Raw genomic sequence first — 72089 nt, forward strand, 5'->3', positions numbered from 1 at the left:
CATCCCTGGGGTTGCTGCTGTCTGCAAAATGGCCAATTGCTGCCTTTTTTTGCACTTTGCACACTGCATGGTGCATTGCGAATGAGCCTTAAATTATGTTCAGCACAAGCCCTATTTATTGCACTCATGCTAAACAAGGGGGCTAATGGCACTGCCAATACAGGCTAAATGTGTCCCGTATGTAGCATTTGCTTGTAGGATGGGTTGAGAAAGTGTTTAAGTGTGGTCTCATGTAAGAACAGTTACCCTTTAAAAAATACCCAGTATAGGGAGAATGGGGCCCTGGAAGTGCTTTTTTTTGCCTAATGTCAGTGTAATTTGATTTGTTCTTATTATTCCCTTTATCCATGATATAGTAACAGCAATAGCGCCTGATACTCACAGACACACATACACACGTGCACAAACACATACATATAATGACATGATTGTATTATATTTCAGCTGGCAGGTTTGGGAGCCAGTTATCCCTACATAACCCAGTGCCTTTGGATTTCTCACACACATCATTTCCTCTTTCCTGTACTTCCATTTAAGGCTTAAATCTTGCTCTGCTCTCCGTGTTTTGTAGCTTTTACAATTTCATAAAACATTATATACAGTGGCTTCCTTTACTTTACAGTTTTGTTCGGCCTTCTTAGTTTCACCTTCCTTTTAAAAACCCTCCCCATGCTGCGCTGCTGCTGTAGACATCACAGTCCCTATATGTGTAACTAATGGCAATAGATTAATATTCATTTTTTCCTCCCAGACTGTTACAAACTTCCCCCTTCTAAAAAAAGACACAAACTGAATCCACATCCTGCCAGGCTAATAAGCCATTCAATTAAATACTGCAGGACTGTGCAAAATATATTGCAGTCTGCAGCATGCTCCTGAATGTACCCTTTATTAGACAAGCTGGATATAAATTTAATATGTTCATTTTTAGGGAAAGTATAAACCTTACAGTAATATTCCTAAAGCCCTTACATACTCATGCATTTCCATCCAGGGCTTTTTTATGGTTTTACCACATGAAAACACGGGTTAACAAAGCCCATTCTTTCGGGCCTGTACATTTATGATGAGGCCACAAAGGCCTGTGCTTAGGGCGGGAAAAATTTAGGGGTGGCATGTTACTCCAATTTGCAGCTAAATTTGCTCGCATACGGAGCACTGGGAACAGGACGCTCAAAAAACTTCGGATCCCGAGGGGGGGGGGGTGAGGAATGAGGCAGCCTTTGGGCACCCTCTAGAGAAATCTGGCGCTGTTCTTCAAGCACATATAAACATTCGCAATGTTTAATTAAAATTCACAATGCAATAAAAGTCTAATTAAAAAATTACATTCAGAAATTTGATTTTTTGTTATTTAATCAGATTTTTTTCTACAAATTTTATTACATTCAACCAATTAGTCTTTTAGCCGGCACTCTTCCCTTTTAAAATTCCTATATACTAACTTCTCTGATATATAATGTATAATCTAATGTTATTGCACGGCCTTCGTTTAAACATGGGCATGTCAGCTGACTGTGTTTGCATGCTGTAGGCCACTCCATTTATCCACTCACCTGGAACCCCCGCATGTTTTGGTTCCAAGGTAAGGTCATATTCCGGTCCCACTATGCCTGTCTAACTGAAATGGATGAGGGAAGTGGGGCTGTGTTTAGGAAGTCCCACTTGAAGCAAAGTTTTGTTGTTCTGTGTATCCCCCCTGCAGCAGTGGAATACTTAGAGCCCAGACGGCTCACCTTGTTTTCACTCGGCTGTTAGCTGAAAGGGACAGCAGACAGACACCTGTCAGCACTCTGCCTATAATGACCAGGGCCGGCTGCTTGTTGAAGTGTGAGGAAGTGCAGGCAGGAAGTCATGACATAACTTTGTTTTTATTTCAGAGTCAACTTCTCTGACATCTTCCCTGTGTGCAAGGCATTTAGCAACTGCTGCGCCTCAAGCATTATTTCCAAGTGGGCCCTCACTATGTTCCGTCCTATCTCATTGGAGCATAGCAATCCAGTCCTGGCATCAGAACCTTATTCCGCTTCATACTAAAAGTGTAACAAGGAACAGGACAGGGCCACATGATGCATTTTTTTCACTGCATACTATGGTGTTTCTGCGCTAAAGGCAGCAGATTGCAGCACAGAAAACACACCATGTGCAAAATAGGAAAAGTTGTGCTCACCACTAAGGGTGAAGACACACAGAGCTACTAGTAGTAGCTACTTGCAATGGCTATGTGTGCAATAGCAGAGGCAATTCTCAGTATTGTATTTTCTGGCATTTAGTAGCTGTGACAAGTAGCTGCTACTAAGTAGCTTTGCATTTCTTTACCCTAAATTTTAAACACTTAGGCTAATGTCCCACAAGGAGATTTAGTTGCTGCGATTTTTAAAAAGCAAGTTCCAACAACAAGCCGCTCGTCTTTTCCTAACAAGCAATTACTAGAGATTTCAACAACGGAGCGATTCTATTTCCCACAAATCCAGGTGTCATATGCACCACCCGCAATTAGGAATTAAATTCAGTGCAATGGGGAAATCGCAGCGACTTCCCACTCAGTGGGTTCTACTTTCAGCGCTTCCAATAGTTTTGAATGACAATGCTTTCTTTGTAAAATCGCTCAAAAAAGGGTCTCATGGCGATTCGGAGCAATAAGTGATTTGAAGTAGTATCGTCGGTTAAAGTACTGCCGATTTATATTCTTCTCTATGTAGAGACAAGACGAGCAACTTGTCACTGGAACTCGCTTTTTAAAAATCGCAGCGACTAAATCTCCCTGTGGGACATTAGCCTGAGGTGGGAGTGCAATGAGGCTGTGACCATAAAATTCATACAGACAAACAAGAGGTCCTCTGCACTAATATATACAGGACATTCTGTGTCCATATATTGCAATATACTAAAACTGGCCAACTATGTCAGTCATCCCCAGTCTGGCCAATCCTACTCTAGTTCATCTGATTCATGAAGAATTCTACTGCTTCATTATACATTTTTCACAGGAACTGAGCTTTACCTGCAACTTACTTACTTAATTAGCCCTACTGGGATCACCTGACTATAGCTGGGAATGGTGGGAGCTACCACATGGAGCTTGTCACTGCTCCTGTATAAAAAAGGAGAGATTGTGCTCACCCCACTATGTCCTAATAAATTGCAAATGTATTTAATTCCCCAAATCTTCTCCATTTATGGAAAGAAATGTGAGGTTCATATAAGACTAACACCCAACTTCCGTTATTACCTCCGTTGCTTTAAGGAGCAGGGTGACAGATAAAAGGGAAAATGTATCCAATGCAATGGTAGGATTTGCATTCATTTTCATACAATTGTTGTGTTATATTTCCATTTCTGTTTCATAATATGTGTGTGAGTTGCCATACAGTTTCATTACTCTATTGTGGTAAAATAACAATTCTTCAGTAGACCCCAGTGAAACAGTGCCCCCCAGTGAGAACAGTAGAATGTTGGCTTAGCTTGCCCATGATTATGTGGCAGTGCCCTTAACAACCCTACACAACTTCTAAATTCCTGAGTGCTTGGAGCCCAGTTGTGCAGCTGCCCGGAGATGCAGGCTGTCGATGGGTTAAAACACAGATTCTCTTTATAAGAGCAGCTTTCCTCATGGGCTTTTATATATGATCCCTTTGGTGGAACCTCATTGTTACAGATTCTACATAGGATTCTTAAGTGTTATCCATATAATAAAAAAAGACATCAGACACTCAAGTATTTTAGTGTAACTAGAATTTATTAGCGCCTTGTGCTGAGGTCTCGGTCGCCACAGACCTTCATCTGGCTTCAAATCAAGTGCGAAGTATCATGTGAGACATATTTATATCTCTGCTACCAACTCAGCTATCAACAGGGACAAACATCCCCATTTATTATCATGCACTATGCAAAGAGATCAGTAACTTACACAATATGTGCATGTCTGTGAGACAGATTTACATAGGCTGCATGGCCATGAGCAATAAACACTAGGGGATTATAGAGATTTCCAGGGATGGCAATAGAACACATTAAAGCAGTGCAGACTTTTTTCTAGCTTCAGTCAACCATTTTGTAGTTCAACAGTTGGTCAGAGGCCCCATCACCAATCATCATCATTTATTTGTAAAGGGCCACGTATTTAGCAAGGTTACAGATATATAGAAACATTGCTGAATAAGACATGCCTCTATAGTTCATGTAAGGCAGCAAGAGTGTGTTTGTCACCCGATTTGTCGCCCCAGTTGTGCTTCAGGGCCTCAAGGAGTATCTAGGACAACCAAACTGCATTTTCTCCAAATGTAGTTGGCTTTTGGGCTGGGCTCTCCTAGTGAGGTAATCCCAGTAATTTGGAAGCATGTGTATTAAAGGATACTAAGGGGCTATCTAAAGATGCTGTGAACTGTAATTCTACAACAGCTGAAATGCTATACAGACCCTAAGGCTAATGATATGATGGCCTTTTGATCATTACATTTCTCTCAGGAATAATCATGGTGATCAAAATGGCCTTCCTTGCAAGCAGCTTCCTCCAATTTACTTGGTGGGCAACTCAGTGTCTATGATGAATATTAGTGCTGCTATGCAGGGGCTACCTGGGAACATGTTACCATACATACCAAATACATACCAAAACATACCAATTAAAGGACAAATAAATAGTCAGTGGCCAGTTCACCTGCAGTGCAGCACACATCCTGATCTGGTTAATTTGTTGTCAACAAGATAATGACAATATATATTAACTATCACTTGTCTTCTATACACAATATGATTTCCTTAAAATAAGATGAAAACACCTGTCATAACAGACTGGATCAGTGTGCACTTGCTAACTTAGCAATAAATTGGTTTGTCTATACCTTCTGTAGGATTAAGGGTACACACTCTTAGCATTTCCATACAAAGGGCATAATAAAATAAAACATGCAGTGTTTTCTACTGGTGTAGTCACCCCATAGCAACCAATAAACAGGTATAATTTACTGATCAGCTGTTTAAAAACAAAAATCTTTTTGGTTGCTATTGGTAACTAGACCTAGGCAAACATAGCAGGGCTCTTTTACCAAATATCCTGCCACAAGTGCTAGAGCACCAAATCCAGCACAAGGTACAAGATGCAGTGCTGAAGGAACAATACAGCCTATATCCAGTAGCTATATATAAATTAAGGGGCAGATAGAGGGTGAATGGAGGGTTCTTGTCCCCAGGAAAAAAATTATTCCTGGCACTACGTCATCCAAGCATGGGACTGGTGATAGCCCCTTACCTGTACATATGGTATAGGTAAAGCCCAGGGGTCTACTTACCCTTTTTCCCTCTGATTTTGGGGCCAATTCCATGTACTATGGGCATAATTACAGAAGAAACAGACCCCACAGTTGCAGGTAGGCCCAGGAGTGTAGGCGACAGAACGCCCCTGCCGCTGGCCTGAGGCGGCCTAGGGAAATCTTTCCTCCACACTTATGTTTTTTGTATTGGAAGGGGCCAATAGAGCAATAGCTCTCTGCACTAGAAGAGCTGAAATTATGATTTAAAAAGCAGAATTTTCGCTCTTGAAACCTGGGGCACTAGTTGTGCCACTGCCACGTATAATACCCCTAAAGAAAATCACACAAAAGAATAAATGCAGTGGCAATTTCATGTATAATACCCCAAAATATATGAAAAGATAGATACAGTACATCTCTCATTTAGAACACATGGCCCTAGAAAGACAGGATAAATGCAGTGCCCATTTAACGCATAATAGCCCCAGAACACATTATAGGAAACATGCATTGTATAACAGATAATAATACCTTCTAGCATGAAACAGGATAAAACAGTGCAAATTATTAAGAAATAACTCCAGGATACATTGTAAGGTACATGCATTGCAAGTTCTATATATAATGAAAGATATATGGTTGAAGAGCCACTTACATGCCCTGGGCCTTTAGTTGCCAAGCCCCGCTCTAATGCAATTTTTACGGTATTATCATTGCAGCTAAATGTGTCACCATGAGTCGCCACAGGACATGATAGTTAGTACCATTCCACACCAAACAATACCTTAAAACATCTCAGTATGAATCTTCATTAAGCCTATTTCAGGGTTTATTTTGAGACACTTTGGGGAAATGTGGGCTGCAAAAGTGTGAAGACTACATTTTGAAAAGATAGCACTTTAATGGAACTTCTTTATTCCTGCTTTCTGTCACAGAAATGTCATGGTTTCCCCCCCAGTATTTTGTTTGTTGGTTTTCCTATGGGACCCATAAACTTTCTTGTAATTTTCTCACTCATTTTACTTTGGATTCTTCATTTTTTCCACTCTAGTACAGACCCCATTAAACAGATCTTGTATCTCCCTCTCCCTGAGTCCTCGCAGCTTTCTCTTGGAGCTCTGCATTCTGTCTGTTCACCACACTAATAAATCAGTTTTGTAGACCGATTAGGGATATGCTAACATTTTTGTACGATCCAAAGGAACATGTGTTAATACTTTTCATTCTGAAACTTGCACGCTTAGCTCAGCGCAGACACACTCCGATTATGCAAAACCTTTCATTTCATGGAGAAAACCACATCCACTCAGGAAAAGGATAATTGATGTACATTGACAGAGAAAAAGAAGATTTCCACCATAAAGAAAGATTTATGCTAAAATACAACTCGCATGCACGCCAGTGTTGTCCTATTCATGGATATAGATGATATGAACAAGCTTTTATTTCATGGTGAAGACGGAGATCTATATGCATTGTATTCATTCAAAGGCCTGTTTCACTGAAAGGAAATGTAATAGCTACCATATCAGAAGGCTCTCTTATGTCTCGTCAGACATGGAGGTGGTACCACAATGTCAAAACCTCCAGCTATTTTTAAGCTACAACTCACACCATCAGCATGCCTTGGTGGCCAAAGGCTATGCATGCTGGGAATTATAACTCAGAAAGTACCTGGAGCACAGAATGTATTTTTGATACAATATACTGTATTTATTTATTATTTATTAACATTTATTTATAAAGCACCAACTTATTCTGCACAATAAGTGGGTTTCATACATTGGACATACAGATTAACATATAAAGCAATCAATAACCGATTCAAGAAGTAAAGAGAGCCCTGCCCAAAAGAGCTTACAACCTGTATACTTGCAGGTGTAACCGATAGGCACAGTGTCCTTTTGTTCACATCAGTTCCTGCTCAAGAGCATGTAGTCTTAATAGTGGTGTCTAACTGTTTCCATCTAGTGGGGCCAATAGTTACCTATACTAAATATTTAAGGGCCATATTATAATAAAATGTGACATCTAAAGAGATCACTGCAGATCTTGTGTAGTCTTGGGGCCGTAAATCTCTCTTGGAGGGCTACATGCAACCTATAGCCTACAATCCTCATGTAAAAGTCTTTGATACTCAAGCTGTTGCTTTTGGTTAAAGGAGAAGGAAAGGCTAATAAAGAGTTAATCTCAAGCTGAGGGCATAACTTCAGTTGTCTCAATAGTGACCTTAAGTCTCCCCATATTCAATCGTTCAGATGATCAGAAGCCAAACAGGAAGAAAAACTGCTGAGCTGTGTAAAGAAGACTCCCAGAATGCCTCACTCCTGCACAGACAGTACGACCAGCTACCGAGTAAGCGCATGCGCATTGAACATACCCTGTGAGTGCGCTTTCCATCTCACAAGCAGGAGCGGCTCAGGCAGAGTAGGTCGCACTCGCATCTAGGGGGAAGAAGAAGGTTCACGCATCCACGTTTCCTGGCGCGGCGCCATGTGGGATATCCAACATGGCGGCCGCAATAGAACAACTAGAGCGATATTGAAAATCAAGAAGTGCAGGCAATATACTGGCTTTCCAGGTAAAAAAATGTAGTGATCAGCTACAGGGACATGAGGCCTTTCCTGTTATGGGGTCGCTTTATTAACCCTTTCCTTCTCCTTTAATGCCACCTCCTATGCTAACCTGCTTAGTGATAGAGGGCATGAATATGACATAAATATGATAATTTATGATTCATTTATGATTATCAATTTGTCTTTTAGATTGTAAGCTCAGTTGAGCAGGGCCTTCTTTACCTCCTGTATCAGTCAGTATTTGCATGCAATTTGTAAGTTTGATATATACACCCATCTATTATACAGTGCTGCGGAATATGTTTGCACATTATAAATACTAACAAATGTGGACAGGATTTTCTCCCTTACCTTCTGCAGACACTATGGGGCACATTTACTTACTCACGAACCGGCCGAATGCGTCCGATTGAGTTTTTTTCGTAATGATCGGTATTTGGCGATTTTTTCGGAAAATTATCGCGACTTTTTCGTTGCCATCCGAATGTTGCGCAAAATCTGGCGATTTTTTCGTAGCGTTAAAACTTGCGCGAAAAGTCGCGCCTTTTTCGTAGCCATTCTGAAAGTTGCGCAAAATGTTGCGATTTTTTCGTAGCGTTCGGATTCATTCAAGCTTCAGTATGGTGACTTTCCTTGGGCCAGGTTGGAGCTGCAGGGTGCCATTGAGTCCTATGGGAGGCTTCCAAAATCATGCAAAGTCTGAAAGTTTCGGCCACCACTTACGAGCGCTCAATACGAAAAAGTCGCGACAAGATACGAGCGAATTGTAATGGCTATGAAAAACTCGTATTGGTAACGAAAAAGTCGCGACAATTTCCGAAAAGTTGTAAAGGTGCCGAAAAAATCGCAAAAAATACGAAAAAGTCGCAAAATGTTCGTTTTCCGATCGGAATTTTTCCAATTAGTAAAGTAAGTCTTAGTCTTAGTAAATCAGCCCCTATGTCTTGCTAAGGGTCAGGGCAAGACCCAATAGGCTGGAGGAAGTGGGGCTAGTATACTAACAGGTGCTAAATTGTAAAGCAACCAATCAGCAATATTTTTTTTTTCTGTTATAACATAGAAAAATGAAAAAATGACAAAGGCCTTAGTGCAATTTAACACTCCAGCCTATACTATTTTGTCTTGCCTGGCATCACTCGTGCAGCAGCCAATGGAGAAGAGACGTTACTGAAACTGATGGAAAGGGGTTGTGGACCTGAAACATACCAGCATTGCTTGAATTGCCAATTGCTCAATGAGTAATGAGTAACTATCTATTTAGAACCACTGCTACAAAATATTGTGTGTAAAGATTAATTGCACCATAATTGTTATGGATGTGCTTGGGTTGTGCTAAACTAAAGGGGTGTTTGTGAGTAATCGTGTTTCATGATGTTATGCAACAATCCAGTGGGCGACCATATTTTCTAGACTACATCTCCCAACATCTTTCAAACTTTAAAGGCTGCAGGGTGTATTTCATGGCAGCTGTCGGGGTGCAAGCCTGATATCCCTGCTGCACAAACTATAATGTACGGCCTTCTAAATGGAAACAGAATGCTTCACTTACACACTATTTGCCTATTATCTGTGATTACACCTATTTTCTTTTTTGTAACATATGGTGTCACTATGGATGTGAACACGATGGGGGTTGGGAAAAAGCAGTCATAGGTCCAGTGTTACAGACTATTAGGCAGCTTTTTGAAATGATGGTGGCCATATCTTTTTTCTTGTCTGGATACAGCACTAAGGAGCCTTTACTCATGTAGTGTATTACGGCACTAGCAGATATCAAGCCCCAGAATGTCTGGAGGTAGAACAGGAGTAGTCTAGCTCAACCAGAAAAGTTAAGGGAAAAGGTGCTGGATGCTAGGGGATGAAATTAAACAACAGCAAGTAGGACATCACTGATAACTGCTGCACAATATACTAAATATATCCAATAACTGTTAGACAATATAACAATTGTAACAATTAGAATATATGCACAATATAATATATAATAGAGGTTTATACCTCTTACAGTGTTCCCTCCTTAAGGCACTTGTGATTCAGGGTCCCAAGACAAATGGCCTTTTCTGCCTACCAGGAAACTGTCCCTGATCCCCACAGCACTCAGACATCTCTGGGTGAAACCAACAGGACACATAATACCATAATTTATAGTGTACACAGCACAATGTAATATGTCTATTCAAACTGCATTACTTCAAAGTGATTGCTCCCATTTACTGTGATGTAGGTGGGATATATATATTTATCCACCAAGACCACAATAAATGGGAGCAATCCCTCTAAAGTAATGCAGTTTGAGCAGACATGTTATTCTGTGCTGTGGATCTCTGGAGGCCCATGATGGAGACCCAACAGACTTCCTGATTCCTAGTTCAGCAGCTGAGTGCTGCTAGGTACCTATACAAGAAGAATTTCAACATCCTCCGATTTAAAGGACTAAGATGAACTATATTCACCAATAGCAGGAGGCCTTACATTTACATAGAACATAATAATACTGTAGATTGAATGTGCTGAATTTCAACGTGCTGTTAGAAATGCGCGGCTCAGGAGAATTTTATCTTTATAATGCTTCTTTTGCCCACAAATGCCCCTTATGGGTTTTGGTTACATTACACATGCATTCTATGCTCCTTGCACATAAAGCTGAGGCTGTGGTCGAATCAAAGGCTTGCTGTGAAAGGGCACTAAAGGTTCTTAAACAGATAGAAATAATGTATTGAACAGATCTACTAACCCCATGTGCTAAAGGTTTGCCATACATAATTGATAAAAGTCACCGACCAAGTTGGTGCATGTTGGTGAAAGCTAGTGCATGTATGGGGCCTTCCCAATGGCCACTCTTAGCAATTAGCTGCATTGGTGAAAGGATCTAGTCCTCTCTCTATAGGTCTTTCTGGGCCTTCGTTACTATTAAGCCATTGGCTTGGGCCAGGGTCAATTTTGCCCCCTGTGCTGCCCTGAGATGGTTTCCCTGATGTCACCCCCTACCCTTGACTTTTTATCATCAGAGCAGGCAGAGGAGGAGCTGCATTGCTAGTACAAAGAGTGCAATTGAACTGTCTACACTAGAAGAGTCGAAATTCTGATTGTAAACATCAGAATTTCATTTCTTATAGAGTGGCTTTTTGCCACCCTTGGTGACCCGCAGGGTGCTCAACTTGCCTCATTGCAGCAGCGTCTCTGGGAGCCAAATCATTGAATCATCCTGATTTGGCCCAAACAGTTGGTTGACAAATCAGGTAAAGATCTGTTTATTTAGTGACCGCACCAAATGAACAGAACATATAGGGTATGCCCAGCTTTAAAGTTCCTGGCTATAGGATCTAGGCCTGGCACTGCCTATACCTCACACACAGGGCTTAGGCTCACCCTGACTTAAGGTGGCCATACATGTTACAATTACGATCCTGCGCAGGAAAGATCACTTGTACATCCACTAACATTCAGGGCTGAACGCCTTCAACGGCACCCGATCAAAAATTTCTGCCCCCCTCGATCGACGAGACGATGGATATCCAAGGCAATATTTGTTGCCTTTTCAATCCACCATACACACCGTACATAAGTGCCCAGTCTAACTGATTCCATTTTATTCTGCCTATCTACCTACCTATGAATGCTCAGATTAGCATTCTGGCACATTTTTGTTCCATGTGTTCCTTCAAACCTAACATATTGTGTTTTACATGCATTCAACATACAATAAAATAGAAAAATGCATTGCATAATTCTGCTGCATAATATGCAACGCTATAGATGCAAATGACCATGTGTAATTACACTGCACTGACATGGACACAGCAAACTGACAGGTCTTTGAGAATCAGAATACAAACACATATAATACAAACATAACTGCAAATAAAATATAATGACTCTTTGCCCAATGCCATCCATTGTTACTGCACATAAAATGTCCACAGTTTATTTGAGGTGAAATAATGCCCAAGGGATATACATTCAGGGGTTATATCCTGAGAGGGCTATAGTTGGCTTGCATGGATAATGTCAGTATATTGGCAGCTGAGGATTGCGTTCCATTGCTCTAGATATGCATATGATTCCATATACAGCCATATTTATGGATTTCAAAGGTCTTTTAAAACTGTCCAAATTCCCAAGAGTCAGCAGTTTTGTAATTTCAGCTATACATGTAAATATAGTGACGGTTACCCTATCCATTATCCTCTGATTCTACTTTAGGCACCTGTTGCTCAAGACAATATTAAGTAAGTAGCGCTTTGATCTGAGCTGCTGCTAAGGGTCTATATCCTGAAGCAGATGACAGGTTTTCCTCCCAAGAGGTTCTTCAGAAGCTGATGCTGGGAGCAATCTGAGACCTGGGCAAAACAACAGACATTACGTACACTACAATAGGTAGGTCCAGCTGAACTGAGGGGGGTACGTATCTCCTTTGCAACTGACAAGGAGAGGAGGCGATTTAAGGTTTTGTGCCTATGGCAGCACCAGACCCTGTCAAAGGGCCTTATTTATTACTGCAAAGTGTTTATTCAAGCTCTTGTTTCTGGAGCATACCTGTGCTCTGTACATCCCAGCATGAGGTACAGGGCTCCTTTGCACCCTGTGCCTGCCAGTGCTACCCAACTTGCGTGTCTGAATGTCGGGCAACTTAGACTCCATATTAATTAAATTATTTAGATTTTTTAAAAAGATTTCCCTATCCTTTGTAATAATAAAACAGTTCCTTGTACTTGATCCCAACTTAGTAGTGATGTGCAGACCAGTCCTATACCCACGGGGCCCGCGGGTCGGCACATCACATGCTGGTTGTGGGCAGGTTCGGGCTGAGCTCTTCCACTCACCCTCCCCGACCACAACCTTACACTGCTGACAGCTCTCTTCCAGCTTCTTTATTTATAGGCGTGTGCCAGGAAAGCCCCACCCCTTTTGTGACATCATTGCGGGGAGTGGGGGTGGGTGCGGATCTATAAATGGAGGGAGGGAGCCGGGTCGGGTAGGGTTCGGGTTGGGAGAGGGCGGGTTAGGGTCGGGTGCTGGTTGAGATTTTCTTGACCCGCACATCACTACAACTGAGGTATAATTAATCCTTATTGGGGCAAAGCAACCCTATTATGTTTAATCAATATTTAAATGATTTTTAGTAGTTTTAAAATATGGAGACTAAATTACAGAAAGGCCCTTTATCTGGAAAAGCCAGGTCCTATGTGTTCTGGATAATGGGTTCCATACCTGTATCACCATTAATCTCTGCACTGTTGTTTTTTCCAGTAGCATTACAAATGTAAGTCAGATACAACTTCCTATCACGATTGAGGACCCAACAGATTTTACTTTCCTAAAATATTGTTTTTCTCACCATTACAAATAATAAATATGATCATTATGAACTCTAAAATAGGGATGATAACCCTGCAGTCTTAAAGCTGTTTTTGAACATCAGTTCCCAGCATCCCCTGAGAAAGACTGCTGTAGTTCAGTTTCAAAGATAACAGTTAAGCCTTCTGGCTTTTTGCCCTCAAAGAATTCTGGGAGTTGTAGTTGAAGGACAGAAGTTGCACAGCCCTGGCCTCTAGTCCCTCTTTGGTACAATGACTTGGCATTCCAGCATCTCTCAAAACTGAATGTATTTTTAAACTCACCATTGCTTACACAGTGTTTTATATTCTTACATTTTAGGTTGAGATGTATTGCTGTGAAATTGTTTTTCTGGCAGAATGCACAATCCCCCTGTGGATAGTTATGTTGATTTAAATACCCAAAGGGAGAATCCAGCAGTGTAAAAATATAGTCCGTAGGTCGGAAGCAGGAAAACGACTTCTCTCTCAATACAAAACTACAATATTGAACATTACTTAAAAAGTCACGCAAAATATACTTTTTTTAACTAAAGATGATAGAGTTTATAATAACTGGGGAGATTTATGTGAATGATCTAGGCTAGATATGTCCATCTGAGGGTCTGTGGGGCATATCTGGCCCTGCAAAAAAATGTATATGGCCCCCAGCATGTGTAAGATCACCATAGACCTTTTTGTATGATATATAAAGATATGAAAAAGTACATAGCTGACCCACAGCATAGAATATATTGGGCAGTATTGGTCTAGGCAGAGTATGTACCTCCTGCAGCTACTGCTAAATTATAATTCCCAGCAACCCTTTGAAAGTTGCAAGATGCTGGGAGTTGTCATTTCAACAACAGTTGTGGGGCTGCAGCCACAACACACACATATACTTGTGCAGGGCCCAGAATAGCCACAGAATAGACAATGCCCACCTGTTCAGCCTTTTTGAATTGGAAACACATGAAAGATGGATTTTGGTATTGTATTTGGTTATTATCTAATAATAATAATAATAATTGTGTTGTGCAGTATCTCCCAGTCTCTGCCCCAGTCTCCCTACTAAATACACACACACAAGTATACATGGGGCAGTTTCAGAAGCCACAGATACAGGTAGAACACACAAAATGTATGCAGAAAGTGCTCTGGATGCAATGAAACCCAAAGCTGTGTGGCAGCCATGATGTCCATTGTGCTACTATATAAGCAGGCTTTAATGATGCCATCTGTTATGATTATTTAATGATGTCAGTTGTGTACAGTGACTCACTGAAAGTTGAGAAGAAATTACTTTTCCCACCCTGTCATTTAACATATGAGGATATAAGAAGTCCATGACTGGTCTGCAGACTCCCTATCATGGAACTCCTCCTGACTTCTAAAATCATTGTATTTTAAAATAAAGGGTACATCATTATTATAAATAAAGGGTATGTATCATTATTCCCTAGCTTATGTTGTAGCAGAGTTAAAAGAATGGATGATGGAAGGGAGAAATGTCCTACAGGACAAATGAACATATAGGTGACTGTGCAGGAAGCTTCACTTGATGCTCATTCAGGAGACAATAGAATAGGGGGTTGTGTTTGATAAAAATCCTTAGGTGCGTTTAAAAAGAAGGCAAATATATGAGCTCTTATGCCTTTAACAGGGGTTTCTAAATGCATAAAAAATGACCATGTGTAAGAGCCCTAATGCTGGCCATACACTCTGAGAGCGAAATGAGCAGATTTCTGCAGAATTTAACCATCCACATGCTGGGCTAAATAGGGCTGATCTGATTGTTGGCCTGGGGACCCACAGAGACATGGGGACAACATCATTGTACCAACAAGGTCCTTGCCTTACACCAGGGATCCCCAACCTTTCTTACTCATGAGCCACAGTCAAATGAAAAAAGACTTGGGGAGCAACACAAGCACCAAAAAAGTTCATGGAGGAGCCAAATAAGGGCTAAGATTGGCTATTAGGCAGCCTCTATGCTCACTATCAGCTTACAGGGGCTTTATTTGGTAGTAAATCTTGTTTTTATTCAACCAAAACTTGCCCCCAAGTCAGGAATTCAAAAATAACTCCCTGGTTTGGGGGCACTGAGAGCAACATCCAAGGGGTTGGGGATCACTGCCTTACAGGATTTACAAACCTGCCTGATAGATATCTAACTGATTTTCAGACAGGTATAATTTGGGCAGCTCTCCCAAGGCCACGTACAGGGGCCAATAAGATGCCAACTTGGCCTTGAGGAAGTAGGTAAGCAGCTTTTACTGTGATGGCACATGGGGAAATTTGTAGCCTGCAGTTAAACCTGGGCTACAGCAGGCAACAAATTTCCCCTCAATGCTTTCCCATTGGCAATAAAGTAAATCGCCTCTGGCAAAACATATGTGACACTTTGGTTTCCAAAGTCATACAAAGTTCCCAAAGTTACAAATGGCAGTTTGGTAGGAGGTCCTTATATATGTTTAGGAAAACTATCTTATTGTGAATGTTTTGGGGGTGGTTAAAATAATTTTGCTGTGGAACTAATGTGCTATTGGACCATATAATACCAATAAGAACCAGACTTTAGAATATTATTTATCAGCTGGGTTTCCTGTTCTGCTGGCTGATGTTATTGTGAGATCTAACTAGAGATTCATCAGACAAATTTATATTTATGGTGACCACTGCCCAGCACATATACAAATGGTCTAGTTTGGTGGGAGAAGGAATTTGAGTATGTAGCTGCATTAAAAAGGGCTGGATATAATCCCAAAATACAATTTGACTACTTTTCAATAAACATTAAGTACAGATTTTCAATGATTTTAAAATTATGTAGAAATATCACTACTATTAAAAGCAGTATCTGCCCCTGTTTTCTGCCAAATTGTAAAACAAAGTAGTAGTATATGGCTGATTTATGGAGCTGGGAGGAACATGCAATGCTGACTCCTGCTACATTCGTTCAAGCCATAGAACCAGCAGTGCAAAAAGCTACAGAAAATACAGCGTTGAATAGAAATTCTATTTTCAAATATCTTTAAAACCACTGGAAATGTTATATGAATGTATCTTACAATTTTGTTTGTGGGTTAGCATCCCCTTTTACGGAAGGTGGGATATTTGTAATATAATCTTATAATGTCTGCTAACAACCCCTACTAAAAGGTCCTGACTCCTGACAGTAATCTGAAGAAACACAGCACTTACAGAAACACTTGCGCCTCCCATAGCCTAAGATGGCTATGCTCTCTGGTGAAATGCAGAGAAATTGCGTCCCCTGGTCCGCAATTCGTTGCGCTCTGAAGAAAAGCGCTTTTCTGAACGAAATGGCAGACAAGCCGGGTTGGGTGTGGGCGTTATTGGGTTCGGTACCACCAGGCACATGGGCCTCGCCTTCTGTTTGCTCACAAGCAAATTGTATTAACTGGGAGGCGCACTGGCCTCTCCCTCGTTGTACAGAAATTGCCATTAGTGAGACATAGAGGACACATTAGCGCTGACTTGGTAATTCTAGCAGCACCAGAGCAATGCCACGTTGTAATCAAACTGCAATCAAAGTTTATTAACTTAACTGAACTGTCTGTATGGGGCATTTCTAAAAAGGCTGATCCCCAAGGAACAGGAGGTCAGTTTGGGACATAGGATCCTAAGTGAAGGTTTTCTTGAATATATTTATGGGACATAAGTGTGTTTATAATGTGTTGTTTTTTGCATTTACCTGCAAATACGAGTTTATTATTAGGAATCGTCTGGTGCTATTAATAACCATCGCTAAAATCATCTCACTCACCGGGTGCATAAAATCTAACAACGTCTATTAAAGTTCCTTATGTAAAGTACTGCTGAGTGTCATATTGTGTTATGTATACAACTACTAGTTGCATTACTGTCTCTATAAACAAGATATTGTTATATTTGTAATTAGATAAAAGTCATGACTGAAATGAGTACATTTTTAGCTCACTATTTCCGTACATACCATCTCTATCAGTCATTTGATTTATATGTACTTATATGTTTTTTATTTTCTATAATCCCTGTATTCGTCTAATTTCTATTTGCTACTATGTAACACCATCTATATATCTGTACTTTTTACATCTTACCATTATGTAGTTATTTTTTAGAGTTAAAATATCTCTCCGCGAATGTTTACATATATGTGACCCTATCTAGCATTCTGTTTTACAGTACACCCATCTGTCTAACCGTCTATCTCTAGCTATCTTTCTAAAATAAATCATCTGTTATGCATCTCTCTACCTATCAATACATCTATCATCTACTTGTATCTATCAGTGTCTGTTCGGTTATCTATTTACTCCATTACTCAGTATTACTTTGTAAATCATGTAATTTGAAAAAAAAAATGTTTGTTGTTGAGGATCTTGCAGCATTCGTAAATATTCGTTCGGAATGGAGTTTGGTAAAAACGCTTTAAAGTTTTTTAATGAAAAAAAAAAGTTTTTTCTCTTCATTTTTTTCACACTGGAAGCTGAAGTGCAAACGCATGGATTCCGCATCCTACGGATAAAAACAGACAATCATGAAATCAAATCTAGCATTAAAAAAAGTAAGCTTATGAACCAGGTTTACAGTACAAATTAATTCACAGTTAACACGAAAAACTATATTCTCAGTACCATATTTACACAGCGTTTAAATGTTTCTTGCGCCAAATATTCTATAACTGCTTATAACTATAGATATAAAAATATATTTATATAAACTTTCAATCTTATAGAAATAACCTAATAATAAATTAAAATACCACAAACCCCATCAAAATATTTGATACCCAAATTTCAATCAAAGTAAATAAAATATGGCTTAAACTAATGCAATCTCAAACCTGAAATCCGGTAAAATTTGAGAGTTTAGCAGAAAGCATTGTGCAAAGTGATCAAGCAAGATTGAACCAGGGCTGAATACTAACTTAACATGAAAAGGGCTTCAGGGGACCATGTGAACTGTCCCTGTCTAGATGATTAATGGGGGTGAATTAGGGGTGAAATCCAACCCCTTGTTTAAAAAAAAAAAAAAAAAACAACAACGAAGGAGATTTCTGTAACTCAAATAACCCATTTGCTCTTTGCCTTAAGAATCTAAAAAATCCAAACACTTTGTTTACAAATATTTTAAGAACTATAGTAACAATAATAATAATTAAAAAAACGACTCTGTAGATTTTTGTTTTTTAATTTTTCTTTATTCTATCAATTCTTTCATTAAAGTCTACTTAAAAGACAGCTGAACGCAGTTAGATAAATTGCTAAAAGACAAACCGTTTTGAAACAATATAAAAATCTATAGAAATAAATTAGGCTACCTGAAGTAAAAAAAAAACAAACAGAAAATAAAAAAATACAATAATAAAACATGGAAAAATATTTCACAGATCCAACACGAAGTCATATAAATATAGTTGTTGTTTTTTTACTACTGGTTCAAAAAAATCACGAGTTACAAAAATGATAGATCCCCAGAATAAGTCTGGAAAGAGAATTAGGCGCCAATGGCTAATTTTTTGGAGGATTTGACGCAAGGCATATTCCATTTGGATGTCGCACAAAGTCGCTAGCGCTCAGTGCCGAGGGCAAGAAGTTGTATTTAATATTACTGAGGGGAGATTAAAAGGTTGTGTGGAAATAGCATGTAATTGTTTGCTTATGTGAGGCGATCCATGCATAGTCTGGCGTTGTGCATAGCTCAATAAATACATAGACAATGCATGGGGGGAAATGTTTCTGGCTGTACATGTACAGGGCATGTTTAATGACATAATGGTGCAGGGACGAATTGACCTTCAAAGGGTTCCCAGTGTTACAGATGTGTCAGCACCGGGGGCTCCTGGGAGCAAGCCTGAGGCACAGGATGTATATGGAGGTCTGTGTAGGTGGGGTGCGGATCGCAGGGGCCAAGATGGTGTTTGCTGGGTGTTTGGGCTGCGCAGCTGTAGTCCATGCTCTCTGAGGAAGGGTGTGGGAGGCTGAACATGGAACAGCTCTCAGAACCATTTTCCAAGTAATTGCCCAAGTAGCCCTGGCCGTTTGGCAGCCCAGAGGTATCATAGTTATTGTCCCCTTGCATAGAGTGAGGATCATATTCAGGGGCCAGGGACTGGGGGCCATATCTTTTCTGGGCCGAAGGACCCTCAAAGAGAGGCGCAGAGTAAGCTGTTAAACCATACATGTTCCCTGGGCTTTTATTGTAAGCGCCTGTAGCCATGGGCACTTCATAGCCACAGTCGCCATCTAAGGGCAGATTGCCGCTGTAGGGCATGAGAGAAGGGCTACTGCTTGGGGACAGGCCTCCAGGAGAGCCACCTCCCCCTTTGCCCTTATGGTCCTTCTTAAATTTCATTCTCCTGTTCTGGAACCAGATCTTTATCTGCCTCTCGGATAAATTGAGCAGTTTGGCCATTTCCAGCCTCCTTGGGCGACAAAGGTAGCGATTAAAGTGAAACTCTTTTTCCAGTTCCACAAGCTGGGAGTTGGTGTAAGCAGTCCGGGCCCTCTTGGATGCGGAGCTGAGGAAGCTGCTGTCCACTGCCGGGGCATCGTCTGCAACACAAACCAAAGGGATTGTATCATCACTCTCACTGTGATATCTACATGTGCAGCTAAGCACCATGGGAACACTCACTGTGATATCTACATGTGCAGCTAAGCACCATGGGAACACTCACTGTGTATCTACATGTGCAGCTAAGCACCATGGGAACACTCACTGTGATATCTACATGTGCAGATAAGCACCATGGGAACACTCACTGTGTATCTACATGTGCAGCTAAGCACCATGGGAACACTCACTGTGATATCTACATGTGCAGCTAAGCACCATGGGAACACTCACTGTGTATCTACATGTGCAGCTAAGCACCATGGGAACACTCACTGTGATATCTACATGTGCAGCTAAGCACCATGGGAACACTCACTGTGATATCTACATGTGCAGCTAAGCACCATGGGAACACTCACTGTGCTATCTACATGTGCAGCTAAGCACCATGGGAACACTCACTGTGTATCTACATGTGCAGCTAAGCACCATGGGAACAGGTGAAGTCTGAATATGTTGGGTGGGGGGGGGGGGGTCGCAGTTGAACACCTAAGCACTAATATTATCTCCCTAAATTCCACCCACTGGTTTAGTTACATCCAATTAAACAAAAACTGTTAATAAGATATTTGCAGCCTGTGGCCGAGCCATTTCCAGGGGTCTGCATACACCTCAGGGGATAGCACCTGTATATAAATGTGTCTGTATATACTGTATTCCTCAGTATAGGTCTCTCCATCTCCCTCTCTGTCTTTCTGCTCTTATATTTATCAATTCCCTCTGTCTCTTTTCCTCTCTCCCTGACTCTTCCTAGTTCTTCCCATCTGTTGCTCTCTCTGTCTCCCTTTATGTCCCTCCTTCTTCCTCCCTGTGACTTTGCTACTCTAATGGCCGCAAATAGCTGCTTGTTCTGTATGTGTAAAGGTATGCAGGTATAGGTATAAAGGGATAATACATAATGTTAGATAGATGATGATGATAGATAGATAGATAGATAGATAGATAGATAGATAGATAGATAGATAGATAGATAGATAGATGATAGATAGATTATAGATAGATAGATAGATAGATAGATAGATAGATAGATAATAGATAGATAGATGATTGATAGATAGATAGATAGATAGATAGATAGATAGATGATAGATAGATAGATAGATAGATAGATAGATAGATAGATAGATAGATGATAGATAGATAGATAGATAGATAGATAGATAAATAGATAGACAGATAGATAGATAGATAGATAGATGATAGATAGATAGATAGATAGATGATAGATAGATAGATAGATAGATAGATATATGATAGATGATAGATAGTGAGCCTAATAGAGAGGAAGAAAATCATTGAGGATGTGGGAATGGCTTAAAGGTGAGGTAAACAAAATAAATACAATATTGCGCAATGAAATAAAACGTAACTATAAGCATTTATATAATACAATACATTTGTTGAAGGCTTTCAATGGTTTTAAAATTATTTGTAAATATAATTATTGCTGAAAAACTACCTGTATTTTTCTCTCTTACTCTATCTGAACTGCTGGTCCTCTCTTGAAACAATGTAGCAGGAGTCAGCCTTGCATGCTTCTTCTGCGATCTTCTGCTATATTGTTTCAAAGTCAGAACCACCTGAGCAGAGCAGAGAGCTACTGATATTAATCCCAATTACATTACCATGTGAAAATGTGGCATTCATGTATATTGGAACATTGATTAAAATTACAACTTTTTTTATTAGGTATTGTTTTCGGTTTACATCCCCTTTAATGTGAGCATAGTGCCTGTACCAGATTCTAAAAGTCAGTACCATAATCGAATACCCCCCCTCCCAAAATAAATATTCCAAAAGGCACCATCAACCCTAGTCAGTACTTATGTATCTAAATCTATTCCCCATCAACAGGTAAAGCCAAACAGGAAGGAAGCAGTGCATCCTGGGAACATTTACCTGCAGGGGGAGGGGCTTGTTTCTTCTGTTTGGAGTTCTGACGAGTTTCCTTCATCCAAGGGAATATCTGTTTGGGCATGTTGCTGCCTTTACTCTTCTTGTTTGGGCTAGTGACGTCAGAGGAGACTGGCCCAGTGGACTTCTTCGATGTGCAGCTCTGGGTTGAAGCTGATTTGGGCAAAGGGGAATCTGAGTTTGGTGACTTTGGCTGCTGAGCTTGTTCTGACACCTCAGACAAATGGAAGTCAATACCCTTAATAGAGTGTTCGCCTTTATGGCTAGCTGAGCCATTGGCAGTGTCTGGGGGCAGGCAGAATGGAGGCTGATAGTCATCTTCGCTGGGATAGTCCTGCTGCCCGAGGTAGCCCATGCCATTGTTGCCCTGGAAACCGCAGCCCCCAAAAGAAGCAGAGTTGTCATAGAAAAGTGACTTTGGCATTTCCATAGTCTCCTTGTAGCTCCCTGGCAGGAACCTATCGGCCTAAGGGCCCAGCACCCAGGGATCCAGTAGTGACCTGTGCAGATGGGCCGGGAGAATCAGGCTGAGAGCAGGTAATGCGGGGGCATCTTACACCTGTGCCACCTGTGCCCACTCCATCCTGGCACCTATTAACCCTGCCAGGGGCTCACTCAGTCCTGCTGCTCACACTACTCTGGGGCTGATAGACCTTCGGGCACCTGGGCACCTTGGCACTGCCAGCCGGGCTCTGCAGGAACAAACAGCGAGGGGTGAAGAGACTTTCAGCTTTTATACCATGATCCTCTGTGGCAGCTCTGAAATATCGCTCCTACTGTGTCGGTGCTGAGATTCCTGGGAAGGGAAAGTGACAGTCAGAGAGAGGAAGGGCACCTTCAAACTTACTATGGGCCGCTCAGTATCATCCCATTTATCTCCTGTTCCACTACTCTGTCTGCCAACCTGCGGCCCTCCTGCTCTTACTGACTCACAGCATAACCCCGACAGCTTGTACCGTAACAACAACTGGAAGGCTGCAGCTGAGATATAGGCATTTTTATTTTATAAATTCGATTTTAATTAACGCCCTGTCCCAGCAAAAACGCATTTTACGTTTCAAAACAAACGCATCTGAACACAAACTGGCTTTTTTTTCTTTCATTTTGTTTCCGACAACGAAACTGCGACTTTATAGCAAAGAAAGTTGAAATCATATTCGATTTAAAAAGTAACAATTTTCTTTGTTGGGAAAACTTTGGGAGTCGTTGGTTTCTATGAAACAAAGGGAAACAATGGGGCAGTGAACACAAAGCCGGAGCTATAAACCTGGGCCCAAGTACTGTTCGTTTCTATCGGATTCGCCAGCAGTAATACAATACATTAGAACCATAATCACTAATAATAATATTAATATCTACAGGGTGCCAGTGTTTTAGAGCCTCCTGCCCCCCAGCCATCTTTACAGTAACTTTGTAACAAACTTTTTACAGAGCTTTGTAGTTCTGCTGCCCAGTGTTTCCCTCTGTGGGATTCTTTTGAACTAAAACCGAACTAAGATAGAATCAATGATTCCGTTTCAGGTTTTTTTTTTTTCTTTAAATCCCCCAAGCAATCATTTTACACCAATTTTTCCGAGTTGTTTTATATAGTCTGAGATGACAGGGTAAAGCCGTGACAGCTGGATTTATTTACTGGAAGTGCTGCAGGAAGCTATAAAAATGATTAACAGTAATTAGATGACTGCCTGTATCTGAGGGACTAGGGTTTGGGTGCTGGGCCCACGTGACTCGCACAAAGGGGAAACTCAGGGCCAGAAGCAAAGGGAGTCCCACCCTCCTACCTGGGCTGATAGGTGGCTGATAGGTGCCTCTGGGCAGGGGAGCTTAGCATCACATCAGTCTGCAGCGCAGCACTTCCCTCAGTGGCTTCCAGGGGACACATGCCACTACCAAGCATCACAGACTAATGAGCTGGGCCTGGACATTTGGGACTGACAACTAGGGGACAAAGGAGAATTGCGAGTCCAATCTGTGCTCAGGGCTATGGCGATGGGCCCTTTAAAAAAAAAAAAAAAAAATATGTATGTGTATATATATATATATATATATATATATATATATATAAATAAACAAAAAAGTACTGCACTCAGCAGCAGGCTTGGGTTAAGAAAAAAAGGATTTAAACAAACGAAAAATGCCAACGTTTCCATCACATCATTGTGATCTTCCTCAGAGAACACAATAATTATTATTAGGATATATATATACACTTGGGTCAAAATTTGGACTTAAATCACCGTAATAAATTTAGAAAGAAAAACTTTATATATATATATATATTTATATTTATATTAGAGAGAGAAGGCAGAAGTTGGGTGGGTGTTCCCACACCCCTCTTCATATTTCCAAGAATGGGATAAAAGAAATAACACAGAAATGACTGTGATTGGCAAACTCCTGTTGCAGGATCAGCCTCACTGGCCCATTCTACTTGCAAGTCTCCGGCAACAGAACTTTTCTGAGTGGTGTCCCACTGCTGCTGCCAGAGTCCCCCCATAACCCAAAACATGCAGTGCCCGGTGCCATTGTTACCAGTCACACCACAGCCTAGGCCTGGCTTTCATCCTTTGTTCTTATTTAAGATACAGTCAAGTCAGACTGCAAGGAATGGCTGGCATTATCAATTATCAGAAATAATCACCAATTTGCAATATTGTTGTTATGTGAACTACAACTTATACTTGTCTGGGGATTCTGGGAGTTGTAGTTTAGCAGTAGTTAGAGGGCTGCCCTCTTCACCTCTTGTATTGGTTATTGATTGCTTTATATGTTACTCTGTATGTCCAATGTATGTAACCCACTTATTGTACAGCGCTGCGGAATATGTTGGCGCTTTATAAATAAATGTTAATGTAATGTAATGTAATTATTCCGTGTATATCAGTTCACATTGATAAATAAAGCATGAGTATTAAACAGTGAAATATTCCACGCACACAGAAATATTCACATATTTCGAATGTATATAAATATGTGTATACAAATATATACATAATATTTTTTTTTCGTTTCTAAGTGGGCGCAATGTGTTTATCGTAAACGAATTTTTAGCAACTATATTTCTGCAATTTCCACAGTAAAACATTGTTTCAAATTGTAGATGAAATCAGTGGTGCTGTAAGTGGCTGCAACAAAATATCAAATCGGTGTTTTGCTACTTCATTTGGGCGAAACGAGTCCTGTCTGATTCCCAGGAAATTGCAGGGGAAATGGTTACAGTATTGTGGTTATTGTTGAACTAGGCTCGGGTTTTTTTTTTTTTTTCGTTCTATAGATTTTTTCTTTTACGCAATATTTTGTCTGGCAAATGATATTCCATTCCCCAAGAACAAGGATGGAGAAATTCAATGGAGATTTAAGCCAAAGCATCGCGGTTTCTATGAACCCACCCTGTGTAGATCACATAGCAGGGATATATATCATTTCTATATGATCAAGGCTCTGGGGCTGTCAGCTGTTTAATTACAATTTAACTCTATGATTTAGGCTACAGCCCTGATCCTTTTAAGGCCAAAGAGTCGCAAATAAAATCCGATTCTCCCTTTCGATATAAATAAATAAATCCATATATTCAAATCGCAAGTCGTTTCCCCCCCCCCCCAGCCCTAAAAGCAGAGAGAGTTAAAAAATGGAAAGGAGAATTTAATGGCAGCCGTAGTAGTGTGAAGTCAGCCCATCTTTAAGCCTTCAGCAGTAGCAAATCCATGTGAACTCTGTTTGAACCAAGAATCCGACTATAAATCATGTATACAAAAGCCTGCTGTTTGCTTGCAGTGAAAATATCTTACCTTTAACACTTTCATAGGCGAAGAGGGAGCTGTAGCCCAGGCGGCAGGATACTCACTCCCCGCACCAGAGAGGGCTGTGCAGAGATGTTGGGGAGGCGTTTGCTCAGGGAACTCTGAAGGACCCTTTTTGGGGAAGGTGAGGGGGGGTGGGGGTTGATGTGGGGGTGGAAGAAAGAAGTGCTGTTGGGGGTATTGCCAATGCAGATTATGATTGTTTAGTGGTCTTTAAGAGGGTTTGTCAGCCCAGGCAGTGAGCCCTGCGTCACAGATACAATCAGACTAGAGGCAGAAATTTGCATTGATTACTGGAAGGAAATAAGCTTCATAATGGATCCCTGGCCAAAATGAGAAAGGTTTATGATCAATAAGAAAGTAAGAAAAAAAAAATATATAAATATATGACTACAGCTGCACAGAGACAGACACCACTTAAACACCAACGGCTTTATATTTATTTTACTTAACGCATTCTATTATCTGCAACTGGCATAATAACTCCCAGCCCATTCTTTGTCCTCACATAATCTTGCCCCATTCCTTAAGGGCCTTATAGAGCAATATCTAATATATAAATACCCACTTACATTAGCCTGTCCTTTCAAGTGTGAACCTCAGCAGCACCCCTACCCACAGCACCCCATCCCAGCAGCAACCCCACTAGCCTAGCAGCACCCCATCCCAGCAGCACCCCCACTAGCCTAGCAGCACCCCTACCCACAGCACCCCATCCCAGCAGCACCCCCACTAGCCTAGCAGCCCCCTCCCCACAGCCCCCCACTAGCCCAGCAGCACCCCCACTAGCCCAGGAGCCCCCTCCCCACAGCCCCCCACCCCACAGCCCCCCACTAGCCCAGCAGCACCCCCACTAGCCCAGGAGCCCCCTCCCCACAGCCCCCCACTAGCCCAGCAGCACCCCCACTAGCCCAGGAGCCCCCTCTCCACAGCCCCCCACTAGCCCAGCAGCACCCCCACTAGCCCAGGAGCCCCCTCCCCACAGCCCCCCACTAGCCCAGGAGCCCCCTCCCCACAGCCCCCCACTAGCCCAGCAGACCCTATCAGATTCGCACGCCCCTGTCCCTGCTTTATCTAACATATCAGATCGCTCTTCCAAAAACTTTCTCTGACCTCTGATTTATGGTTTTTCTGCAAACTGCCTGAGACTAAAAATTAACACAATGACTGGAGTTTGAAGAGAGAAGGGGAGGGGGCTGATCAAGCTCAGCTAATTTAATATGACAAAAATCAAATGATGAATTTGCTTTATGTTAATTCACAATGTCTTTTTTTTTCCTTCCAGAATTTAACTGTAAGTTAATGTACCCCAACAACTTGAGTCCTACACAGGCTTGTTAATGGGCTTAGATATTAGCCGCTGCTATCCATGCATACACAATTTCCTCTTGTCTCTGTGGGCTTTCTCCAAGATTTATGGCTCTTTTGCCTTCTGTAGCTATAAACAAGGAGAAAAAGAAAACCCAGACACTGCAAAGCTTAGTTACTCAAGGAATCTGGAGAACAAAAAAAAAAAAAAAAAAAAATACGACTTGTGAGAAGATACTGCGATTTTCGCCAACTTGGCAACTTTATCTCTGCGCCACTCCGGCCCCCATAGAGGAGTCAAAGAAATTACAAATAAAAACCCAGAAAGAAAACGAAATTAAAAAAAAAAAGAAAAAATCTGGAGTTCTTACAGAGACTTGGAGAAATGGGGATTTCCCACTGACACACAAAATATGGAAGAGAATTCCCTATCATTTCAGTTCGAAGGCGGCAGCTTCCCAACGAACAGTGAGTGACAATGGGCACAAGAAGATCCTCCAGGAAAAGCCATTGTCTTCCCTATGTTGGTTATTGTCCCAGCAGGTAAAACCGAATCATCGGCGGGTTCTGTAGCCTTGAGTGGGGTGTGAGCGCTTCTGTGTTACTTTGTTTGGGGGTCCCCAGTTGGGCTCGTATTAATCTGGGTGCAGCCATGTGGGACGGGCACCCCCTTATGTGGCTCCTAGAGACAAGGATGTGGGGTTCAGCCTAAACTCTTCTACTAATTGCAATAATCGTTTCATCGTTTGCATATACATTATTCTGTCTTTTATTAAATTTATACATGTTTTTACTGCTTTTTTTTTGTGCCATACTATACTTTTTTTCCCCAAAAGGATAATTTATTTATTTTCTAAATAATATGGACTTGTGTTTATTTACCCTTGGATTTCAAGGCAATAAATCGGTTTCTGCATGTGGTAACCTCATTCCCAGTAACAGAAACTCTTCCCACCCCTTTGGTAGGGAAGGGGTTATACAATAACAATAATAAATCCGCGTTGCAGGCTGGGGGTAAATATGTGAATAGGATTGAACTCAATGATTAAAATAAACAAGTTTTGAAAGAAAGAAAGAAAAGGCGGCACTTTTTTTGTACATTATTTCATTAAATATCTATATTATATATAATATTAACACACTATATATATGTATGTATGTATGTATGTATTAGTAATTTATATTTTTCTGAACGTTATTTTGTATAATATTCTCTTGAAATATTTGGGATTCACATGTTTCACCCCACCAAGGGGTTGGTAGATGCTTATTCCCACCGCAGGACAATGGTAGCGCCCAGGGAGAGGGCATTATTCATAGCGGCAGATCAGGGCGCTATATTAGGCGGAATGAGAGCAGGGGGTCGGCGTTAAGGGTGCGCCAGGGGCAGAGAGGGGCACTGGGACCAGGCGTTTCTCACTTAATAATTGATCTTGCAGCTCTCTAATTCCTGGCAGAAAGCGAATAAATCAGTGAGTAAATAAGCGGCCGATCTCAGGGAAAGCCATTACAAAATAATGCGCTGTTTTCTTATTTAAATCTATAAGCAACGAATAAAATCGGTAAAAAAAGGGCCCTTCCCACCGAATTAGCATTTTGATGAATATTTAGAGGTGAGCAATGAGGTGTTTGAGGTGCAATTCAATCTCAGCAAATTAAATGTTATTGCCAGTCAGCTCATAAAGAGAGAACTTGCTGGAGCTGGAGTAGTGAGTGCAGCAGGGCCGGGGGGGGGGGGGGCTCATCTCCAACATGTGAGAAGCTGCAGCCAAGCTCCCTATTTATTACCGAGGTATAATTCAACTTGGTCGAGTATTAATAAGCCAATAATGATAATCTTTATAGGGAAAGAGTACTGGTTCTTTTAGTTTTATTGCTGTACTTATCCATTCTAATGACCTTTGGCTCAACAAAGCAATAATTCAGCACAAAGGATTCATAGCGCGGCCTCAAACGTGCCTGGGCTCTTTATCTTAACCCCTGCGCTGCCGGGGCGGGGAGGGTTAACCCCATTATCACCAGAAGGCTGCCAATTAGGGGACTGGAAACAGTAACAAACAAAATTAATTGGCATCCTCATTTTTTTCCAAGTTTGTCTGTCTATCTATCTATCTATCTATCTATCATCTATCTATCTATCTATCTATCTATCTATCATCTATCTATCATCTATCTATCTGTCTGTCTATCATCTATCTATCTATCATCTATCTATCTATCTATCTATCTATCTATCTATCTATCATCTATCTATATCTATCTATCTATATCTATCTATCTATCTATCTATCTATCTATCTATCTATCATCTATCTATCTATCTATCTATCTATCTATCTATCTATCTATCATCTCATCTATCTATGTATCATCTAGCTATCTAATCTATCTCTACTCGATCTAGACAAATATAAATAAATATATATAAATATTTATATATACATTTCTAGATAGATAGATAATAGATAGATAGATAGAGGATATAGTAAAGATAGATATATATTTATATTTATAAATGTAATCTTTATTTTTCTACCTTCTGGGATATGTACCCATGTGAAGCAATAAATACTAATACCCAGAAGGGAGCATTATAAGGCACAGTGTAGCCCAACTATCTCCTGCTTTGCTATAAACACATTGGGCAGTTTATTGCAACTTTAATATCTTGTTTACATTACCTCCAAGTTAAAGTTCCCTGGCTACTTTGGAGTAATTACTTGAGCATGTAGGTTGCTACCCATAAGTCATTCCCACAGGAGCCATTGTAATAAAAATAGGCAATAAAATAAAGCATTTTGATTTTTTTTTTCTTCTTTTGTGGTAGGAAATGTCTGTGCTGTGAGTAAATGGCTGTTTGGGCAGCAGGAGAAGCCAAACAGAACCAGACAGAAGTTCCAGGGATGGTACTTAACTACTTAACTCCTTGGTGGGGGGCAGAACTTCTCTACTTCTATGCAGGTTCCTGTTGCATAAGAACAAATCAATGTAGGGAATTGCACAGGACTATATTAATTAAAATGTGACACAGGAAAAACCCCACCACTCTCTGTTCACTGACAAATCCCACAGAAGGGAATAGAAAGTAAAGAACTTTTGCTTACTGGTAGATAAATATGTCCCAAAGCATAGAGGTGGAGGCTAATGTTTATACTTAGTATTTGGCCGGTGCCATGATGAGGACAGTGGGTGAGCATGGCATTAAACAACTCACTGCCTTTTCCATAAAGATATTTATGTCTATGTCCAACTTTTCATGCAAGGTGCAAACAATTTATGTTTAAATTCACAAATATGGAAATATGCAGAAAGCTGCCTTTTTATATGTTTATGTTTTGGCACAGTTTCTAATGCTGTAATAAAGGTAATGGGTGAACATACACATAATGTATCTGATTCTGTGTCCCACAAGGTGCAAACAATTTGTGTATAAATTTGGAAATTCCACAAAACACTCTGATTTATATGTAAGTAGATTCTGTACTAACAGTAACAGGTTAATTACTAAAAGAGAAAATGCATTGAAATTCTCACTTGTCCCTTTTTGTTTATTTGCTAAAAGTTGTTCTGTATTTGGAGTCTGTGATGGAGTTACAGACAGTTCATGTAACTGCCGTGTCCACAACCAACTAGAAGTAAAACAAAAATATGTGTAGCCCTTTGTTGTATATCATTCTTCCATAGAAAAAAATGCTAAAAATGTGTTAAGACTGATAAGCCAACTAACTGGCAAAGCCTTTTATTTTGGGTCAGAGAGTTTAGAGGCAGTTTCGGTATTGAAAAGAAGTAACTTTATTGTTTCCACCAGTGACAAATCCTATTGTAAAAAAACAGGTAAATATTGTGTCAGAGCACTTTCTCTAACCATGTTATTACATTTAAAATAAAAAAAGTGTAATATGAATACAATGTATTGGTGTCATTAATTATTTATTAAATAAATATATGTGTGTTGGAGTCGCCTTCTGATGTGCAAGTAGGTATATGAGAGTTTACCATGTATCCTATATATACAAGGCAAGACCAATGTACAGATTTGGGTCAGAATGCAAAGCCCTTCTGGGGCAGCCTTAGCTTATAGACTTTCCATAAAGATTTTTAATGCATATTTATAAAGTGCCAACCTATTCCACAGCACTGCACAATAAAGTGGTGTATACACTAAACATACAGGTATTGACTGATACTGAGAATGTGAAGAAATAAAGCAAAATACTCTTTGCACCTGTAGAAATAACTGCATACGAGTGGAAATGGGGGGGGGGGTTAAACAAAACAATACATTTTATGCCAGCTGTTGTGGCACAGGGGATGCTGGGAGTTGTATTTCTACACCAGGTAACGTTGAGGGGGGTGGCTTTCCCTTCCTGTAGGTAATTAAAATGTTTTAGTTCTGGTGTTACAACTTCTCCGAGTGCCAAAGGAATTCCAGAGGTTCCTCTAGCGGGTGACACCGAAACAAATGAGACTGGGCTCATTTCTGGCATTTTTGTGTATGTGTTTTTTACTTTTATGTCAAAACTTCACTTCCATCTAAACTTGACTACATGCTTTACATTCCAGCACCGCAGCTATTCCGGCACCATGTCGCATGCTTGGTTATTGTTTTATTTGGGTATTTTTTACATTTTCTTCCCTGGTATTTTGGCAACCTTTTGGCATCTTGTCTTGGTACATTCTATTCATTCTATGTCATATGTGCCCACTTAGAACTAGAGATGGGGTGCCCTGAGCATCACAGGTTTAAACATAACCTGTCCGTGCTGCAACCCATCTGCAGTAGGATGCTGTGAGATGTAATTCAGCAACAGCTGGAGGACTGCAGGTTAGACATTCCTAAAGTATACACTAAAATATATAAATATAATATATCCTTTGTGCTGTTATCAACATTTTCCCCATGGGCTCCTGGTGATTCTAAGTGCTCAGAGCAAATTTCCACTCTGGCCTAACTTAAAACCCATACATTACAATATATGGACAGACAATCTCTGTAGCCTAGTAACATAATTTCTTCATGTCCTATATGTATTGATAATGTGCAGAGGACCCCTCTCTTTGCAGGCAATATGTGATCTAATATTTAGCCTAGGTGCCCAATAATTGCATTATACAGATTTGGACATCTGGCCACCAATCTTGTCAATTGGGTGGATATATCAGTGCGTATGGTCAGCTTAAGCCTGGTTAGGCAATAATGACATTTTACAATGGGGTTTGTCTTTATTCTGGTCTCCGAGTAATGGCATTGGAGGCAAAAAGAAATTGGGTATGTGTAAATGTCACAAAACAGTTTTTCAACCTGGCCTTAAACACAAATAGATTACACAGTGGATATTATTGACTTAGACAAAATATGAATAATTCCTGGTCCAAACTAGCCTGTTGGCACACCATTCATTTCCAGTAGCATCTCTGCTTCAGTCTCTGTCTCATGGTGCAAATAGGGGATTACATGCTTGCAACCCTCTAGCTGTCACTGAACTGCAGCTATCAGCACCCACTGGGTTATATATGACCAGAGGTTATTCTAGAGTTATACTTTTGCTGATATAATTACTGTTAATTTGTATAGAAATGTTTCCTTTATTGGAACATGGAGTGTATATTTTGCTCTTAGAATTACCCACCTGAAGATATGCAGTGCAAATTTTTGAGAATACATTGCCTAAAATACAAAGTGTACTGTATATATTGGCAAATATTGAAAATATATTCTGTTAATCATTGTTGTTAAACATTGTTGTAGTCATACAGAGTAACACATGATTGCCCTGTATTCTCCCTATTGTTAGGTTTGGCCTTAGTGTAATACCAATATGCTGCCAGGCCTGTGCCCTCTGGCATCCTTCTATACAATCTTACCTCTTTTTTATTGTAAGCTCATAACAACAATGCCACTTTAGTCAGTACTAGGGAATATCATGTAGCTTTGGAAATAACAGATGAATAAAAAAAAAGAATGAAAGTACCAAAACGAATGACTAGAAGGCTGCCAAAAAACTAGTTGACCCCACAGACTGGCATGGGAGGATGCAGCCCCAATGCTGCAAGTCTTTACTGATAAATTCTAATAAATGGTGTAGTAGGAGTGGGTTAAACACCAGTCACCCAATCAAACATCACTCACCCAATATGTTTGTTTTATTGAGCTCTCTTTGTTTTCCATAGAAAAATATGTGTTATTAATTATAATGTCATTAATAAAGATAGTTGGAAGATGTAGATGTGTGTATATGTAATACTTGTGTATAGACAGTAAGACTTTAGCCTTAGTTTTATAAAGGTTGAATATATTATTCATCTCTGTCCATTTTTTTCCTTGTAGAGGGCTGATTATCCAACATACCATATTATAAATAGGAATAGTAAAATGGTGATGCCACACAAAAAGCCTTTGGAAAGGCTGGGGGCCACAGCAATTCTGTAGACGTCTGCATCCGGTCCTTAGCCATGCAGATGGACAGCCTTAGTCTAAATGATTCAGCAGCAGGAAATGGTGACATGCAGGGACAGATGCCTCCCCCAGTTCTCAGCAACATGGTGTATTTAAAAATTAACTGCTGAAATAAAAGAGTCTTAAGGAAAATACCTGTATTGATCCATATGGGCAGTTGTGCAGAATAGTATCCTTTATTGTGTGCCTTGGAAGGAGCAAGGAGAGAAGTGGGCAGCCGGTGGGTGGATAAACGCACACTCAGCACTTTCTTAGTTTGCACACATTAGAGGAGAGACCTGTGTCAGCTCTTTAACTGTTCTCTAGCCTCCCACCCACACCCACTCTAAAAAAAAACTGGTGACTCAGACACATTTCCAAACAATTCACATTAATACACAATGGCCAGTGTAATGTCTGAATACAACAACAACCAGCAATGACACACATACACATGCTGAATATCACCTACACTGGGCATATTCTATCGTGGTCCAGAAAACCACTTCCAAATTCAACATTGTTAACAACATCAGTTAAAAATCATGCAAAAATATATTTATTACAGCTTGTTAGGCCCACACATGTTTTAATTTTCATAAAAAAGTATAAGATGTCACGGATGTGTGGTAGTGCAGGGCGGGGGGCATATAGAAGTGGGGCAATGGACTGATGATTATTATATAAATGATTATGTTAATACAGGTATGGGCCCTGTTATCCAGAATGCTTGGGACCTGGGGTTTTCTGGATAAGGGATCTTTCCATAATTTGGAACTCCCTACTTTAAGTGTACTAAAAAATAATGTAAACCCATTAGGATTGTTTTGCATCCAATAAGGATTAATTATATCTTAGTTTGGATCAAGTACAAGGTAGTGTTTTATTATTACAGAGGAAAAGGAAATGTTTTTTACAAAATTTGAATTATTTGCTTATAATGGAGTCTGTGGGAGACCTTCCTGTAATTCAGAGATTTCTGGATAACAGGTTTCTGGATATCTGATCCCAAACCTGTATTAAATATGTAATAATGATTTTATTAGTGGTGTGTGCTTTAAGAGACAGCAGTGATACACAAATACAGGGGGGAAAAGCCCACACTGCAACTTGTATTCATATTCGGGCATTACACACAAGTTACGAAGGGCTCAAATTTCTGAGAATCAGCTGCAAGTCCCATTTTCGACGTAAATGAGCTGGGTTTAGAAACTTGCATGCTATTTTCCCTGTTTGTGAGAGCCCTGTGAAGGTAAACAAACAGTACAGTGTATGGCAGCAATTTCTGCTGTGCCCCACTGTAACTGAGCACCACTGGACAACCCAGCAATCGTTCCCCCCCTCTTTGTGGCATCCTTTGCAGCAGTTTCAGACAGGTGAAATTGTTGCAGTACTACATTGGGGCCCAGGGTGTTCATTTGTTTTTATAGATGGACATATTAGGTGCAATTAGGGCCCAAAACTATCTTTTTGCGCCTCTGGTTTCAGATTAGTGGGGTTATGTTATAAAAGACACTTAGGGGCAAATTCATCAAGGTACAAGTTCGAATCCTGAAATGGGAAAAATTCAGATTAGATAAGATAATTTCTGATGATCGCAAATATCACAACATGCTTACAAAAAAATCAGAATTAGAATCATATTGGCGATATTTCGTACCTGTCGTACTTTGATAGATGTGCCCCTAAGTTTGCCCAGGAGCAGTAACCATAGCAACCAATCAGCAGGAAGCATTTACTGGTCACCTGTTTAAAAGCAAACAGCTTATTGGTTGCTATGGGTTACTGCTGCTGGGCAAACTTAGTGCCTTTTATTACATATGGGGGTAAGATTGTGGTTTCTTTCTTTCCATATTGGAGCAGAAGTTAGTTCCTATTTAATTTTATGCAGATACATAGTATGGAGCACAATATGACTTTATGAACTGTTGGGAAACTCTTTTAAAACAGTGAAAAAGAGCTGAACAACTCAGGTTTTATGAGGTAGGGAAACAGCTTTGTAGGACAATGACATAGCAGAACCACACTAACACACATTTATTCTGAATTGGAATGGGATACACAACTCAAACCAGCACCTTGGGCAACTAAGCAAATAAAAAGAGAACATATCACAAATAGTTGTATGTGGTTTGCCCAGAAACATGAAGAAATTAATGCTAGGCTTGGGGGGCAAACTGAGCCTCATGGCAAAACTGCATGACATACAGTCAAGTGATTGGACAGGAATTTTAACATATACCACGGGTATCTGTAAATAAAAACTTCTGTATGGAGCAACTGAAGAAAAATTTAAAGTGAAGAGATCATTGGCAATCATTGGCAAGTGCAACAGGGAAACCAGGATATCTCCTGTTCTGTCACTGGATTTGGGAGTATGGGAAGAACAATGATAACATCTCATTTATTGTGACCAAGATGTGCTCTCTCTATTGGCTCTCAGGAGGCATAGTCTAATATCTTGGGCTTCATTGTCTGAAAATGTGAACTTTTTTTGACCAACATTTTTTTGTGCTACAGAACTGTGCTGTTATTGATATTTATATATAAGTAAAACCACTGTCCCTCATATTTATAGAAACATGAAAAAGGGAAACTGCCTTGATCATGTCATAACGCTCTTTTGCCCTGTGTCCCCCTCAAACCCACCTAACTAACAAGGAGATGTTGGGAGATGCGTAGATGGAGGCTTGCCAGGTTACCAGATAAAACCCAATACCCCCCACTGCCATTGCTTTCTGGCATTGTCACTGAAGGGTAAGTGTTCCTCCAACAGAACTGATTCAGTCTAATTTATGGTTATCAGTGTGTGGATGGCAGCGCTGGCTCATGCCCGTGCAGCCCAAGATAAGGTTCAGCTTGTGTTGTGAATTGTAACCAGAATTAATAATGCCTAAGCTGGCTTCTCCTACATTGCTTCATGAGCAGCAGTGCAGAGAATAGAAAGGGACTGGCAATTATGCTTACAAACAGCTTAAAATTTACATTTGTATTAAAAACATTTTTAAATATTGTATACTGGAAAGTTGCTTAGAATTAGAATTTTTCCTAAGATCCCTTTTATGATATGAAAAAAATGTATGCATAACTTTAATTTATGTGTTAAAATGTTGATATAGGATGATAGCCAGTCTGGTGGCCCACTTACTTATGGCACTCTGTCCAGCTGCACAGGTCGAACAAGGCCAGCCATGTTTAGGAGGTCAGGTTGCAGTCATATTCCATTATACAGGCTTGCAGCCACTCAGAGACAAGGCCAGCCTGGAGGTTTGGGCTGCTGTACCACCACAAAATCCATCATCTTCACCAGCAGACAGGTTCTGGAGATGATATAGGAATGTTTAGTTTGATACGGCAAGAATAGTTCTGGCCCCCACTCTGCTCTCAAGTGGCTTTCCCAGAGCAGTCCCACTCCTTATGCTGGATACTTACCTTTTTTGCACTCCTACAGGGGTTGAAGAGAGGCCACAACACTGGTGCAGAGATCGCAGTTGCGCTCCCTAAACTAAAATATAGCAATTTCTAGTTTGCAAAATGGAATTTCATCTCTTAAAGGTACCAGGAACAGCTTTTTGGCCCCCTGGTAACCGAAGTAGCAAGAGATCCCCATAGGAACACAATGCCCCAGCCAGGAAAGATAGTAGTGCAGCACTGCCAGCATTTTACTTACCCTTCCCAGGCATCTCTCTTCAGGCTTAGGCTTGTGGAGTAGTGTAACACGTGTTAGTCAAGGAGGCCGATTTAATAATGTTCAAGTTTTTCTTGTGAAAACTCTGTAATGTTATGTCACAGTAAAAAAAAAGCCCTGATGGTGATAAAAATTGCATTGTTTTTATTCACGTACAATAAGCAACATTTTTAATATTTTCAATAACTCAAATAATAAAAAAACTTGAAAATACACCTTCTGTTGACTTAAGCTGCTGTAGATGGGTACATTTAAGCTGCCAATTTGTCCCCAATGTTTACCCTTCAGTCACTATACCATCTGCCCATGTATGGGCCCTCCATGACTGCTTCAGGGCTGCTCCATGCCTCAGGCAGCAGTGCCCTATTGCAGACAGCACTCTCTGCACTCATGATGCAACCCCCCCTGGTACCCCTCCAGTTCTGGAAAGGTAAGCACAGGGGTGTTGGGGGGGCAGCTTTGCAAAAGATCCCTTTGGATGGCATAAGGTAGAGAATTTCCCCTCAACTGCCTCCCTGAAAGATCTCTGAGCAGATATATATCAGGCAATTTTGAAAATCAGACAGGTACTCCATCAGCACGTTGATGCTCTCCTCCCCTATTATCTGGGTTGGACTAGGCCGCACCGGGAAAAAACCTGGTGGGCCCTGGCCGCCCAGACCTGTTCCCAGCAGGGCACTCCCCTGAGCCGCTGGTCTCCCTCACCTGATGCACTGAGGGTAATTTTAACTTACACACGCTTGGGGGAGGGGGGCAGATGGGTAGTGGGGGTCTGCTGAATACTTGACAGCAGACATCTCTTTATTATCACATAGGCGCAGATACCAGTCATCTGAAACAATCCATGGTGGCTCAGATTTCCACTCTGCTTCTTTTTAATTTCAATATGCAAATTGTTAATGAAATTAGCATAATACTGTCATGTTATTATTTCTCCATGCTGCAAATTAACAATCATTCGAAAATCACCTAATCAACGCAATAAAACAGAGGGCATAACCGTGGCAGTGCCTGTAGCCAGACTTTCTTTGGGAGAGGGATCCATGGTGATTCCGTTACTAGGACTGCTCTCCCTCAGGCATAGGGAACACACATGTATCTCTCATATGAACATTTCCTGTTATCATGTCTTGATGAAGATATCCAGAGCAGTGTCACTGACAACCACAGAAAAACAAAACAATTCCCAATGTACACAGAATTCTTCAGCTCAATGCAAATATACAGGCTGACTAGAACCCTGTTGGCACGTGGCCATTACAACTGGAGAAAGTGTTGACTGGATTTGCTTTGTGGGTTAAAATTGCAGCAACTATTGAGAACGGGTTGATCTGATTTGAAACAGCATGTTGGAACCCTCACTGAGACTTGTACAGATTTCCTTTACTGACAGAAGTTAAGATATATGGAGCTGACGGTGCTTTTCTAGCCAGTGTTCAATCAGCACCAGTTGTTTGTACTGTCAGGGACTATCACAATATTGCAGTGTTACAATTAAAGAAAATATTACCATTTATGCATTACACAATATTCAAGCCTAACTTTCCATGTTTTACCACCGTTGTACTGGGGTGTCCCAGGCTCACCTGCTCCCTCCTCTTTTACTTGTTGGCTGTGAACAGGTAGGGAGTGTCCGCAGCATCCATGGGAGTGGATCGCCAGAGATTTTTTCCAAGTCTGACCTTATGTTTTACCCCCAATGCAGCATTTTCCCCAGAATGTCATGTGGAGTGGAGTTGGGCCCGATGTTTCAAAAATAATGGAATTGCAATTGCCTGTGGAATTACAATGTTCAGGGTGGCAGTAGCTCCAGGGTTCCCCATTATCAATAGCTGCACATTTTACCAGAAGCAAAGAGGGTATCTGTCTGGATGCAAGTACCTTTAGTAAGTGGCAGCAACACATGCAGCTGCGGGTGATACAAAAAAAATCTACTGTATTGCATGTACATGTTTTCCTGAATTGTGCGCAAGTTGTGACATCATTTCCAACACAACAATGTGTTTCACATTAATAACAGAATTAGTATGTGACTTACTTGGAGCAAGTTTGTTGTGGATACAGAAGCTCCCACTGTGGGAACCTCTGGAATTACCACCACATGTAGGATACTGATAATGGGGATTCCAAGGTTCCCAGCAGCAATAGGTGCTCTTTATTTAACATAACAGGCTGGATGGCACATTGAAGCTCAGCGCCAATATACACAAGTGTTTGCACACAAGTACTTTTTATGAATAACCTTAATACACATACAATTTTCAATTTACACTGAATTTACACTTGCAGTCACTAAGCCTTTGTGTCTTTTTAACATGCAATAAAATGAGGTTGATTAATAAACCAAACTGATCTTACCCCAAAGGCAGCATTATAACTTCATACATTGTAAAATCTATTGAACATGCAGGAAATCCCCCAATTCCTTTGTAATATTGGGCTGAAAGAAAAGCAAATGACAATCAAGTTCAGCCACATCTGTACCATCTTCTCAGGAGGAATTCACAAAACTGCAGAAATGTTACAAATAAGCCACAGCAACCAACCAACAATTAATTCTTATTGGTTAATTCTCTGCACCATAAAAAAGTGAACTTTAAGGTGTACTTTCCCTTTTTACCTAAGGAAATGTGATGTAAATAGGAAATGCTCCTCATCCATAAATAAAAGCCTTATATTAGCTGCATGGAGTAGTAATGGGCTCCTGAAATCTTACTGCTAGTATTTATAGATAGTGATGAGCAAGTTTTTCCACCAGGCATGGACTGCACTAAAAATTTGCCAAAAAAAAAAAAAACTTTGCTGACACAAAAAAGTTGCCAAGATAAAATGCCGCTGAGACAAAAAAGTCGCCACAAAAAAATACTCATTGACTTTAATGCATTTGGAGTGAGAAAAAACACCCATTGATTTTAATGCATTCGGAATAAAAAAAAAGTTGCGTTTAAAAAAAAGTTTCACATGTAAAAATTATCATGTGTTCCCCACAAATTGCCAGGGGAGGCAAATAGCTGCTCTGTGTAACTTTAAGAGCCACATTTCTGGTTATTAAATGGAAATTTGGCTCTCTTAGAGTAGAGAGCACAAATGCTTCCCTGGACCCCCTGCGGCGATGGAAAATGAATAGGGGGGTGAGAGGTGGGGTGGCATTATCATCCTCAGGCGCCACAGGGGCAAGAAGCGCTCCTGGTCAGGAGGCCAACCGTTGACATTTGGGCGGTGTAACATTGGAGGTAGGTCTATGATATCATGTGGTTAAATCAGGTGGATTTTAGTCCAGTTTCACAAATGTAAAACTCAAACAAGATGTTTAGAACAGGACAGCCTCTTGAAAAACCAGACTCCCTGGTCCAAAACCAAACAGGTGGCAATTGTACTCGGAGGGGGTTCTAGTAAGTTAGTCACCCCCCAGTGTATTCTCTAGCCTCTTCCTCAGATCAGTGCTCCTGTTCAGAAAAAAATGGCTTCAGTCCAAGGATCTTTTTTTACCACCAGTGCCATATTGCCTTACTAATATATCTCACTTACTTATATTTCACAAGGCTCCATTGTGGCTTATTCACAATCCCAGACCTGCTTATGCACACAATAGTCACAAGTCTAAAAAACCACAAAATGGCCTTTGGAAATACGGAAATAGCAGTGCAGCTCCAGGTATGGAAGATCCCTGGACTAGTGCAATTTTTTCTGGACAGGCGCACCGGCCTAGAGATAAATTAGTAACTTAATATACTAATATTGGCCCAATCAGTTTATTACCTTTCCTATGTCCTTTGAAATTCAGGGTAGACAGAAAAGAAAGGCAAAAAACTAATATTAATTGCAGATAGTCTTTTATCATACTTAAATTTCACATTTATAGGAGAGCTTCACCTAAAAACACTATTGTGCATTTTAAAAAGTTATCTAATTCCAAGCAACTTTCCAATAAATACTCATTAATAGTTTTAAATGCTTTTTAAAGATATTTGTAAGAGTGATTTTTATTAAATCCAGAATCTGTCCACCCTCCACCCCCCCACATGCACATTGCTAAGTTGGTGGCAGGGTTTGGGCATGGGTTGGCAGAGCCTACAAGGGCCAAGGCCTACCAGGTTTTTTTATGGTATCCTGCCAGCCCAGAGTTATATTTTCTTTCATTGTGCAAGAAACTGTTTTTGGGTGGACCCTTTTAGGGTTAACTGTATATATATATATATATTGCTTTTTATAATCCACACACATTGCATTATGCAATTAAATATCTAACAAGCAATATCTTGGATAACCGTACCTCCAGGGGGTCACTGCATTCAAACCAAATGATATCTGCTAAACGAGATAAAAAATCTGCGCAGATTACTGCTTCTGCTCCATAGTTCATTTGTGTTGGTTCTATGACTTGAAACAGTTCAACAGAAAGAAATGAACATCTACAGAAAGCAAATAATGTACTAGATGAGAATTAAGAAATCTGCTTATGCGACTGCGGAATGGAAGTATGCGTTTAGGATGCAAGAAAGCAGCAAGTCTTAGGAGATATCTCATTGTACCATAACACTTCAATCACTTCATGCATTTAATCAATAGATAGCAGAAATCATTGCTTCCTGGGAGAGTACACACTGGTGCTGATATACACTATAGGAAAAATATGAAGGATCGTGCCCATATCCACAGTGCTGAAAAGAAAACAAACTGTTACTATGAAAAGCCAGGCAGTGTCTGGAGTCAGAGCAGCAACAGGCATCACTCATTACTCTACCCATACATCATGTGTGGATGTTGCAATTTAACAATGCCTCAAAGGGAAGTTATTATCACTTTTTCTAATATATTCTTATGACCTTTTTATCTTTTCAGCTGGCATAAATTGTGTTTTGAAGGTTTCTTTTTTTATATGTGTGCCAGTTAACATAAAATTGCCGTTTTACCGTGGTGCTGTGTATTAGTATACCTAAATATACATTGCTTTTCAGCCCTTGTGCATTTTGTTGCCTAATTAATTTAGTCACAGAGACATAATTCCTACTGAAATTGCTGCGCCTTCATCAAGATCAGAAATGGGGAATGAAGAAGAAAAAGCACATGTGATGTCATCAAAGAGTTCCATGACTGTATAAAGGTACAACATCATGGTCTGTGCGCTTTTATACAAGCCAAGCAGCTTCAAGCGGACTTCTTAGACCTTTATATTTTAATGTAGAGGATATATTATTATTTATTATAATCAAGTTTTAATGAGAGGCACAAGTAGCACCTCTAATAACTAATGACATCACTAAGCCCCATTTACTGGATATATTTTAGGGCTTTGTATAGGAATGTTATATGCAACATACTGAAATTAAGGCTAGACAGGCAACTTTCCTAATATTGACTGCTGAAATTGTAATTACAGCAGATAAACTGGATGACTGCCACCTCTGCATTAAAGGCCCATAGGAAGATCTGTCATGATTCTCATCAGAAAGGTAAAGTGAGAGGGGTTAACCAGTATAAGTCCCCCCTCCCCACATAGTGGCCAATATTTATGCACAGTAAGGCTTCTTTCTATTGCTCCGTTTGTTTGATGGATAATTCTGAAAGACTTATACAGCAAGAAGTAAAGAGGAGCTGCAATGCTGAATGTATAGGGCGACATGGTGCAAGTAAAACTTCAAAACCTGTCCAATGAATAAACAGATCATTCTGGCACAAATATTTTTCAGGTATGAGAGGAACTTCAGAACCCAGAAGAAACCCACAAAGAAAACTTCCAAATTATCTGCAGATAGTTTTCTTGCAGGTTTTGAACCTAGAACTTTAGCTCCACAAGACAGCAAGTGAAACTCATCAAAAAATGAAACATTTTCTCTAAAATAAGAAAGCACTTGCACTCCTAACTATATGGCACCAAGCACACATGTTGGCACAAGGGAGCCCTTTTCTTAAAGGGACAGTATACCCCCTTGTTCAACATAAGTGCAATGAATAGGAATTGAGCTGAACATATTGTTTTAATTTCAAAATATCGATGTTTTTGTTATTTCTTGAGCTAAACACGGCAAACAGGGAAACTGAAGTTACTCCATGTTTGGTCCCTGTGAGGTAGATTACTAGATCACCAGTGCACAGGTAAGCTGAAGGCCATTATGCAAGGGAAAATAATCTCTGTGCTGGGAATCTTATTATCAACCAAACAAGGACAACACAATTAGCTTCAGTTTGCCCTATTTAGCCCAAGAAATAACAAAAAACATAGATTTTTCAATATTAAAATAATAGGCACTTGTCCTTGCTTCTCCTGGCCCATTTGCTGCTCCTTCAGTGCAGTAGTGGCCGGTGTTGCCAGTGTTACATACAAAGACAGACATACATGGGAGTACAAGGAGGTGCACCTGTAAGTAGTAAGAGCATGTCCCTGGGGGAAAGGTGCAAAGCTCTAGACTTTGAATGTGCCCCCCAGTTAATAAGCTATCATTTATAAAGAATATAAAGTGCCTTGCACTTCTTTGTATTTAAGGATTTGTTCAAGTTACAGCTATATTTTCTACTTCAAACCCCTTTTCTTTTTGTGTAAATGAAATTCGGTGCTATTATTAAATGCAGCCTTTACTGTTCTACAGACCTGCTTTTTCTATATTACATGCTGGACTTTTTGCTACACTGATTTTTGATTTGATTTCCTATTTATCCTTATTACTCGAGGGGTGTATTCTTTCAATTGCATTGTTTTTATTTAACAGCCTTTCCAACACTGACCATCCATTTTCTGTGCCTTTCTAGAGGAGGCACGATTACAATCTATATTTTGCAAAGCATGATTAAGCAGCCTAAATTTAGTGTTTAGAAATGGAAGCTGTTAATAGGTCCCATGAAGCACTGTCTTTGCAAGCTAAGTTATAGTCATTGTTCCCTGAATGCTCCCCTGCCTAAATATATGAAATATGTATTTCTTCTGTGGTACAGTAAGTGTATCTAGCAAGACCTGGTGTCAAAACACTGGGGACATAAAACTTTCTTTAACACATTAAGTACTGGTTCCCCTTTTCTTTCTAGAAGTTTCCATATGCATTCCCTATATCAACCTTTATCCATTTTATGTACAGTCATTATATAATCTTGTTGCTTTTTACCATAGTTAAAATCCAGGAAAATGTAAAAATCAAGGAAACGTGTTATGCATTATATATTGGTTGGACCACAAAAAAACAGTGTAAAATTAGGGAAACATTAAAACCAGGGTTTCACTGTACAGTATGTATCGTTTTATTTAGCAGTTCTCTAGTTTGGTATTTCAGCAGGTAATTGGTTTCTAGGGTCTTTTTTACCCTACCAACCAAGCAGTGATTTAAATGAGAGTGGAATAAGAATAGATAAAGGAAGAAAAGTAATAAAAAGCAAAAATTACAATGTAGCCTCAGAGAGCAATAGTTTTTTTGTCTGCTGGGGTCAGTGACCCCCATCTGAAAACTAGAAAAGGAAAGTAAGTAATTAAAAAAATCTACACAAAATAAATAATTAAGACCAATAGGGAATTCTATAACATACTAAAAGTTACCTAAGAGGTAAACCACCCCTTTAAGACATAATAAAGTTGCAGGTAGCATTTCGGAATACAGGTTTAAAAGCAATGATCTGATTGATAAGGGCTATATGCCTGGGTGCAGAGTAAGGTTCATTAGCCCATACAGAGAAAAAAAAAATCAGAATCATACTGCCTTCTGGTTGTTAAGGTGGCTGACCCGTTGCAAACTATAGACCCCTCCAGCTATTGTAATTATTATTCTGTTAATGTTGCTGTGATACTAAAGGACACATGTTTTTCCACCTGCATAGAAATGCTCAATTCAACCACCATCTCTCTATTGACTGACATTGTGACAGGTAGTTTCCAGGCCAGAAAATGTAGATTTGAGCATTCGTGGCCTGATTTCCATTTTCAGGCGATATCCATTTATGTCAATTACAGGAGGTACAAGGGGGGTATCTGCCATTTTGCTTCTGCATATAATGCCCAATATGCCTTAAACCCTATGGAGAATTCATCTTCCAATAATAGGAATCTCACCTTAGCACAGCCCACAACCCTCTATGTGGCCCCCCACCTGTCTGACTGCTGTGCCTGCTCACCTTTGTGTAAGCTTTACCTGCATTGTTAACGCCTCAGATTCAGGCTGTTATCCTCTGTATTGTTTAAATATGTAATCCCCTGTACTGTTCACACCTTTTAATCCCTGCATTGTTTACCCCCTACATTGTTCACACCTCAGGCTCAGACTGTAAGCCCCCACATTGTTCACCTGTTTACACCTCAGACTGTAGGAGCAGTACCAGCATTGTGTACCTGTATGTACTGCTTGCTCTATGTTGCCTGTGTGTATGGCACACACAGGCAGCATAGGGCAGCCAGAGTATTGCACACAGGCAGCATAGGGCAGGCAGAGTTTGGCACACACAGGCAGGGAGAGTATGGCACACACAGGCAGAGTATGACAGGCAGAGTATGGCACACACAGGCAGCATAGGGCAGGCAGAGTATGGCACACACAGGCACCATAGGGCAGGCAGAGTATGGCACACACAGGCACCGTAGGGCAGGCAGAGTATGGCACACACAGGCAGCATAGGGCAGGTAGAGTATGGCACACACAGGTAGCATAGGGCAGGCAGAGTATGGCACGCACAGGCAGCATAGTGCAGGCAGAGTATGGCACACGCTGGCAGCAGAGGCAGGCAAAGTATGGCACACACAGACACCATAGGGCAGGCAGAGAATGGCACACACAGACAGCATAGGGCAGGCAGAGTATGGCACACACAGGCAGCAGAGTATGGCACACACAGGCAGCATAGGGCAGGCAGAGTATGGCACACACAGGCAGCATAGTTCAGGCAGAGTATGGCACACGCTGGCAGCATAGGGCAGGCAGAGTATGGCACACATAGGCAGCATAGGGAAGGCAGAGTATGGCACACACAGGCAGCATAGGGCAGGCAGAGTATGGCACACATAGGCAGCATAGGGCAGGCAGAGTATTGCACACACAGGCAGCATAGGGCAGGCAGAGTATGGCACACATAGGCAGCATAGGGCAGGCAGAGTATGGCAGACACAGGCAGCATAGGGCAGGCAGAGTATGGCACACACAGGCAGCATAGGGCAGGCAGAGTATGGCACACATAGGCAGCATAGGGCAGGCAGAGTATGGCAGACACAGGCAGCATAGGGCAGGCAGAGTATGGCACACACAGGCAGCATAGGGCAGGTAGAGTATGGCACACACAGGTAGCATAGGGCAGGCAGAGTATGGCACGCACAGGCAGCATAGTGCAGGCAGAGTATGGCACACGCTGGCAGCAGAGGCAGGCAAAGTATGGCACACACAGACACCATAGGGCAGGCAGAGAATGGCACACACAGACAGCATAGGGCAGGCAGAGTATGGCACACACAGGCAGCAGAGTATGGCACACACAGGCAGCATAGGGTAGGCAGAGTATGGCACACACAGGCAGCATAGGGCAGGCAGAGAATGGCACACACAGACAGCATAGGGCAGGCAGAGTATGGAACACATAGGCAGCATAGGGCAGGAAGAGTATGGCACACACAGGCAGCATAGGGCAGGCAGAGTATGGCACACATAGGCAGCATAGGGCAGGCAGAGTATTGCACACACAGGCAGCATAGGGCAGGCAGAGTATGGCACACATAGGCAGCATAGGGCAGGCAGAGTATGGCAGACACAGGCAGCATAGGGCAGGCAGAGTATGGCACACACAGGCAGCATAGGGCAGGCAGAGTATGGCACACATAGGCAGCATAGGGCAGGCAGAGTATGGCAGACACAGGCAGCATAGGGCAGGCAGAGTATGGCACACACAGGCAGCATAGGGCAGGCAGAGTATGGCACACATAGGCAGCATAGGGCAGGCAGAGTATGGCACACACAGGCAGCATAGTTCAGGCAGAGTATGGCACACGCTGGCAGCATAGGGCAGGCAGAGTATATCCCTACAGTGAGCACCAACTATTTGGGTTTTGCGCTACCACCATTAATGTGGGTATGGTCTTAAAAGTTCTTGTGATAACATGGGTGTGGTTTGAAGTGGGTGCATTTTAAAAAAGGGGAGTCGTCAAAACTGGCTTCCATTAGCGGCCCTCCACCATGTGGGCCAGAAAAATTCCAGGCCTCGGTACCACAGAAGTTGGACAGCACTGGTCTATAATATTCAGCACACTATGGTTAAACATTAACCAGGTGAGACAACGCACAATTGTATTGGAATGCTTTCTGTGTATATTTGCTTTCTCTCTGTTTTCACAGCTGCCAGGGCAGTTTCAAGCAGTATTTGTGTGGTGTCAGTTGTGTTTGGCGCTGGGCACGTCTCGGTGTACTACTACAAGCAGGACATGCAGTTTTTCCATCACACCTTTATGATGCACTTTCTCAGATGAATGATGGATGGAAACACCACAGGGGGCACACCTTCAAAGGTCAACTATGCTCTATTCACTGGTAGCCTTAACCATGTAACTTCCATTAAATAAAGCCACTTGACTCTGGGGACTACAGCTTCAGCCCTCTCTGGAACTTACCTGTATGTTACTGAGTTACTGCAATGTTTCTGTGTTTTGGGGAGTGATATACTGTATGTAAGTAGGCCAACCTACAAATACCAACCAACACATTGAAAAACTATTATGCTGTCCTTATAAAACATATAATGTTGAGCAATCCTCCCATGTTAAGCTTGCTACTTGACTCAGTACCATTGTTCATATAATAATACATTGGTGAAGAGTTTATGGGGCTCCCTGCTGTTAGCTTTATTCCAGTTCTGTATCCTAGCATGATGTAGATGCTTGCATGAGCTTAATCTTGGACTTATATTAATTCCTGCATGTTTCTTTATGCAACTGTCATTATCAGAAGGGATCTGAATAGTAGCATGTTGTGGGGGGATTATCGTAAGACATTTACAATTCCCAGGCATTATGGGTAAACCACCCAGTACATAAATAAAAAATAAAATTATACATACTCAAGGATATTTTCAGGAAACTGATGCATTTTACGTGTCAATTCCAACCAGGAACAAAGTTACTTTAAAGGGAACTCCAGTTTAATAGAACAAAAACCTCTTACATAGCTATCACTGTAATCTGTTTCTTCAAAATGTATAAATAAATACAATTTTTATATGCTGAAATCCAGCTGCAAAACAGTTCTACTCTTTCTGCATCATTTGATATCCTGACAGGGGAGGAGGGACTAAAACATTGCTGTTACAGATTGTGACAACTTCTCCACAGCTTACAGACAGTATGCAGGAACTACATAACCCACAATGCATTACACTGGGATGTTCCTTTTCCTATTGACATCATGTGCAGGGGATCATAGGATTGGTAGGATGCAGGCTAAAGGCAGGCTGAGGACCGTCGACAACTTAAACATTTTTTTGAGTCTCAATGTAGTCAGCCAGATCAGCAGCAGAACAGAGGTCAGGCTTAGGTAACTGTTCCAAACTGTATTATTACATTAAAAATCATGAAAAGGCTGAAATAAAAGGTGCTTGAAATTATGTTTACTTTTCAAAGAGCTTAAGTTGCATTTGGGTGGAGTTCCCCTTTAAACATAATGAGCTAAGAAACAACATACTATACCAAATCCCCCCAATCCAAAAAGATTTTCTGCCTCTATCTACCTGCTGATGCCTTTACATCTAATAACTCTGGCTACCTCTACATGGGATGGGTTTGCCAGATTCAGTAAGGGGCACATTCATCAATGAACGATAGGTCTGTATACAAAAAAATAATCGTATTTTTTTTTTAAAGGTTACAACTTTTGCGTATTGTCTGCAATTTTTTTGTACATTTGCACGACTTTTTTGTACTTTGCGACAAAAAGTGCATCAAAATCATATTGTTGCGCCGAGTATGAAAGTTTCGGATTCATTCAAGCTTCGGTATGGTGACTTTCCTTGGGCCAGGTTGGAGCTGCAGAGTGCCATTGAGCCCTATGGGAGACTTTTCTTGGGCCAGGTTGGAGCTGCAGAGTGCCATTGAGCCCTATGGGAGACTTTCCTTGGGCCAGGTTGGAGCTGCAGAGTGCCATTGAGTCCTATGGGAGACTTTCCTTGGGCCAGGTTGGAGCTGCAGAGTGCCATTGAGCCCTATGGGAGGCTTTCCTTGGGCCAGGTTGGAGCTGCAGAGTGCCATTGAGTCCTATGGGAGACTTTCCTTGGGCCAGGTTGGAGCTGCAGAGTGCCATTGAGCCCTATGGGAGACTTTCCTTGGGCCAGGTTGGAGCTGCAGAGTGCCATTGAGCCCTATGGGAGACTTTCCTTGTGCCAGGCTGGAGCTGCAGAGTGCCATTGAGCCCTATGGGAGACTTTCCTTGGGCCAGGTTGGAGCTGCAGAGTGCCATTGAGCCCTATGGGAGACTTTCCTTGGGCCAGGTTGGAGCTGCAGAGTGCCATTGAGCCCTATGGGAGACTTTCCTTGGGCCAGGTTGGAGCTGCAGAGTGCCATTGAGCCCTATGGGAGACTTTCCTTGGGCCGGGTTGGAGCTGCAGAGTGCCATTGAGCCCTATGGGAGACTTTCCTTGGGCCGGGTTGGAGCTGCAGAGTGCCATTGAGCCCTATGGGAGACTTTCCTTGGGCCGGGTTGGAGCTGCAGAGTGCCATTGAGCCCTATGGGAGACTTTCCTTGGGCCGGGTTGGAGCTGCAGAGTGCCATTGAGCCCTATGGGAGACTTTCCTTGGGCCAGGTTGGAGCTGCAGAGTGCCATTGAGTCCTATGGGAGACTTTCCTTGGGCCAGGTTGGAGCTGCAGAGTGCCATTGAGCCCTATTGGAGGCTTCCGAAATCACGCACAGAAGGATCAAAATCAGAAATGTTGTCCTGCCGTTTACGATCGTTCAGATACGGAGAAAAATGTATTTTTCGGACATTATACGAAAAAATACTTTTTTTGTATTTCAAGATACAAATTTTTTTGTACTTTAAAAAGCACAATACAAAAAATTCGTATTTAATACGTTTTTTTCTGTATCGTGCTTTTTAAAGGTACGAAAATACTTTGATAAATCTGCCCCTAATTATCTATGATATAGCATTCGCATATTAAACTAGAATTTTTCCCCATTTTTCCTATACTGCCTGCTTAGTAAATATAGAATATTTTCCAAGAGAGGCTTAATTTGCCTGAAGCTACTGCTCCATCACCTGAAATTCTTTAACCCATAAGTCTGATAAGCATAATCATAAGAGTTATTAAAAAACAGGCTTAAAGCCCATCTGCCTGCCAAGGTTTTTCATTGATTTATATCAATCTGCTTCAGGAATGGACTGGCAATAAAACTCAGGCCTAGCATTTAAGCACACAGGTCCAGGTTCAGCCTGTGGGCTCAGTAACAAATTATTATGAAGACAGGCCCACCAGCTTCTGAGAGCACCAGCATCCCTGGTATTTGGCAGAACTGTCTCATTGCCAGTTGGGGTTTAATCTGCTAAGTGCTAAATGATTGTCTGGAACAATTCATTCTCTCGTGATTTTTTACCTTATTGCACTTGATCATTTTAATTCAGTGCTTGTAGTAGAAGGACTATGTAAGTGTTATTATTAATGGTATTATCACTAGGAAACGTGTTCCAGTCTCAGAACCAAAGAAGTAAGAATCATGGCCCTCTAAATATAATGTACCAGTGAATCCCAACACCTCAAAGGTAGTGCTTAGTTAGCCAATAAAAGCAATCACCTACTCTATATTTTCTGCACATTGACCTAAATATAGGCTGGGTTACCATATTCAGGCCTTATAAAAAAAACTTTATATGGGCTAATTTCTTATTAATTCAGCTATACAGCACTGGATTTTCATAATTCATGGATGTATGCTTACCATGTATGCCTAGGTGATAGGTGATCCCAGGAAAAGCTCGGCTCAGCTAATAAATCTGTTATTTCTGAGACCTAAGAGACCTGATATGGGTGCAGATTTTGTTGCAGATATGACCTTTTGGACCTGAGACTAGTGATCAGTGTGCAGTTTCACTTCGCTGGAAAATTCACAAATCTTGTAAAGGATTTGTGAATGGTGTCTTCTTTTGGATTTGCATGACAATTTTTTATTTTCGCCGTTTTGACTTTTTCGATTTTGTTGCACTGCGAATTTGTCCACACTCATTTTGCGAAACAATCCACTAATGGCGAAACCCCGAAATTCACCGCAAATTCATGCCTGACCAGGCCTGGATTTGTGGCAAGGCCCGGGTCTAGGGCGGCAGGCAAATTTTGCTTCCATACGGAGCAATGGGGACTTCTCCAAACTGCTCCATATGGGAGTTTTACGCATGCACGTTCGGCGGGGCGGGGATAGGGGGGCACTGAATGGGGGCGGCCTTGGGGAGCCCCCTAAGTAGAAATCCGGCTCTGTGCCTGACGAATTATTTTGCCCATCACTACCTGGGACCAGACCACCTCACAAGCAGGTGGGCACATTTACACACACCATCTAGTGGACACAAACAGCAAGCCCATGTTGACGCATGACAACATGAGTAACAGATTGTATATTGTATATAGATTGTATATATTGTATATGTATATATATGTATATATATATATATATATATTGTATATATATATATTTTTTTTTGTTTTACTGGAGTACCTCAGGGGTCAGCCCTAGGTTCTTTGCTTTTTACTTTGTTTATTAATGACCTGGAGGTGCAAAACTATAAGTTCCATGGAGGAAGCTGCCACTTTGCAGAGCGATTTGACAAAATTGGAAATCTGGGCAGAAAAATGGAAAATAAGGCTCAATGTTCACAAGTGCAAAATTATGCGCTTTGGTAGAAATAATATAAATGAGAGTTATATACTAAATGGTAGTGTGTTGGGGGTATCCTTAATTGAGAATTTGGGGATTTTTATAGATAACAAGTTGTCTAATTCCAGGGAATGTCATTCTGTGGCTACTAAAGCAAATAAAGTGCATTGACTCAAGGGCTGAAAACTTTTTTTAATTTTGCCTCTTTATAGGTCCCTGGTAAGGCCTCACCTTGAGTATGCAGTGCAGTTTTGGGCTCCAGTCCTTAAGAAGGAAATTAATGAGCTGGAGAGAGTGCAGAGACTGCAACTAAACTGGTAAAGGGGATGGAAGATTTAAACTATGGGGTTAGACTGTCAGGGTTGTTGTTGTTTTCTTTAGACAAAAGGCATTGCAAGGGGACATCATTACATGATTACATTATTATAAATAGATAGTGTTCTGTTTTCCCCATAAAAATGATCAGCGCACCAGAGGCCACTCCTTTAGATTAGAGGAACGAAACTTTAATTTGAAGCAACATGCAGTGGAGGAAATAATTATTTGACCCCTCACTGATTTTGTAAGTTTGTCCAATGACAAAGAAATGAAAAGTCTCAGAACAGTATCATTTCAATGGTAGGTTTATTTTAACAGTGGCAGATAGCACATCAAAAGGAAAATCGAAAAAATAACTTTAAATAAAAGATAGCAACTGATTTGCATTTCATTGAGTGAAATAAGTTTTTGAACCCCTACCAACCATTAAGAGTTCTGGCTCCCACAGAGTGGTTAGACACTTCTACTCAATTAGTCAACCTCATTAAGGACACCTGTCTTAACTAGTCACCTGTATAAAAGACACCTGTCCACAGAATCAATCAATCAAGCAGACTCCAAACTCTCCAACATGGGAAAGACCAAAGAGCTGTCCAAGGATGTCAGAGACAAAATTGTAGACCTGCACAAGGCTGGAATGGGCTACAAAACCATTAGCAAGAAGCTGGGAGAGAAGGTGACAACTGTTGGTGCGATTGTTCGAAAATGGAAGGAGCACAAAATGACCATCAATCGACCTCGCTCTGGGGCTCCACGCAAGATCTCACCTCGTGGGGTGTCAATGATTCTGAGAAAGGTGAAAAAGCATCCTAGAACTACACGGGAGGAGTTAGTTAATGACCTCAAATTAGCAGGGACCACAGTCACCAAGAAAACCATTGGAAACACATTACACCGCAATGGATTAAAATCCTGCAGGGCTCGCAAGGTCCCCCTGCTCAAGAAGGCACATGTGCAGGCCCGTCTGAAGTTTGCCAATGAACACCTGAATGATTCTGTGAGTGACTGGGAGAAGGTGCTGTGGTCTGATGAGACCAAAATAGAGCTCTTTGGCATTAACTCAACTCGCTGTGATTGGAGGAAGAAAAATGCTGCCTATGACCCCCAAAACACCGTCCCCACCATCAAGCATGGGGGTGGAAACATTGTGCTTTGGGGGTGTTTTTCTGCTAAGGGCACAGGACAACTTATTCGCATTAACGGGAAAATGGACGGAGCCATGTATCGTGAAATCCTGAACGACAACCTCCTTCCCTCTGCCAGGAAACTGAAAATGGGTCGTGGATGGGTGTTCCAGCACGACAATGACCCAAAACATACAGCAAAGGCAACAAAGGAGTGGCTCAAGAAGAAGCACATTAAGGTCATGGAGTGGCCTAGTCAGTCTCCGGACCTTAATCCAATAGAAAACCTATGGAGGGAGCTCAAGCTCAGAGTTGCACAGAGACAGCCTCGAAACATTAGGGATTTAGAGATGATCTGCAAAGAGGAGTGGACCAACATTCCTCCTAAAATGTGCGCAAACTTGGTCATCAATTACAAGAAACGTTTGACCTCTGTGCTTGCAAACAAGGGTTTTTCCACTAAGTATTAAGTCTTTTTTTGTTAGAGGGTTCAAAAACTTATTTCACTCAATGAAATGCAAATCAGTTGCTATCTTTTATTTAAAGTTATTTTTTCGATTTTCCTTTTGATGTGCTATCTGCCACTGTTAAAATAAACCTACCATTGAAATGATACTGTTCTGAGACTTTTCATTTCTTTGTCATTGGACAAACTTACAAAATCAGTGAGGGGTCAAATAATTATTTCCTCCACTGTAGGTGGTTTTTGACGGTGAGGGCAGTGAGGTTGGGGAATGCCCTTCCTAGTGATGTTGTGATGGCAGATTACAAGCATAATATCCAATTGGTATATGTACTTTAAGTTTGTGAGTGTATCGATAGGTCAGTATCAGTCTATGTGTGTGCGCTGGGGTTTGGTTAAAAGGGTTGAACTTCTACCCAACTTAACTATGGAACTCACTGTGGGCAAATGTGCAAGTAACTCACTGCATTTGCCAGTGTAAATGATCCGTTATCCTTTATGTTTTCCAGGCTCTGTTCTACAATTGCATTTATGTAGTAGCATCGCATCAAGCCTGTCTGACAGCTAATAGTCAGACTAGATTTTAAGAGTATTGTCTCCAATGCAGTGTGTAGGGACTTAGCATTTAGACAGACAATATACTTACCTGTTAGAGGGTCTAAATATAATAATAGGCTCCTTGCTGCCTAAATTATGGTTGCTAAAACAGGCAATTTGTCCTTTCTAATGATTAACTGGTGTAGGGCAGATTCTACATATATTATTAACTATAATATGCAGAAAGAAGAGGGTCCCTGTGCAGAATAGTCCACAGTTACACCAAACATATAACATAAAAAGAAATCTTTCTCATAAATTCTATTCTGCTTATAAGTGAGACACAAAAAACTAAGGTTTGTGACATTTGACTGCTTTCTCTTAAAATCTGTTTTTAAATTATCCCCCATTGGACCATAATGGGGCAAAACTGGCATATAGTTATGTGTATATGTTGGCACAAGAAATTACTGATCCAGTATGGAGTTGCTAATGCCCAGGAAGGTTAATTGAGAGTGCTGAATGGGAAACTGCACACTGTTTAATGTGTTCTTTTACATGGAGGACCCCTTTCTGATCTCTTAGGTTATTTCCACACATGAGCCATAAAGAGCCACATGTAGCACATTCCCCAAAGCAACCAACACTGTAGAAGTTCTGACCGAGAAACAGACACCCCTTGGGAAATATGAACACTAAATACATTTTCCTTTTTCAACATTTTTTTTTCCTTGATAAAAAACCCTACTCTGTATGAGCCATAAATCATCTAGTAGGTTTCTAAGTACCCACTCAAAAATGTGAATTTTGTTTCTCCGATGTCAGGGATTTTTGTACAGTAAAAGAGGTTTCATTCATACCATGATCTCTACAAACAGAGCTATAGGTTATTCATCTATAGCACTGAAAAGGTAATTAAGAAATGGAACACGCAGATGAGAAGTGGGAGGGCAAAATTGTGCCCACTGTTGTGATTCTAAGTTACTGGACCCCAGTGCCATATGTTTGTTGGGGTTTCATATCCCAAAAACTCAAGAACGTAATCTGCAATGCATATACATACTGTATATATATATATATAGTGGAACTGAGGAACAGGCAGCACTCTCTATACTCCTAGGTCCCCTGCTAGAGACTGGGACTGTTCTGCTGGCTTTGTTGAGATGCATTTCACATATTATTCCCTGTATGGGCACAAAAGTTCCACTTACAAAACTTATAGCACAGACTTGCGAAAACCTTATTACACTATTATAGTGTGGACTGTAAAATACTAACGAGTGCATTTTTTCATTTTGTTCTTTTTTTTAAATTACTTGGAATAATGATTTATATACTTCCAAAACATTTGCTGAGCTTTCTAAAGCCGCTGCTTTTTGCAAGTCCAATCACCTTGCAAGATTTTATTGAGCTCAGCTAATGTTCTGTCGGTTCCTGAAGCCTTCTAATTAGTGATGCTTTCTAGTGCTTGTTTAACTTTGCATTCTAAAATCTTTGGCTCTAACTCAGTTAGTGTTCCCTTTAATGTATCAATGGTTTTGGGATGCAGAATTTGCAGATGTGTGTGCTAGTTGGCCTGCTTAATTTGATGCTGTTTTGTTTAGTTTGATATGGAATTTTGGAGGTCTATATGATGTAAGCCACAGACAGCATTGGCACTGGTGCTGAACAGTTGGTGCCACCATTTGCTGCTAAGAAAAGCTATTAAAATAAGCATAGGTATTCCATTGTCAACTAGAATATATTAGTTTAGTGTTCTCTTATCTGCTAACACTTGACTCTATTTTACATCTATTCTACATTACATTTTATATTGTATACATTTTGGATGTTGTAGAAAAGTATTGTAGAACAGTAAAAGTAACATGCAATGTATACATGCAAGTAAAAGCGGAATAGAAGATTGGGAAGGGGTTTATGATCTTTCTCCTCTTCCACCCACCTCATTGGCTTTGGTGTGGGTGATATTAACAAAAATTTTGGGGGTGAAAACTCTGCAGAGGTTAATAGACCCCAAGGGGCCTGCCTTGCATTAGAGTAAGCGCTACAGCACAGCACTGCTGAATAGGATCACAGTATAAGAAAATAAGCATAACGACTTATGGAGTTTTCATTGCTGTGGAAGCTTTGTTAATTTCTCTAAAGGTCTCTGTAAATACAATAATCATTGTTTTTTAACAGTTACATTGTGTGATAGAATAGAAACCATTGTGTGATGGAATTAAAACCATGATTATTACATATTCCACCCCTATAAAATATTTAAGTTGTATATGACTTTACTAAATTCCTCCTTAACAGCTAATTATCTTCTTCTTCTTCAAAGTCAGCTTTTCCCTATACTCCCTTTTCTTGCCGAACATTTTGTCAACCCCCCATTTAAACATGCATGTACCTATCCTCAGAACAGTCACCCTAGGATAGTTCCTGGCAGCAAATATGCACTAACCCTGATTCTGACTTTCTGGCCTTTGGAAATCAGAAATCCCTTTAACATATCATGACTTTTTAAATCCTAAGCAAGGCTGAAGGAAAATCTAAGTTGATTTATACACAAAAACATGTATATAGTCAAATTAATGTTCAAAATGTTGCATTCTATTGTACCATTTATATTGTGTAGTCTCATTCAGCTGGCAAAGAATCTGGTATTGTTATCAGTGATTAGTAAATATAGGCCATTGTCTTGAACTACAATAAACTGATCCAAATGGTACCAAAACTGATTATAAAAATGATTGCATTCATGGAAACGATACAAAAACCTCTGTATAAACAGAATAAGGTAGCATTAGCAAACTCCATTAGTTGAAAACTTTTTTGGACTGAGTTTCAAACTAGGTCCTGGCATTTTAAGGACAAATAGTCCCAAAGGGACAGCGTTGCCATAATGAATTGTGTAGTCCTGACCATGCCCACAATTTACATCAGGCAGAGTTTCCATATTTACAGTCTGGCCCTGGCTATAATAGCCAAACAAGACCAGGCTTTACTCATGTACAAGTACAAACTTCTTGCATTTTATTCTCTGTATCATAACTGCGGGCATACCTAAGAGGACCTTCTGAATCATTGCCATGGCAGTCTAGAAAGTTTAATGGCCTGGAACTGTTTGAAATAGTGATGTTTTGGGATGTTTTATAAATCAAACTTTGGAATCCCCCATTATTTATATGGAATGCTACAGTTTCATTCTCACCCCACCCCATAGCCACAGTCCCTCATAACAAAGTATGCTCCTTTGATGTTGGCAGGATATCCTTGGATGTTTGCAGTATTCCCCATATAGGTTGACGTGACATTGTGTATTATCCATTTAATCACTAACTAGCTGGAGCATTTAACCACAATGAAAGGAAGCGGCACACAACTATATGTTGTTACAATGACGTACTTGCCTTTTGCAGCTATGGACTATTACAAAAGCGATAATTGTCTAGATAACAATAAAGAGCTTTTGCAAATGCTAATACAATTCTGATATAAAAGCAGTGGATATCTGAGGTGATTGTGCTTAAGCTGACAAGGTACATTATATAACTAATGAATCATCTTTTGGAGCCTTTTCTTGTCTCTCCTTGTATTTTTGGAAATCCATAGAAATCCATGGAAAGCCCTTATTTACAGCAAAAACTCAGGTACAAGTACAACCAAGTACAAGTGAGATGTAAAAACAATTTAAGAAATTGTTGGCATTCACTGTAGCATACTGTCTAAAAACAAAGAATCATGTTCATAGTGATGACAGCTACACGACTTTGCCAACCCTCACCTTACCCACCCCTCAGAATCCTACACTATAAACTGCACCTTGCCCAGTCCCCTCAGATAACCTAACTGGGCAGAGTTGGCATGGTGATTGTAGAAGAGGAAATTTGAGGGTCCCTGCTTTAAGTTTGGGGCACCACCCCTCTAAAAACCTTCACTCAGAATAAGTTTCTTGGAATAACCCTGCAGGTGGTTTGCCCTATCTCTTTATACAAACCTGGTACACGAATAAGCAGCACCTCCACCTAGTGGGGTCCAAGGGATATGCCCTTGGCGTTCATATTAGGAAATAGAATATGAACACACAAGCACTCTTACCTTGGGTGATAAATCAAGTTAGTGTCACTTAGTGGCTACTAAAGCAGTAGGCAATAGGCAGTGCAGTTTTGGGCCACAGTCCTTAATAATGATATAAATGAGCTGGAGAGAGTGCAGAGACTGTAACTAAAGTGGTAGAAGTAAACTAAGGATTTAAACTATGAGGGTAGAGGTGTAAAGGTTGGGGTTGTTTTCTTTGGGGAAAAGGCGCTTGCGAGGGGACATGATTACTCTGTACAAGTACATTGAAGGGCATTATAGGCAGATAGTGGGGTATTTTTTCCCCCACATAAAAGATCAATGCACCAGAGGCCCCCCTTTAGTCACTGAAGTCAATGGGCATTTTTGTTCTTGTGGTTTTCCAGCATGAAAAAACTAAACCCCCCCCCCCAAAAAAAGCTTGGCAAAATGCTATGAAAAAAGTAATTTTAATGTTTAGTCTGTAGTTGGACCATCCTTTTTTTATACTTAAATTGGCCAAATTAGACATGCTTGCAAGGTTATGTATGACACCCAATGGGACCATTCTCCCATGGTGTAAACTTTGTGTCTGTTTTTCAGGCAGCACCGGTTTACTGCCGTAATCTATACTCTGCAAAGTCACTTAAATGTTAGAAGCCAGGCTGTCCCTCCTATGAGACACCCCCTAATGCTGTCTACCATGTTCATGCCTAAGTGTGAGCTTCAATTTCATTGCCATTTCCTTGGACTGCTCTGGAATGTTTGGATATAAAAGAGAGAGCAAAATTGTATTAGAGGAAAAATGTTAGAATCATGCAATATGACCATTATGAGGTAAACCTTTTGTGTACAAATCAGCTTTTTAATTGCTTCCTTGTATTTAGATCTGCCTGATCTACATCTTTCTGATTTAAGACAGATATTTTTCTGGCAGGCCCGTCAGACTAATTGGGTCAAATGGTAGCTTACATCTGCTGTTTATAGCCACCTTAGGGGATAGTAGGTACACCAGAGGAAGAAGATGTTAGTCAGTGACTTATATATCACTTTTATATAAATCTGTGCTGCCCAGTCATGGACTGGCAATAGATAGATTCTGGCCAATGCCAGAGGGGCTGATGTAAGATGACCCAGCATAAAGAAATTAACTGGTCCTCTGTGGGGGGCTATTTGGGTCTCTGAGTAATTGAAATGCCAGGGTCCATTTTAAACCTTAGTCTAGAGGTGGACCATCCTAAAATATTACCCTTCGATAAGGGTTTAAATATACAGGAATGACTTGTGGGCCTGGCCTTGAGAATAAAATGACACTTATTTTGCCTCTGTAACCACTAGTGTATTAATGAGAGAAACCTAGCGCTGAATCAGCAGGAATTTCTTGCACCCACTAGATGTTATCTCTACATTTTAATGAATGCTTTTTTATATTGTGTGTTTGCCTCTTGTTCGAAAGATTTTATTTTTCTGTTATAGGATTTATTTTCCAGTTCGTAGAGATACGGCACAATTCTCCCAGTATCAGCGGTACTCAGCCTAGCTGGCATTCAATAGGTTACAGTGAAACACTTTAGTAGTATTTCTTATTAAAGGCTTTAGACAGCTTTATATCTTTAATTATGCAAACATCTTCTCCCAATACAGAAGGAGCCAGGCAACTTCCCGCCATGTTAATAATAATATAATATATAGAATGGGTCTGTGCCTTTGGAACTGATGCAACTGCCCTCACCCACTGAGTTTTATATCATCAGTAATTAGAGATCCAGCGTAGAAGTGAATATATATCTTCTGTTGCTCACTGCTCTGAAACGCATTGGGAAGTCTCAGCCAGAAAAGGTAAGTTGGCTTGACAGACCATGTGTATTATTATAGAAGTGTTATGCTGGGAAGGAGTCACATTTCAAAGGATTAATCATTACTCTTTATGGTACACTTGGCAGCAGGTTTTATTTTAGCAGTTTCAATGCTGTACAGTCCAGGCCAGCAGAACATTCTTTTGGTAATAGTAAGAGAAGAGGGTCCCTAATGCCTTAAAGTCAGGGGCCCTAATTTGAAGGAAAATAAATTATATCTAGCCTGCAGCCCTCCAGCGTTTTCGACTATTTCCACACCCACCGACTGCCTGATAGTGGTCAAAAGTAGATTTATTACTTCCTCATATTTGTGCATTTTAGCCCATTAAAATCACCATAAGCAGAACTTATGAACATCTTCCTGACTGATTAAGGGAGTGATTTGCTTCTAGACCCAGTCTTTCAGTTTGTCATGTAAACCAGACACCGATCTACTTTCTAAAGATGAGACCTGCAGAAAAAGTTGTCTATAGTTCTACCACCACCACCACAAAAACTCCTGCTAATAGTTTTAGAATACTACTATCTCCATAAAAAAACTACATTTTCAAAGAATAACCCTCTTCAAAGAGTAACCTTCCTTGTTTGCATTATTAGAAGCCTCTCATGCACAGCTTGAGATGAATCCATCCTTAGGATGGACCCCTCTAGTGGTAGGTTAATTAGAACTGCACCAGCATTATCCACATTATTTCCCCAGACCTCCAGAGAGGAGCAAAAGTATGATTCCTGGGTAGTGACTACTAAGAGAAAGTGAACACAAATTACATTATTTTATTTACAAGAGCACATGTCTTGGTCACATTACTGAAATAAGGGAGTGGGGACATATCTGATAATTATAACACTTCACACATCGTTCTGCTATGTTTCATGTTATATGGCACCAATATGAATGGATCCCTTTAGTTTCCTAGATTCCTCATTGTTCATGGAGAAACTCTTTTTTTTTTTAATATTTGTCTTGTATATTTAGTTATTTACTTTTTCTATATATGTCTGTCGATTATCTATCTATCTATCTATCATCTATCGTCCGTCGCAAGCACGCGAATTAACGACGATGCGTGCGTCCGTATGTTTGATGCATGCGCATTGCGATTAAAAGGTGCCAAAGGCCTAGAACCACTGTGAAGTGATCGTTTCCCTTGTGAAGACTCTAAGCTAATCTACTACTTGATTTTTTCGATTTCCTGACCCTGCCTGACCCTCAACTCTGAACCTTGCTGCCCTCACCAACCACCTGCCTGTCTGACCATCCTTTTGCCTCACGATTTTGCTATAGACGCCTGGTTTGGCACTCCTGCCACTCCTCCACTTGGTCCAGTCCTGTTCCACTTCCAGCGACTGTAGGAGAGGTCTTTCCTCTGTGAATTCTTCCACTGACGCATTCCTCTGCTGCCTGATACGCTCCTTCTGCCCTTATTCAGACTTGGGCTGTCAGGTAGATGATGGGGACTGTACATCTGCAGGTAGGTTGAACCTCCATGATGTAGCTAGATATAGGTCGATAGATACAAACATTCTTTTATATTACAAGGAGTATATGTACCCTTTAATAGCACGTGCAAAGTTCCCTTTAATTTTTCATAGGTTGTAAGTACAAAAAATGACATTTTGGGTACCTTTTCAGAAACTGTGTGCACTGAGGTCCAAGCAAGTGATGAATTATGCACGTGCATACACAAATTTCTGTTCGCTCCTCAATATGCTGTGTGCACTGGTGTCATTATTTATGCTGCATGCACAAGCTCACAGCTTAGTGGAAACATTGTCACATATGTCTTTTACAATGGATTACAAGCAGTCTCCTTTAAAAATGACCCTAGTCCTCATAGAATGGTTATTAATTAGAAACTAAAGCTCGTTTAGAGGCTATACTGCGTGCAGTAAGATATGAATTTCAAACTCTGCAGGTCAGGCTATGATTAGGCCTTTAGAAGAGGTAATGCCCCATACACACTCACTATGATAAAGGAAAGGATAGAAAAGTTGTTAAAGGTTTTCTCCCAGTCATGGGCCAATGTACAAATGACTTCATGCTTAAATGGATGGTAAATGACTGCTATTCATCAAAGCTTGGTTCATTTATAAAATTAGAGTATGTTAAAAGGCCCACGCATACATAAATTAAACAGATAAATTAGAGTGGCCTAAGTAGTAAAAAACAAGGAGTTTGGGTGCTTCTTTTATGTATTAGAGGAGAGTTTTCTTCACCCTTGAAATCAGCGCACAGAGGTAATTAATTGCAGCCAGTGGGTACACAGTGAGAACTGACAAACAGGATGTCATTTTCAGACGCAAAGTGGCCTCACTGTCACTCAACACCTATTTGTCCAGCACTGCTCCTAGGATGTAATTAAACCAATGGGTACCAGGCTATGTATATGGACATATACACATTTACTCAGGGGGAGATTCCAATAAACATATATAAAAGAAAGTATATAGCTGTGCAATGGGAAAATATACACGGAGGGCAAATCCTAAGCAAATAGTTACTCATAGTTTTACCCTCATTTAACATAAACAAACACTATGCAGTATATTTAGTGCCCCTAATATTTATTAGAGATGCCCCAAATCCACTATTTTAACCTCAAACCCTTACTTAACTGAATCTGAATCCTACTATGCATATGTAATTTAGGACAAAGACGGGTTAAAGAGAACTGCTCAAAAAGTGTGTTGTGAAAATTTTCAGTTTCTGTGTTTATGTGACAAAAAGTCACCTTATTTTAAGAATTCGTATTTGGTTCGGCCAGAGGCATGGATTCAGCCAAATCCTGCTGAAAAAAGCCACATTTTGCCCAAATCCCTAACCGAATCCTGGATTCTGTGCGTCCCTAAATTTATCTTGTAAAGAAAATAGGGATAGTAAATAGGTTTGTTTTTTTTTATTGTTGCTTATTGTTAATTCTATTGTTTGCTTTATTGTTAATTAAAGCATTCATTTTAGTAATATATTCAAAGAGTTGTGTATATTTTTTTTAAATAAATCCCATGGTAACCACTGAAGAGGAAATTCAGACTCACAGACGTAAGCCACATTGGCCCATGTATTTGGCTCTCCAACGGGCCTACCCTGTGATACCCAAATTGGGAAGATGTCATTTGTGCAGGTTTAAAAATCTCCATTGGGGCAAGGAGCTCATTGGCTTGTTGATGTGGCCCTAGGTACAACAGCCTGCATCCCATCAATGTGATCAAATCAGAGAAAAATCAGATGATTTGGCAACCTTGCTACATGAGCAGATTTTTCAATGTATGGCTAGGCCCGGATTTGTGGCGCGGCAAATGGGGGGCCTCTGGGTGCGCAAACTCAAATCCGGCTCTGCGTATTGCCATCTTTATTCTAAATTAGACTGAGCCATAATTTTGCGGTAAGGGAACAAAAACAGCAAAATGAAATACACTCCATTGTGCATGTAATAAAAAGGCTTTAAGTTTGGATCCCTAAGGCAGCCAAGCATGAACAGTTTATGCTCGAAGCTGGCCACTCACCATACTTTAATAAGGGATGGGGCCATTTTGTGCCAAAGATCTGTCAGCACCTACTTTGGAAATGTTTGCGTATAAACTTTTGGAGTTTACTTCAGGGAAGTATCCCAAAGTACAAGTTCTTCATGCTCTCGTATTTTTCTCACATTATATTGGTATCTATTCTGGTGTAACAAAAGAACTGGTTCCATTGGATGTGTTGTTATTATGTCTTTGTTTTTCTTAAAGACAATAACATAAAATAAATAAGAAAGGGCAGAGTAACTGGCTTGAAATAGGAAAATAGGAAATATGGGCATATTACCCCTAAGTGTACATAGACCCCTCATGGACATCATGATCTGATATATAGGCATAAGTGCTGATGGGTAGGTTTGACACATAGCTAATGCACAGAGACAGTGGGGGGGGGGGTCAATGACAAAGTTTGCGCAGTGCATATTTGTTTTGCAAATGGTTTGCATGTGTTTCCCCTTAATGCTTAAATTTTGCACTGCTGTGCCCGCCTTTACTTTTTTTGCGAATTGCAGTGAAATGTAAATTGCACACAAAAATTTGCAAATGAGATTGTGATTTGCATGAGCATGCCCTCCGTGTTTATTATGTGCAAATATAGCGCCGATTTTCTCTTTGCGAATATAAATTCACGATTTGCAAAATCAGCTTAGTGAATATTTTTTCCGCCACTAAAGTTGTGGCTTAACTCAGATGCAGAGTATGTGCATAAATATTTGCAAATTGAGAATATGCCATATTTAAAAAGCATAAGGACATTCTTACTGCGAAAAAAAAAATTGCAATTATGTTTGCACATTAAATGCACCGGTCTTTTCCAGCTTTATAAATATTAACATGGCTATGGCAAATATGTTCTCTGTGCTAATAATTCTGCTCTGCACAAATTTTATAAATGACCCCCCCCCCCAGTGACTTTACATTGATTTCATGGGGAGAGGATTTTCACCCCCCCCCCCTTCATTTCCTTTCAGAAAAAGATGTAAGAGGAGTGGCATTATATCCCTAACTATTGCCTCCCCAAACCCACCTGCAATTGATTAAATCACAGAGAAAGCAATTTTACTAAGGGTCCACATGTTGATCATAGCACCCAGGTCTCACCCAGTGGAAACAGTTATTCTGAATGTATTATTATGCTACCTCCAAAATAAAAATGGAACACAGAATAAGTAGCCTGAACACTGCAGCTGGTCTTTATAAAATAAAATCTTTATCTGATTTTACAACTTTTAGCTCTTTCTCCTCTCCTCTTCTGGAAACAGCTGGATAGCCATATTGCTTAATACCTGATCATTCAATCTTCTGGCCAATTGGTCACGTTTAGGCCCCTTAACTCCATTGCATAGAAGAGAGCTACATGTTACTTATGCAGTCGTTTTCTTTTGGGCTCTAAGGCATTCATTGTTGACTCATTCATAGAGACAATTAGGCACCTATGCGTCAGTTTGGCAACTCTCGCTAGACCAAATATGCCGACAATGCTGAAAGTTAACATATTTTTCAGAAGGCAAGTTGTAAAAATGAATGAAAGGAACTCAAAAGTGAGGTAAGCCATAAATATGTCTCCATAGGTCATAAATCAATATTCCCTAGCTGGCAGTTTGGCACGAAGATAAGTAGATAAAAAATTCTTATTCCATGGGTCAGGGCACAAAATAGATCCCTGCATCTATTCATGGAGGGTCTTCATTATCCCCTTTCATAAAAACAATTACAATTAATAAAATGTATTTGCACAATAGAAAATAGTCAGTACAATATGGTCATAAGAGAATAAACTTTAAAGCAATTTATGGATAGTAAAGCTGCTTTTAGATTGTAAGCTTTATGAAGTAGGGACCTATATACTTTTTGTATTGATAAGTTTTTGTATTTGTGCATGCGTTTTTATTTATGCACCCTTTTATTTTACAGGGCTGAGCTGGGGAATGTGTTGGCATGTTTAATTTAATATTAATAATAATAATAATAGTTTGGGATCCTTGAAAAAAACGATTGGGATGAAACCCAACCAAGTTTTGCGTCATTTGGGATTGAGGGCCATAGAAATTAGGAAAGAAAATGGAAAACTTCTTTGATTCTTGGTAATTTATTTCAATACAATAAGATTGTTTTTACTTGAATTTATCAGGTTTTTTGTATGGAACACAGTAGAGTTGCAAGGGAAGAGGATAACTTAAGGTGGCCTTGAGACCAATTCAGCAGCTTATCTGCCTGTGTATCTGCCCCCCCCGACCAACATCTGGCCTGAAATTGGGCAGATCTCGATGAGGCAGGTTTGATTTTCCCATCGGATCAGGAACCACATCGCCTTGTTGATACTCCCCGAACTGACAGCACCTATGCCCGCTGTTTTAATTCGATTTAATTAGCCCGATATTGCCCGGCCGCAGACAGTCTTGGCGACCTCACCAAGCGAGCAGATCTGTATGGCCACCTTTTAATTTACAGGGCTGAATAGGGGCATTTTATAAATACAATTTAAGAATAATAACAATAATAGTTTGTGATCCTTCAAGTTATTTATTAAAAAAACAAGTAGATAGATTGGTTTTACTTGAATTTATCAGGTTCCATGACCTGATAAGTTTCATGATCTGTATAAAGGCTCTCAGCCTTCAGCCTCATGCCCTTACAGTATATGATCATGGAACTCCTCTGTAACTTATAATATCCTTATGTTTTACTGTAGGGGGTACATTATGCCATATGTGTATGTGTGTGTATATATATATATATATATAGTTGTGAAAGCACTCATGGTACTGAAAGAAAAGATAAGATTTGTATTCAATCAAAATAAAACTGCCACAGACATTTAGTCTATTTCTAGTAAGTGTCTACAATTCCTTTCTTACATATTACAGACCTACTGAATCATGTTTTAGGCCTAAGTACATTTCTCCCAGCTCCTGCCCATAACTTGGGTAAAAGAAAGCAATGCGAATAAGAGAATTGAATAGTTTAATGCAACAAAAGGTAGGTCATAAGAAGGAAGGCTCAGATCTGTAAAGCAAATGCTGTTACTATGGATACAGAGGTCACCAGAAGGTCAGGCAAACAGATAACATTAAAGGGAAAATATAGCTTATCTCTAAGTATTATTATTCTCCTTATTTATATAACAGCCACATAAAACAAAGTGGTATACAGAGACTCTTTAATCGTTTACATCACTTTCCCACCGGAGCTTGCAATCCAATTTCCTCATCACAGATACACTGGGGTCTGTTTCGTCAGATCAGCAAGGGGAATTGCACATCAGGACAAGGACAATATTGTAACAAAGACTCCTATTTGTCTGTATATTCATGACTGACATCCGTAGACTTTAATAGAACAGTGCTCTCTAGTGGCCATTTAGTCATAAAAATGGTGGAACACTTCCTTGGATTAGCCATTCAGCATATACTGAAACAAGAAGAGAAGCAAATGGCATCAAAGAACTAAGGCATGAGGGATAATAGACAAAATTACTTAAAACTATTAAATACAGAAATAGATCACAACAACAAGGAATATGGATGGAATTAAGACAAGAGAAGTCTGATACTACCATAACTCTGTTTCCTATTCCTATTATAAGTAATACAATATAATAAAGTACAATATCTTTCTTTATGATTCCTTTTATCTTCCAGTTTTCTTAGCCTTTCCTACGGTCTGTAACTTTTTCCACCATCACCATCTCTTTTCCTTGTTTTTTTGTGTTTTATTCCCGTTATTCTAAATTTCTTCTCTTTTCAATGCAGGGCAGAAAGGTTCCCTGAGACCAGTAGGATGAGTTGGCAGAAAACCTCCCCATTCTACTACCTCTTTGGGCTTTTTGATTGTTAGCTTATTATTGGATCTTTGTATGTAAATCTGTATGTTTAGGGTATAAATCCATTTATTGTACAGCAGAATATGACAGCACTTCTGGATGAAGAATATGGCATGTATTTCAACTAGAACAGTTGGCCAGGCACTAAAATCAATGAGACATGCTTGAGGCATGCATGTAACAGGCCATGGTTAGTAGAAACTGGTGAAGAGTAAACAGTAATAGTGACTGGGATAAAATCTAAATGTCCTATATTTATTGATTGTGGTTGAGTGTGGAGGACCTTTTGTTATTGTCTGTATGATTTTTGTGGTCACAGCATCATTGCTCCCTCGTCTAATGGTTTAAAATTTTGTGGTGAGCACAACTTGGCATTTTTTGCTAAATTCAGCAAACAGGCAAAGGTTACTGTAGGTGACAGATTTAAGGATAAATGGGGTAAAAAGCAGGATAAGTTAAGGCACAGTCATATTAAAGAAGCCCTATTATTATTATTATTATTATTAACACTTAATTATAAAGCACCAACATATTACGCAGCGCTGTACAATAAGTGGGTTTCATACATTGGACATACAGAGTAACATATAAAGCAACCATTAACCGATACAAGAGGTAAAGAGGGCCCTGCCAAAAGAGCTTACAATCTACAAGGAGAAAGGGTTGAGACACAAGGTGTGGGAATGGGCATGACAGAGTTGTGAGAGGTGTGGCACAGGGTATTGCTTTTAGCAGTACACTGAGGTTATGTTAAGTTAAATTAGGGTAAGCTTCTCTAATACAGAGACCTACAATAAGGCACGGAAATGAAGGGTATATAGCTGTTTGTGCAGTCAATAAAGTAATTATGTATCAGAGCCCGTAAAAGGCCTGTATTCCATTTTCCCAGCAGGTAAGTATTTACTGGTGTGTCCAACACTAATTTAGACTACCATATCTAAGCAGTAAAAAAATTTACTGAAAATTTTGTCATGGCCATAATGATAAAGGTGCCCGTATACTGGCTGATAGAAGCTGCCTATGAACCGAGTTGGCAGCTTATCGGCCTGTGTATGGGGCCATCAGATGGCCCTACCAAACTGGTATCTGTCCGAAAATTGGGCAGATTTAAAAACCCCATTAGGATGAGGACCACATCAGGCATAACCGTGGCCAAATGGTCATTCCAATGTCACCCACCTCAAGGTGGGCATATCGGGGAAAGATCCACTCATTTGGTGACCTCTGCCAATGAGCGGATTTTTTAGTGTGTGCCCAACAAAACATTCTTCTCCCAAATGAGCCTATTTACATGTCTCACCACACAGTTACCCTACCATGCATCTCTTCCCAAAAGGTTTTCTAGAGTAATGTCCCTCAGGAAGATTATAAATCTCTGCTACCACGGGTGACTAATCTCCCTGAAAAGCCTTTTCCACTGGCAAGGGAATCGCCGTTAGTAAGGCCAACGCCTCACAGGAACAAAGTTGCCTACAGTAGGTCTTTCCACCAGCGATTCCCTTTATTGCCGGTAGAAAGCCTTTTCAGGGAGATTAGTCGCCCATGGTAACAGAGATTTGTTGCGGGGACATTACCTATTTTTTTTAATTTTGTACTTATTTTTTGCTTTGTTGGTCAATGGAGACTTACAAAAATAATTGTGTATACAGAAGATAAAATACATACAAATACATGACAACAGAATATCAAAAGAACATTGCTTCCCAAATTTTACAATCTAAAAGAGTAAAAGAGGAAAAAATACATTTCAAATAGGGTAGTGTACACTCTGCAATTCCGTGCTATTTACTGGTATGTTTCAGATTCAGTTTTCAACACAAAATCACAATGCTGTCTTTATTTTTTTTCTTATCCTCCTATTTTTATGATAATTAACAAAAATGTATTTTTCCTGTATTTTAAAATAAAACAAGTCAAAATGGTAACAATAAATATTTTATTTTATACATAGTTATCCATGTCAAAAAACAAAAATGTAAAAAAAAAATCCTGCCCCACCATGACTATAATATCCTAGATACCGCCGTGCAGCAAGGACGTTGACTAATAATGGTATGTTTCCTTTGAGTTTTCATCATATGGCTGATCGACTTAATAACTGAATCATACAAAGATTTTCTAGGATCTCTGACTTCACTGAGGATAATTAATGCAGAAGAGATTTGGCAGGTTGGCCTAAGGGCGTGCAAATTCTTTTATGATGGCAGAAGAAGACAGCAGCCAACGCAGATCTGCATAGCTCATCTTTTTATGGAATGTTTGCTGGGGATGCTGCATCTGCTTTCAACTTCTTTACCCCTGGCCGACCTGAGCCTCGGGTCACCTAAAGTGTTATTGAGAAATTGTATCCCCCTCTGACACACAATGGGAGGGAATAATGTGACAGGAGAGGAGGGGTAAAGAAAAGTACATTCATGAGTGATGAATTTTGTTGCCATATCTGGGAGCTGGCTAGGATAAAATAAAAAAGTAATAAACAATATAGAAATGGAAGTTTCTTAATAACATCTTACTTACTTGTGTATTAATGTCCTTAGAACAGGGGAATAGTTTTCCTGGTATTTTTTTTACATCTGTCTGTAAAGGGTATGAACAAGCATAAGTGGTACCATCTTTAGTTCTTTCCATCATACCATACTTTCTTGTCAACAAGGCAATTATGACGATCTGTATGTTAGAACCTTGAGTTGATAACTGCTACTTGAGAAGCCTTGCCAGACCTGGAGTTCACCAACACTCTGTTGGGGCATCAAGGGGAACCTTCTCCAGTGGCACTAACAAGGAACCTTCTCACTTAACATACTTCACATACTTCTACATACAGACTAGAGTAAAAGTTGCCACCCCCGGAAGGGACAAACCTTCAGACGCCTACCTATGAGGCGTCATTTTCAAACCAGAGTGCTAATTTTTTTTCCACTTTGCACCCTGCTTTCCAGCTTCACTAAATTGCTGCAGGTCTTTGCTGCCTCTAAGAATACAGTGCTGCCTGCACTCCACAGCTCTGTATTAATTAGAGTGGGTTGGCATATAGGTGTTACCCTCCTGTTCCCCCGCGCAGCCCATAATATGCAAAATGTACAGTATATAAGTATAAGGACAGCCTTGGCTAAAATCTGGTCTGTACATCAGCAGATCTGGAAAAGAAAGGGTGATTCTGTTCACTTCTGTACAGTTTCAAACCTTCAGCTAAACAAGAAGATTAAAGTCATTTGGCCATCCATGCCAGCTCTGCTTATGCATAAAGCGAATCGCTATATATGCCAATGAGTGGATAATGCAAGGCACTACTCATTGCTTCTTAATGAAGTTTAATAGGTAGCACAAGGCATGTTAGATAGCAATTTGTGATCACTGCAAGGCACAACTCATTACATGTGGATTACACTTAGATTGGAAGCATTACATGTAACTTTGCACTTATTTGAAGATAGTGCATAATGGCTAATAAAAGGTATAGTATATGGTATGTTGTAAGTACTGGGTGGCACTGTTCATTCCTTGTTAGAAGTGTGTTCTAGGCTTTACAAAGCATATTAGATTTCATGTTAAATTAGGTAGTACAAGGCATGGTTCATTACATGGAGATGGTATTTAATGAGTTGTGCAAGGCACATTAGATGTCATGTTAAGGACAGTGCATGGCTCACTCATGACATGTAGGTGTAAGACACAATAACTGGCATATTGAGGGTAGTAGGCACTTTTTTACATTCTGATGGCAAGTTATATGTAGTGCAAGTGAAAATTAAATACTATGTCGGAGACAGTGCACGGTATGGCTCATTAGATGGCTGGCAAGTTATAGGTAGCGCAAGCTTAAAGACTGAAATGATTAAGCAGATGTAACTCTGACCCTTGTTCTTTGCATTTTAATGTATTTTGGCTAGTCATTATTAACAATGCTAGTCCTGAATCGTTTTCAATTTCATTATATTTCCATATGTCAAGTAAATGTCCAGTAATTACTAAACTGTGATGAATCCAGTGATATAATAGGACAAAGCATATTATCAGAATGTCACCTACATTTTTTGCATTAAGTCATTATATAAATGATTTACATATTATAATAAGATCCCCATTCCCAGTATCCATAAATGCATGGAAATGTCCACATTTTAACACAATTAATCACTAGTGCCACGCTGATCCCATTCATTGCACAGCTTGATAAATTTGCTTTGAGAACAGTGCCCATCGTGCCTGCATATACCATAAGCTGAGTGCATAGCACTGAAGTCTACTAAGAATCCTAAATTCTTTACACAAGGTGATAGGTTAAATGTATAACTTTGTTTGGGCAGAATAGTGTCCCATAGGGAAAGGGATGCGTGGCCCACTGAGATTATCCTTACTTCAATATGGTACTTCCTATATCAGCATAACTGTGTGTACTGAAGTGTATTACATGATAAAGTGACTTATCTAATAAATGACACGCATCAGAATGAGAGTTAATGAAATGGTTTAGAGAAGGAATAGCAGAATTATATGCCAAGATAATAGCACGTTCTGTAATGAGGAGCCCAGGGGCTAAGATAAAGGGTTATGGACAATGCACCTATAATGCAATGATTCACTTGATTAATGGCTTCCGGCAATAGAGCCAGGGGAGTGTTAGCAGCATGTAAAGTTAGGCCTGTGCTGTGCAGAACAAAATGGCTTAAGGTGGATTTTTTCC

General features: G+C 40.3%; 1 protein-coding gene across 3 annotated transcripts; it reads right to left on the reverse strand.

Annotated features, from left to right (window-relative positions):
• Nucleotides 1–18327: 18327 nt before the first annotated feature.
• hoxc3 (homeobox C3) lies at nucleotides 18328–36688 on the reverse strand. 3 transcript variants are annotated; one of them, XM_004911932.4, is made up of 4 exons: nucleotides 25470–25567; nucleotides 23463–23677; nucleotides 21667–22477; nucleotides 18335–19703 (listed from the first exon to the last, which is right to left on the reverse strand). In XM_004911932.4, the coding sequence occupies exons 3-4, from the start codon at nucleotides 22109–22111 to the stop codon at nucleotides 18964–18966; spliced, it is 1185 nt and encodes a 394-aa protein (XP_004911989.1). In that variant the 5' UTR covers nucleotides 22112–22477; nucleotides 23463–23677; nucleotides 25470–25567; the 3' UTR covers nucleotides 18335–18963. The 3 variants fall into 3 exon arrangements, with proteins under 3 accessions (XP_002936696.1, XP_004911989.1, XP_031753052.1); XM_002936650.4 differs by lacking the exon at nucleotides 23463–23677 and having other exon boundaries at nucleotides 18328–19703; nucleotides 25470–25576; XM_031897192.1 differs by lacking the exons at nucleotides 23463–23677; nucleotides 25470–25567 and adding an exon at nucleotides 36374–36688.
• Between the last annotated feature and the right edge of the window lie 35401 nt (nucleotides 36689–72089).

This window comes from Xenopus tropicalis, chromosome 2 (genome assembly GCF_000004195.4).
Source record: "Xenopus tropicalis strain Nigerian chromosome 2, UCB_Xtro_10.0, whole genome shotgun sequence".
NCBI classification, from domain to species: domain Eukaryota; kingdom Metazoa; phylum Chordata; class Amphibia; order Anura; family Pipidae; genus Xenopus; species Xenopus tropicalis.

Coding starts and splice junctions, on each gene's coding strand:
- hoxc3 (XM_002936650.4), bottom strand. CDS start 22,111: ATGGAAATGCCAAAGTCACTTTTCTATGACAACTCTGCTTCTTTTGGG. Junction 19,704..21,666: donor ACAAGCCCCTCCCCCTGCAG/GTAAATGTTCCC, acceptor TTTGTGTTGCAG/ACGATGCCCCGGCAGTGGAC.